Genomic DNA, 72,089 nt, shown 5'->3' on the forward strand with positions numbered 1-72,089 from the left:
TAAAAAAATTAAATATTGAATTTAAGAACCGAACTCATGTCCTTCAGAATGTCTATTTATGACGCTCGCATCTGAACTATAAAACCGCCTATGTTGATAGCTGCCTAATTCGGTTTATGACTAGCATATCACGGTTAACTTGATTAAAGTATCAGCCAGAGTATCCAGATAAATTCAATTTTCACCAACGATGTAGACAATTAAGCACCGTTTAAAGAATAACTTTTGAACCAGAAGTCACAGCCTATTACACTCTTCGGGGAAGTTGTACACGGTACTCGTATCTACCGAAATTAGCATAGCATATATTTTTAGAATACATAGGAACGTGTCTACGAAATATTAAATAATGTGGATCGTTTATCCATGTTAAATCACATACAAACTTTAAACCACTTGTGCTAAAATATAGTGCAACCTATCAAATCAACATTTTGCATGGTTGAATGAGGTCGTATAGCGAGTAGTTTTGAATCGGTTCTACCGAATTCTAAAATTTGTGCCACCCTAATGTATATATGTATGTGCGTATGTGACCAAAAATGTCACTCATTTTTCACAGAGATGGCGGAACCGATTTTGACAAACTTAGTCTCAAATGAAAGGTACAACGTTCCCATGCTATTGAATTTCTAATGTATAAAGGTGATTTTTTTTCCAAAATGTAACCACAACTACTTCGATTTGTCACTAACAGCCATTCAAAGTCTCTTTGACCACATTGGCCATCATCGGTTCCGGATTCAACCAAATTTAGTCTCAAATGAAAGGTGTTGCGCCCCCGTAAATGGTTATTAAATTTCATCCCGATCCGACTTCCGGTTCTGGAGTTACGGGCTGTGGCGTGCGATCACATAGCCCATTGCGATTCTTTCGGCCATCTTTCAAAATTAACAAACTCACATCAGTTTCCCGGAAATGGTTGGGCCGATTTTCACTAACTTAGTGATAGCTATAATATCCCCACAGATGTTTATAAAATTTCGTACGGATCGCTTATATGGTTCCGGAAATATAGACTAAACCGTCCGATCACATAAAAAATTCCCATATAAGCCGGAGCTCAATTTCTTTATCAGAGGGGGGACCCCATGAAATTTCAGAAATCGAATTCGTATTTTTGATGCCAAACATCTTTAAAATGCATGAAACGTCGAGATTTTATGTTATCTCGAAATTTTTTTTTTTATAAAAATCGACTTTTGGGACCGATTTCGCTCCTTTCTTCAATTCAATATTACCGTGGGTGTTTTTTTCTTTTGAAAAATTTTAGAACTCGAATAATGATTTCTTTTCTTGTATATAGTTGTTTTAATTAATAAAAGCAACTAAAAACTCTCGTGTTCATGATTGAGAAAGGCACAATTGCACCGCTAGGTGAATTAAAACAGATTTTTTTTCTTTTCTTATAGGGTGGTTAGGAATTTTCACCAAATGGGTACATGATAAGGATCAATATTTGGAAAGGGTTACATGGAACGAAAAAGGTTGAAAACCACTGCTATAGTGTAACTATTGAACGTGTGCTGGGTCGGCATAAAAGCTTTACCATCAAGTAAAAAAACACACACACAATTGAACCCCATTGACAACCATTGAATCATGTCCTTGCAGTTCTGACAGCTGGCTAGATTTTGTTAAAACGTAATTGAGCCGTCATGGGACTGCTGATACTGATTTTCTTGCCACAGAAACAGTTCCCTTGCCAAACCATTTGTTTCGAAAACATACTTTATTCTGTTAGAAATCGTAAACAGTAGCCTTGTAAAATTCGAGCCCTCATTAATTTGAAATTGGTTTTCGCATAAGTTCCATCGTTGATCACGACACATCCATCAAATTTCGTCAGCACCTGGCCGTACAGCTAACGAGCCCGGGTTCTGACCGGTTTATGTTGTTTGGGGCTACTGCTAGGTTGTTTATTTTCTTGGTGACATTTGTAGACTTCTCAAAAACGGATTCGCCACACAGTTCAATGTTCATTTTTTTCGCCTTAATGGCATAGATTTTTAACGAATAAACCAAACATCAAAGCAATATGGGTACATTACTGTAGACGCTGTTATTCAAGGACGAAGAATTTGTATATGGTGTTAAGACTGCGAAATTGCCCTACGGCATCAAACAGAATTTCAATATGTGTAATCAGTGAAAGTAAATTGAAAATTCGGTTGCGTAAAGTTGGACTTGACTAACTGGAAAACAAAAACATTTACCTTAGGAATTCCATGAAGATCCGTCCGAAAATATTTAAAATCGTGACCGATCATCTTAGATTCCTATGAAACTTTACACGTTTCACCGGCATGGAAAACTAAACATTTTCCACAATCAGTAAGATTATTTTGACTAAGGAGTAATTTTTTAAAAGGGCGTAAACATTTCTACGCGCCTTAATTTCAATTTTTTTTGTTCGATTACTATTTTATACAGCATAGCTTTCTGAGAACGAGTTTCGGGTAATAAATATTTATGTACGAAAAAAAATACACTGAAAAAAATGTTGTGTCATTTTTCACAAAAACAAAAATTTGTGTTAAAAATATAAATTACAAAAAAAATACATTTTTTCTATTTTTTTATAATTTTGACAACGAAAACCTAAAGAGAAAAAAAACATTTTGAATGTGATTGTAAGATGGAGAACTTATCGGTAAAAAAGTTTTTCTAACAATACATGCTTTTAAATTTCATACTAATTGACATACAAAACTGTAATTTTACTACAGAATATAATACTAAGTATCATTTTAAATCGAAATGCATTTAACAAAAATCTTCCAAAATGTGATAGTTTTGGAGATATTTGGAATTTTGTTTCAACAAAAACAGTTAATTCGTGCGATTATGCCTTTTTTAAAGTTATTCGCGTTACCCCATCATAAAATGTCAAAAATCAAATGTTTAACGTTTTAAAGACGTACAAGAAACTATTTCAGTGTATTTGGATCATGGAGAAGCTTTCAATAAAAAAGTTTTTCTAACAACAACTTTTGACATATTTTTATAATTCATACTATTTGTAGTTAAATATAAATTATCTTTTTGAATATGATTCTAAGCGCTATTTTAAATCAAAATGCACATAACAAAAATTTTCTGAAATATGGTGGTTCTCGAGATATTTTAAATTATGTTTTAACAACACAATTCTTTTGTTTTATTACGACCTTTTCAGAACTTATTCGCGTTTCTCCATCAACAACAATAAGTTTTTCAGAAGTCCCATAATATTTTCTGTATCTTTCTCTTTAACATCAAGGTGATATTGTAAACCATTTGAAAGCTATAAGAAAACAACCAAAATACTATTCAAACATATGATTAAACTAAACAGTTCGATAATATTTTGGTTATTTTCATGTAACTTTGTAATTTGTCTAACTATTCGCCAATCTGTAAATAAAAACCCTGTTTAGAAATAAGTTTCCAAAACTCGACACTATTTTGTCAGAAAGGTGTTGCCCCCTTTGCCAGCCGGCTGGAGCCGCCTATGATGATAAGGTGCGCGGACGAAAATAGCTGACCACCGCCCGTTTTAAAACACTGTGCATTGCTGAGATAATTATATCATATTAGTGCACATACATACATACATCAGACATTTTCCCAATTTGTCGATTGAGTCGAATGGTGTACGAAACTCGGCCCTCCGGACCTCGGAAAAAGTTTTGAGCGAATCCTATTAATTTCTATTGTAATTCTATTGACATGTAAAAACTATATCCTTACAATTGAATGGGTCATTCAGGTATTGCAGAAGAAAAATGGAATGATTGGATTTGCACTATCCTTTTTTCGTTGAGATGTTCAATATGTTAAATTGCAAATGTAACGAAACCGTGCTATGATCAATACCAGAGGATCATATTTATTCTACTCAGTGCTCAGATGAATCAAGTTTCACTGTTCAAAAAATAAGACTAACATCAACCACGTATAATGAATCATCACTAACGGTTCTAACACATATCATAAGAAAGATCACTGAAAAGGTGATCGTAAGACGTGACTCATTCGGTACGGTTCCGTTCGGTGGGTGGGAAAGCATCTTTCGTCGTGGTACATCGTGTGCATTGACCTCTTAGCTGCATACCATGTCAGCCGGTTCGATCGTTATCCGTTGGGCAAACAAAGTTCAACATCTTCGTTTTGTGCTGTAAGCCTCCGAAAGATAGAGCCATTTGATAAAATGCTTCACGCTTGAATAAGTTGAATTGAAAAGCGTTCACATTAATCCCATAAATGTATTCATAGCGATCTTTCATTACAGGGGGTATATTTGAGCTTTCGTGTGACCGATTATCATACCATTGGAGTGATTGATACACTTCCTTCTAATCTAGTTTAGAAGAATAGTGAACACCTCCTAAATTATGGGCATTTAAAAAATTAAACAACTTTTCTCAGGATGTTATTGACCCCTACTCGTTAGCTTGTATGTAGAATGGAGGTTATTCATATTCACAACAAATGCACGGATACACAACACGGATACTTGGTGTTTGAATCTGGCTCTTCTGACCAAATTGCATTATATAATTATTTGAAGTATATGATACAAATAAATAAATAAATTATTTAGTGAATAACCAAGACAAGCTGCTCATTATACTACATAAAATCAACAATCTGTAAACAATGCAATGACATTATAAGTCATTCAGACACATATGAAAACATATTGTCACAATAACGCCGTACACCGCGCCAGTGAATATATGGCGATTCGAAAACTTTGTGCAATGTGGAGGTTGATTTTTTTATATTTTCCATTATTTGCAGCGCTGCACCTGATCTACTTAATAAAACTTTTAAATAAACTTTCATTGGGATACCCTGGGGAGACATTTACATCACTAGATGGATAAATATTCACGACAAACAAAACGGATTCCCCGCCAGATTTGGCAGAAAAAGAAACAAATGCCAACAAATTTTACCCATACTTACAACTGATTGTTCCCAAAATCGTGAATAAAGTGCCATTAATTCTGGAATAACCGCGTATTTAGGTTACACAAACAAGACCATGAACATAAATCATGTGTTTCAAACATGAACATAAATCATGTGTTTCAAAATTATGTTCAATTTCCAGTCAGTAATGGTTTTAGTAATGGAAATATTTGTTTTTGGTTTGTGAACTTCAGTCACGGTACCCGTCATGTCATTCCTAAATCGATTTTCTGTACATGAACTAGTTCACAGCTTTACAAACATTATTCATAAAAACCAAAGAATAGATTTAGAAACATTAATTCACAAAATTAATATATTCTATATATTTTCTCGTGAACAATTTCACGAAACTCGGAACGGAATTTTATTCATGAACCCTTTCAATCCTCGTGAACTAATTCATGATTCCTAATATATTAGTCACGCTTCAATATCCGTGCTCGTGAAATAGTTCACAAAATCATGATGTATTCGTGAACTGATTTATGATTTCTAGTATAATATTCACGACTGACCATGCGTGTCTATGAAATAAATAACAAAATTATAAAATATTCATGTATTCGTGAACTGGTTCATGAATCCTAGTATAATAGTCACGACTTGTGCTTGTTAAATAGTCCACAAAATCATCAAATATTCAAATCATGTTTTCGTGAACTTATTCATGATTCTTAATATGATAGTCACGATCTCGTTTCAGTGTAACTATGCAGAAAAATATTTGGTTTGGGTGTCGGTGCACACTCCCGTGCTTAACACCGTTAATGATTTTAAAATAATTCCCAATCTTCCAATGATTCTGTAAATCGCATGTGGTATATAAAAAAGGCTTAATGTCTGGACAGAAAACGAAAATTGTGCTGAGCCCCACAAACCGTGTTCGTGATATAGTTCACAGAACAAAATGCCGCGAGTTACCGTTCAAGCTACACGGAGAATTGCTGACAGAGCCATACAGCGGAATCGTGTAGCAGAGTCTTCGACACATCATCGACCAACCTTCGGTAATCAGATTTCTTAGTGGACATTTAGGTAAACGGGAAACTAGACAGCTTAGTACCAAGTTGGATATAATTATTAGAACCGTTTGTTTTTTTAAAAAGACTTTCCGATCGCGGAAAAGTTAAATCGCGAATCAGTCATACTTTCATGATCCAGTTCATATTGTCACGTTCCTACGAGCAAAAAACCGATAGTAGCCAAAAAATAACAGATCGCGATAAGGCGAAGAGAAATTACGCATACCATATGAAATCATGCGGATATCATAAACATCCACATGTTAAATTCGAAAGTAAGCTCTAGATGAAAATATCAGAACAACGTGAACAGAAATTACAAAAATGGTCACTAAGATCCTGAAATCATGAACATAAAACAACTCGTGACAAAAGTATCAAAAACCATGACTGACGTCCAGAAATCATAAACATAAATAAACATACATCTCCACTTGCAACTAAAATATCACCACAACATGAATAGCAATTATGAAAATCATAGCAAAATTCCTTAAATCATGAACATAAATCACATTACTCATGATTCAAATTTCAAAAGTCGTTACTGAGATCCTGCAATCCTGAACATAAATCACTCTACTTAAATCGCTTAAATATCGCAATAGCGTAAATTGAAATTATGAAAATTGCGACTAATATCCTGAAATTATGAACATAAATCCCGCTAGTCTGAAAGAAACTGGGTTGCGAAACACATGAATAAAATAGCACGGTAACGTGATGAGAAATCGCGAAAAAACTCCTGAAATCATGAACGTCATTAAACTGTCGGAATCATAACAAAAACTAAACATATCCAGGGAACAACAACAGAAATCCAACCAAACATTTGACTGTAACGCAATATTGGGACGAACTAGTTTTTTGGAAACACAAATAATTTCATGAATACGAGGTTTATTATTTATAATTTCATGAACTTGGTTACTGTTTTCGTCAATCGTTCAGTTCGCGAAATCTTTGTTTCATGAATTTATGGACGGATTTTGTTCTTCGTGTAAGCATGCAAAACTTATGACTGCCAAGTTGAATCATAACTAGATCGTTGATCTTCAAGAGTTTAACAACTTCTTGGTGAAATAAAAACTATGAAATCTCGAAAAACATCGAATGGTGAGTTATGGTAATAGTAAGATTTGAAATTAATTGAATTGAGTCATGTTTGATGAACACACGCTTGCCATTCCAGAAACATTTGTATTACTTTCCACTTGATCGTTTCCTTTTATCTGTCGTTTTGTCGCTTCTTTCCGGATTGAATAGACCGACATTTCCGAAAACACATGGAGCGAGTTGCATCTATTTGCACACAATCTCTATTATCACCTAACCCTTTTGAAACAGTTGGTTGGTGGGATTTGGCTCAAATACACAAATATTACAATTACCTGGCCAAAGTGGCTATTGTACTATTTTTTAAGAAAGATTCAAAGATATCGATTGATATCGATACCAATGCAAACGGATTCTATCGATTGTAGATTATGTAACTAACAAAATAGTCTGATACCCTACCCTATAGGATCAAAGTAGGCTCATTACCCTCATTCAAATCCCAATAAAGGAGACACATTCGCAGAAGGATTAACCAGATTGTTGACATGCCTGACAGAAAAACAAATTGAGCCTAGCCTCCAGGTATTTTTCTATCAAAACTAATATATCTAATCCCGAAACCCCATTGAATGTTCTGACTCGATCAACGGATCTGTTCTCAACGTAAAATGCAAATTCTAAATACAAACACGTGTTGTTACAATTGATGAATTTTTCTGGCCTTACCAGATTCAATTCCAGTTAAAACCTATCAAAATGTAAATAAGTGCATCCTTTAATCCGGTTCAGCATAAATGTTACTCATTGTTTGAAATCTTTTTCTAACTGCCTACGGTGGTCTCTTCTGAATTAGATCGCATTGTTCGACTGTGATGTGTTATTTCATGAAAAAGGAATGCGAGTTTGTTTCCCTCTTGTCGTATGTTTGCCCATCTATGGAGGATCATCGAAAGGACGCCTAAAAAGGCCGCCAAGGAAAGATGCATTAGAACCACTATGGCCACAGGAAGAGCTATACGGATAGGATACGGTCTATGGAAAGCAAACAAAGGAACCAGGAGTGATGAAAAGAATTTCGTCTGCTTTATTCGTGTAAGGCAAAGGTCCATAACGGTTCGATCGTTGAACTATCGATTGGTGCCGACGAGCGTCATACATGATAGAGCACAATATCAATATAAATCTTGAAAGTAAATTGATGAAATTGGAGATGGGTGTCCTCACGGGAGCGAAAGAAGACGATTTTCGAGCTGATATTGTTACACGACCTCCGGCTTCCTGTTCAATCTTTACAAATTCTCACCTGGCAGCTGAAATGCATCAGACAATCTTGTTACCTATGAACTGACCTAAGGCTGTAACAGAATACCTTTTTAGTTAAGGGGGTCCTCTACTATCAAGGCCTGGAATTGAGCTGTTTGTTGGGGAATAAATTGCAAAGTATCTACTGAATAGGTATTGATTTTTCATTTTTAGGTAGTACTGTACTGCCCAGTTAACCAGGTGTCGTATAAGGATGACCAACAAAAATCGTAGAAGCATACAGTTTTTATCGTAATCGTACAATGGTACACCATATGTATACGCATTATACAAAATTTATCTTAACTAGTGCGTTGTGAAGACTCCTTTGCGGCTTAATCGATTTTCATAAAAATTTATACGTAGTAGACATTTGTTATGGAGCGTGTTTGTGTGGTATTAGTTGGGGATTATCTGCCCGCCAGATGGCGCTGCGAAAAAAATGTGTTTTACTCCTATTTCACGCGAATATTAACTAGTAATGTATAAAAACGATCGTTATTAGTGCAGTAGTATACTACCCATGATCGCTTTTCCATGGGATTTTCTATCTTTATGGGACTGATAATTTAAGTAATATACGCCAAGAATCGTAAAACAAAGTGTGGTGGGGCTAATTTCGATTGAAATGCTGGCTTGGTACCTACCTGAATTCAATCCCCAAAATAAAGTATCAGTTCTGGTAGATTTTCAAAAAAGTTAGTGATTCGACACTTTGTAAAAAAGGGGGTCTCAGTTATATGTAGATATTGCCTTCAATTCGTTCCCATACCAGCATGGTTTTATCGAGCCTTAAGTAGGAACTTAGAACTATGGAAATATGAAAAAGACTTTTAAGTAGAATAGAATGGAGTCAAATAGGAATGGGGGTACAATAGGTATAGGGCATTATCTTTGCTATATTATTGCAGAAATCGCTTATTTAGTGTGAATGAGATACACGGCAGAGAACATCGTCGACGATTATCATTTCGGCTTTTACCGCCAGCCAGCCAGCCAAAATTAATAGAATAGAAAAAAAATTACTGGAGGTGACCAGTTTAATTTAAAAAAAATTATGTTTAATATTTAAATAATTATTTTTGATGTTCACTATTTGATCGTTACATTAAGAAATTAATTTTTTAAACACCATGAGGACTTTTGGTAAATTGTGAAAGTGAACCTTCAACACAAGTTGTTCTGATATTACTGTATATGACCAATCTCTTCTGCTGTTTATAAACAATAAAATAAACATTTTATCCAAGCCATGTGTCTTTGAAGCTGACAGTAATATTGAAGAAAACTAGATCCAAGAATAATTTTGTAAATATAGTATTATATCTCGATATGCTACACACATAGAGTTATCATATCTTCAATAAAGACGTTTTAAATGAAATTCCATACAACTTTGCTGAAAACATCAAGTCCCTTACTGCTTTTTTTTAAAAGAGTTGATTTTCCATTATAATTTCTAGGAGAATCTATCACTACAATGATTATATCAGAAGATGTTTTTTCATGTTGGGACACTTGTTGCTAAACTTTCACTTAAATACTTTACTTACCAATCAGTCTAAGGCCATGTTGTCATTTGCTGTACCAAAAAGTCGTCTCGAGTTCACTCTGTCTATAGCTGTTTGTCGCCTCTCAGGGAACGACGACTCCTCAGGTCTCCTTCATCTTGACAGATCTCTCCTCCTTGTAGCCGTCGGATTAGTTTCCAGAACAATTAGACCGAGATGTTCACCATTCACCGCCCAAATTTCGCTGAGCGAACAATGGGTGGTTCTTCAAGCTACTGTTGCAATTCGTTGTCCATACGCCGTCTCCACATTCCGTTTTTCATATGTTGGTCTCCCGCCAGCATGCTCCAGGTTTCTTGCCCGTAGAGGATAACTGATCTAATGGGCAATTTGCAGAAGGCTAACTTCATGTGGTGTCGATCGAAGGGGTTTTCAAAGCCTGAAGTAATAACGTTCACCTGCTAGAATACGTTTCCAAATTTCTTTTTGAAATTTCTCGTTTTAAGTCATTAGTGAACCCAAATACACGAACTCATCAACCAGTTCAATATCATCGCCATCAATCGATATACTCGGTTGGAGGCGTAACCTCTTACTCTCGTGTACTATGTCTGACGCATTTGTGACCAGTTCAATTCGATTTGCTTCAACCGTCAGTCGGATGTACGTCCGGCGAAGCTAAAAAACTGAACGGACTTCCGGAAAACCTTACCACTCGTATCAATCCTCGCTCTTATTATCACGCCTTGCCGTAACCCTTTCCGAATTTCTAAATGACTCGATAGTATCTCTAATACTCATCACACATCACTCGATCTATTGTCGTTTGTCCGGAAATTCGTATTTGGGCAACATATGCCAATTTTGTGAGAACACCTTCTGCAATGTGATTGCAATCCCGCTTAACACCATTTTTATAACTGAGACATACTACATCCTTCATTCAATCATCCGGTAAAATCTGTTTCTCACAGATCTTCAAAACCACCCAGTGGAGTGCTCTAACCATCGGCTCTCTTCCGTGTTTCGGCAGCTCACATGGCAGTTGATTATTGCCAGCGGCTTTATCAGTCCTCAACCATCCGATCTTCTCAAGAATCTTAGGTAGATCTGGCGCAGGGAATCTGTCGTCGGCTGTGCATATCCCCGGGCTGATTCTTGCGATACTCTCGTCGTCTACTGCTATTTCGATATTCGTCATAATACACTTATCGATCAGCTCACACTCGGGCGTGAGAAGGTCTCCATTAGTATCTCTTCATATGTCATCTCAAGGGTGTCGCGGATGAGGAGCTTCACATTCTGTCGCGGACTCCAAATGCGCGTAAAATACATCTTTCTCGTTCTTGGGTCTCGCTGCGTGAGGGCAGTGTACGTTGAGGATACTGTGGTTGAAGAAATGGCCTTTGATCCACACACATCCTTTCGCTGATCGTCTGCTACCTTATTACGCGTTGGCGCATCTTACCCAGCACTACAAAGCTGATTCCCACCTCGTCTGTTGTGCCGCCGCTCTAGTAGAATGTAACCGCTCGATGCCCGCTTTTCCACATATTGCTTTCGATTTCTTCGTAAGGTGGACTTTTCTGGCCGGCTTGTTGGTTTTGACCCAACCTCCTGTTTCGTCTAAGAACAGCCGTGCGGGGATCGTATTCAGTTATGTCTACGGTAGGGTTACAGCGCCCATGCTCATTCGCACTTTTTCATTTCGCTTCTGCTGCAGAAAGTGGTAGTACCCAGTCGATGTCGACCTACAGATTAAATATCATCAATAGACGCACAGGGAAGCATGAGAAATGAACTTGTGAACACTAGGAAGTATTTACCATTTGACGACCAACCTTCGAAGTTGATGGTTTCGAAATTATGTGACCGTAAAAAGGTTATCGAACATATATTTCAGAAAGTTATCTATGAAGATATGAAAGCTATTCTACATTATTTTCTCTCATTTGTAGAATGGTAACTGCTGAACAGTTTTTGATTTTGAACTTTCAATATTTTATCAAATTTACATTATATTGAAGCAATTTCGAAAATCAATCGATTTTCGTCAAAGCGCCCCACCCCCTCCCCCTCCACCCAAGCTAAATTTCTGGCTACGCCACTGAGCAGCTGTATTAGTTACAACGTCGTTTATTGTTTTCGTGTGTTGTTCTGCGAAAACGCATTGTCTTTCATCCTCAGTACAGTACATTTAATCAATGTAAAAAATATGCCATGTGATTTTTTTCTAACGTAAAAATTAATGCTGAACACGAGTTTTGTGTTATTATTAAAATATTTTTGTTTTTGAAAAAAATACGAACTTCAACATGAAACATACGCTTGGGGCACTATAGGTCCGCAGCAACATGTTTTTTCAACATTTCCTTTCGCGGTTTCATGATTTTTCACGTCATTTACCACTTCTCATTTTGCTACCTGAATGACGTCAATTTGAGTTTTAAATAATCTGCAGTATTAATACTCCTCAAATAAAAGTTTACCAGGTGATTTTCTAGGCGTGTACATTGTTTAATTTAACCTCGAATATAGTGACCTATCGTACCCTCAGGTTTTAAAAACATCGGAAAAAGTACCTTCATCTTATTTGATTTAGCTTGAAAAATGTTTGGCCATGTATAACTTTTACAAAGAGTACTTGTTTATCAAAATCAGTGCAAAACTACCATCGCACGGGCTCGCTAAAGAAAACTGACATATTTGACCCCACTGTACTCTACATATGCATATACATTTATATTTTTATCAGTTCAAGGAAGATGTTATAATATATGAGTTGTTTACTACACATTTTGTATACCATCAAAAGTATATTATGATAGGCGAGTTAATTATCTCACGTTCGCATAGACAAAGTCGTATATAACGGTAGTATAATAAAAAGCGTTTCCCAAGAATCAATGAGTTTGTCCCGAACTACCCCAACCAATCAAATGGTGTATGGGGTATGTTGCAGGCACGTAAGCTGATGCTTCAGGGTTCGAGACCGAGTGAACCCCAAAAATGCTAGAAACGTTTCAGGATGCAAAAATTTTAAAGTAATTCTCACTCTTAAAAAACAGGCGGTCGAAAGATGGTCACCCTTAACGTTTATTTTACAGGAGAAGATGGGGTAAAACGCACCCCCTAAGGAAAAATGATCATAACTCAGTTATAGAACACCAATTTTGAGAATTTAATTAATGAAATTGTTTAGTCAACTTTTGCCTCTGTAATCAAAATCATAACGATTTGCAAAACATTCAAAAAATGAAAAATATTCGATTTTTCAAAATTATTCAAAATTACCTTTTGAAAAATAAGCGGGGCAAAACGCACCTGTGCGAGGGCAAAATGCAGCACAACAACGGGGCATAATGAACTACAACAACGGGGCAGGATGCGCCGCAACAACGGGGCGGAATGCTCGGTGAATAAGCAAGTAGTTTTGTTTTCTGACGGGATTTTACAAAAGTGTGCCATTAAATAGCCTGAGGTTATGCAATTAGTAGGTTTTCAGAACGATTTTTCTGTTTTAGATTAAAAAGTCAGCAAAATCCATGAAGAGGGCATTTTGCCCCCGATAGAACAGAGATATAAATTTAGCAAAAAGTGAACTATTTAGTAGATTTGTCGTATATAGTGCGACAGTATAATGAACAACGGTATAAATTGAACTGGAATGCACTGACATAATAGTAAAACAGTATTTATAAGAGATGAAAATCCTTGTTGCACGAGCCACAATAATGGCATGAAAAGAGTACGTTATTGTTTATTGTTTATTTCTCGAGCTATTGATGGACGATTAGCAAACCTTGACGGTGTATGTTTACTGTGGTGGACTTCCGACTGATGTTATCATTTTCTAATTTTTTTTGCAGTTTTGGATATAATCAAGGGGTATATTTTGACCCGGGGGTGCGTTTTATCCCATCTTCCCCTATTCATATTTTCCGAAAGGCCAATATAATCGTATACAGGGTGTTTGGTTCATGTTTAAGATCTTCTCGCGGGTCATTGCCTATCATATTTCGAGCAAAAAAATGTTATACACCTTAGGGTGGGGCAAAATGATCGTTTTTTCAGCACAGCACTTTTTTGGTTCCATTTGGGGTCCCAAACAACTGTGCAAAATTTTGGGTCGATTGGATTTGACCCGGCGTAGCGCATTGCGTTTGAAATTTGTATGGAAATTAGTATGGGAAAACCTACGTTTTTGCATTTTCAATTTTACAGACTACAATTCTTCCTGCAATATACCAACAATTAGATAGAAGTGTAGTCCAGGATATGCTGAATAACTTTGCCAAATGATGCATGGTGCTAGAATGTCTCTACAACAAGTTATAGCGGTTCAAAGTTCGATAGATCTTTAGATTTACCACATTGGTATGTTTGGATGAATTATTCAAGAGCCTTAGCTAAATTTCATGGGCATAGGTAGTTTAGCAATAGAGCGTAGTGGGGAGACTTTTAAATATGGAAATTTGAACCGAAATCTTATCGAGTTGGAATGTTCAGATGAATTATTTTACAACATTTGCACAACCCACAAGAGCCCCAGTTCAACAGCAATTTTTACTTCAGGTGATCGAACAACATCGAAAAGAGCATCCTATCAAATCATAGTGCGTATTAAACTGAAATATAGTCAATGCATTCCTCTGACATATCAACTCGACATCAGTCGATTCAGTATGCAACTTTACTTCCATTGATATAAAGTCAATGCAGGGGGATACTGTATGTTTCGTTTCATCGTTACTATTATGCATAGGACATTGTGCAAATGTTTTAAAATAATTCATCTGAACATTTCAATTCGACAAGATTTCAGTCATTTCAGTTAAAATTTCTATATGTTGAAGCTTCCCCCTCCCTCTACCCTCACTACGCTCTATTGCGAAACTACCTACGCCCATGAAATTGAGCTAAGGCTTTTGAATAATTCATCTAAACGTACCAATGCGGTAAATCTAAAGTATATCATGTTATTTTGGTATGCTATACGAAATATCATTGGCAGATTGGCAGTGTTGGCAAAAAAAAAGATTTTTGGCAATTAATTCGATCTATCGAACTTTGAACAGCTATAACTTGTTGTAGAAATATTCTAGCACCATGCATCCTTCGGCAAAGTTGTTCAGCATATCCTTGACTACACTTCTAACTAATTGTTGGTATACTGCAGGAAGAATTGTAGTCAGTAAACTTGAAAATTCAAAAAAGTAGGTTTTCCCATACTAATTTCCATACAAATTTCAAACGCAATGCGCTACGCCGGGTCAAATCCAATTGTCCCCAAATTTTGCACAGTTGTTTGGAACCCCAAATGGAACCAAAAAAGTGCTGTGCTCGGTTGATTAGGTTATGATTACATTTTTCCATATAACAATGCCCCACCCTAATACACATGGTATCAAATCTCAACCATTACGGAGTTATTGAGCTTTTTATGTGAAAAACTGTCTTGTATTAAAATAATTCTTACTCAAAAAGTATATTTTGTATTTAAAATCTTTTATGTCCATTAGAAAGGTGAGAAAATTTACTATTGAGTAGTGTTCTCATGTCTTTCAGTTAATTAGTTTTAGTTACTGTTGAGTCGTAAAGTAGATATAAGGTAATTGTTGAGACTCGTTTCAACAAATGAATATTGTTTGGGGTATCCAGCAAACGTCACTATTATCAATATATAAGCAAAAGGTAAACATAGAATGGCGAACTGTGTGTCAGTGGAAGCGTTCCTTTATACCGTAATCGGTGAAATGTTTCACAAGCTGAAATTTATTAGCACCAAATAGCTTTTCCTTTTATAGTTTGTAAGTTTAATGTAGATTTTGTGTCTCTTGCATTTCGACCTCTGAGTAGGCAGGATGCCTCTCGAGAGGTAGTTCATAATTCGCCAAATAAATGTAGTTTGTTTTATATCGTGAAATTGAGCATTCACACCGAAAGACGGAGAGTACACAACGTAGGACCTGACATTGGCGCGATCATATTGGTGCCGTGACCAGGATGCTGAACTCAGGACTAATAATTTCATCGGCAGAATAAGTATCTGTTCAAAATGGATTCTACGCCATTCCACCAAGATAGATCCACCGCCATCGCTTTAACTCGAGATGTAAGTTCCAACTATTTTGAAATGTACCTAGTTTTCGGACTTCGGAGCGTCCCTAGTTATAAATAAGTACAGTGCTCCCGTCGTGGGCTCGGAAAGATCCTACCTTTCCGCGAGGCTCGGAAATGCTATCAGTTTCCAGTCAGTGCATCCAGCTAACTGGAAATACCACCAGTTTCCGACCAGGTTATCCCGTCTTGGGCTCGGAAAGATCCTACCTTTCTGCGAGACTAGAAAATGCCCCCAGTTTACAGCAAGTGAATCTTATCATCGACTCGGAGAGATTGCTACTTTCCGCGAGGCTCGGAAATGCTATCAATTTCCGACCAGTGTTTTCTATCTTGGACTCGGAAAGATCCTATCTTTCCGCGAGGCTCGGAAATGTCACATGTTTCCAGCCAGTGTATCCCAACAAATGAATATTGTTTGGGGTATCCAGCAAACGTCACTATTATCAATATATAAGCAAAAGGTAAACATAGAATGGCGAACTGTGTGTCAGTGGAAGCGTTCCTTTATACCGTAATCGGTGAAATGTTTCACGAGCTGAAATTTATTAGCACCAAATAGCTTTTCCTTTTATAGTTTGTAAGTTTAATGTAGATTTTGTGTCTCTTGCATTTCGACCTCTGAGTAGGCAGGATGCCTCTCGGGAGGTAGTTCATAATTCGCCAAATAAATGTAGTTTGTTTTATATCGTGAAATTGAGCATTCACACCGAAAGACGGAGAGTACACAACGTAGGACCTGACATTGGCGCGATCAGTAATGTTTTTGGTGAGGTTTTTGTTAATTTTCTCAAAATAATGAATTATAATCATAACGATATCTATTATCCAAAAGTTGGGTTTTAATACGATCCATAATTTGTTCTTCAACACCATATTCCTTTCAATTCTCGTTTTTTTTTTTAAATTTCATTAATAAACTTTTCCTTTAGTCGACTTGCAAGTGCTTAAAAGACTCTAGTCTAAAAATATGCTTTATATAGTTATTTCCAAAGTTTCATTGGAAAACTGAGAAAATTTTCAGCCTATTTATGTACAAATATCTTTCAGTTAAGAGTACTAAATGACTTTTTACTAGTAAAATAGCTCAAAATTAGTGTTTTTCGATGAGTGTTGTAATTATTCTAATTATTTATCAACAAAATTTATTGTTGCTTTTGTTCACTTGATGCCCTTTAACATTCTCTATAAGTTGTTATTTGACAATTTATCACTATCTCTTTTCATTTCGCTGCAATCACAGCATGAAATTTGCGCCGAAACGAAAAGCGATAATCGAATGGAGTAAACGAGAGAATTACATAACTTGCTGAGATGCATTATTTCGATGATAATAATGGTGATGTTTATTATTTACTATTTTAAGATAGATTAACGAAAATGATAATAATAACCCTAACTTTAAACTAATTTGCTTCCAAAAGAATACTAAATTCACTTAACTGAAAGGTATTAATACGTTTACCTCGGTAAAATTTTCTCTTTCCAATGAAAACAGAAAAAATGCAATAAGTCCCATACTTTTTAATTAGAGCTAGTATTAGATAAAATAAGATAACAGTATCCAAGTTCAATAACTCAAATGCATGGAAACAAGAAAAGGTAAGTGTATCATGCCAAAGAACAAATTATACTCCTTTTTTAGCCGAACAAACTGAATTTTTAAAATGATGAAGCTAACTATCAACATTTTTTGAGAAATGATCGAAAAATCGATAAAAAATGCAAAGTTTTAACTAATTTCAACTACTAGTAAAATTTAATTAACCTAATAAGCTAGAACATGTGAGGAAATCATTCCTAAGGAAACCAATGAAACTAAAATATATGAAATACAAAGTGTACTTTTTGAATTAGAGGTATTTAAAGACAAACCAGTTATTCACAGAAAAAGTTCAATAACGCTGTAACGGTTGAGATTTGATAGTACGTGTAGAAAGATTTTTTGCGCAAGTATGATCTTCTATCACCCATCAAGAGATTGTTAACCATTAACCAAATACCCTGTATAGTACTGTTTTGAGTAGTACGAGTGTATAAAAGGTGTCTGTTTCTAGCCACATAGAATCAGACTAAGTACCAACCATAGTCGCATTTATGTACAGTTTATATCAAATATTGAAACCCAATTCCATCTCAGTATAGATATATTGCCTCCACTTTGGTCTGTGTATTGCATATTTGCACATTGTATACAACTTAGTTGTACTGTATATTTACTGGGTTGAAATTTCGATATAACTACAAAATTGTTTGCTATGTAGAAGGAAAAGGTTACCTTTAGTACACAGAAAAAAATATTTTGTAATTTAAAGTTTATTTTCATGCACATATTTGGAGCATGAATATAAATGTAAAATTAGGTTCCACCACAAACACACACGACTTGTCGTGCTTTCTTCAACGAATTTTATTATAATTTTACTGGTGGATTGAAAATTACAGTTTCTTTAAACGGAAAACCAATGCGCTTCTTATGTATTTTTACTCGAATACTGCTGTAAAATGAATGACATGTAATATTACACGAATGAAAGTATAAAATTGTATGCTGTTTGATGCTCCAATTGATTTTAACGTAATTTTCAATCAAATTTTTGATTCAATCGTTGTATGTTTACATTTGTATTGATTTACATGTCGTTAAATTTCATTATTTTTTGGTGTGTATGTTACAATTTATAGATATTTCAGTAGTACTATACTACGTTCACACTACGAGTTAAAATGCATTTTAACGCTATCTTGATGACGTTTTTCTTGTTGCCAATTATTAAAACATGTTTTAACTCTGTAGCGTCAAAATAGTATTAGTCACGTTACAGAACTGTCAAACTTTTCCCACGCCTTTTATAATAATCCACTCTCCTTGACATATATAAATCTAATTATACTATACATTAAACTATGTTTCTGTTCAATTTGGCGCCGACACGTGACCTGCTTCGAAGGGAATAGTATTAAAATATTCCCCCTTAGCTAAAACTGTACAGTTCAACGAAACGTTTGCTTAACTATGAAAAGATCGTTGGTGTAGGAAATCGATGGCGTTGAAAATTCTTGATTATTTTACAGGCTAGTTTATTGAAGCATATCGCCCTGACGCATGCAGAATACCAAAGAAGCGTGACCAAATTATATTACGAACAACATAAGCCTAGCGAGGATAAGTAGTTATTTGTTGCAATAAAATACATCTAGTTACGAAGTTCCTTAATTTCAGAAACTTGCTGGTCAGTTCCGTATGTGCTCGGAATGCGAATAAATATCCGTTTTAAAAGAAGCGATCAACTCATCACCATGCTTCGGTTATATACTGTATCATTTCAAAAGTTTATAAAATTGTAGTTTGTATTGATGAGAATCATCCTCTACATCCACCAGATGCCGTTTGTTTTTGAAGTGCGGTGCCGTTTGATTAGAGACGCTTTAATTATAACGAACTCAAAGAAAGTAATAAACGCACTCAGTTCGGGAAGGAGATGCTGCCCTGCACTTCGTTCCACATAAATAAGTAGGTAGGTATCGAGATCGGTACCTACTCGAAGCACAACAGCAGGAGCAAGTCGGTATCCCTAGCTCCGGCACGGTTTTACGGTAGACCAACTCTCCAACTATATCCAACTGTGAAACGGGCAGTAAAGTGACTCGTAAAAGTAATTTTGACCTATTATATTGAAGCGCCACCTTTCTCGGAAAAATTATCAAATCGTTAACAAAACTTCGAAATGTCCGGAAGAAGGTTGTTAGAAGATAGCATCGAAATTAACAACCTTTATTCAAACTTCATCAATATTCAATGACTCGGATTTGAATTTAGGGTCTTACCACGTCTCGAGATAATTAGACGCAGATCCCATCGTGCATTTGTCAGTCAATTTGTTGACGTTGAGTAAAACTCCCACAATGCTTCGAGTGGTACCATAAAATTCAAATTGACCAAAAGTTTTTCCTCAAATAAGAAAGATTTGCAATTCATTCAAAACCGGCGGTAAGCCGGGTCGATGCACCATAAGCGTCAAAATGCATTAATTATTCCTTTCCGTTTCTCGCCTTCTGGTTTTCATGAGGCTGTCACTGGATGTTAGAATTTTTCGGGTAGTAGGGCGTACCCATATGGCTCAAATTTAATCCAGCTGACAGTCGGTGGGGTGAAGTATGCAGTAGAGCACACCAGCAAAAGATGCCGCGCGATCCAAAGGCTATTGAAGGATGCATGGAATGAATGAGCGTTGAAAATTGTGCCCTTCATTCTCTGGAACTTCGACGGGTCAGGACTGAGCTGTAATGCAGCTGTTTTTTCTCATTCTGAATAGTGTTTTATTTTATTCAGCGTAAATTTCATGCTGTGTAGGTGATATCTTCTCAAAGAAATTGAAATCGAGATGGTTGAGCTCAGTTCATTTCCAAGCAAATGATCAAACAAGTTTCTATTATAATAAAAGATTGATAATATGCCAATAAACATTCATATTATCGATATTTGCATAAAGGCGACTGATGTCTTTGCCGACGAACATTTAATTACATGCATGGTGTCATGAGTATGAATAAAAATTTCCCGACCACACACTAGCTCCATTAAAATGCTTTTTTAAAATTTAGGAACATGTAGGAATTTTCTAATAAATATTCACTGCAGGCACGCAGCCAGCACATATGCATGTCGACAGCCCCTGTTGTCGAGTGCATTTCATTCATTATACCCTCTGCACATGTTAACGATTGAAGCTGAACAAAAAAAGTTAAGTCATTGAAAAACATAGGGGTGATTTCCAATATAGCACACACACACACCCGCCAGCCAGTAACTGTTGAACCGGGAAGTTTCGGCTTCAACATCACCAGAGAAAAGGGGTTGCCCGGTAATGGATGCAAATTAAGGAGTAACTACTTCCTGTCTGAATTCAAAGGTCCTCGTGCCTAACTGTTGATTCTGCGGCTTTGTTCTACCGAGTACAGCCATACCCGAACTTATTTAGGGACGCCTAATTTGATTCCATACCCGAACAGCTGACGGACGCAGATAACCCGCAGCCGGCAATACGCACAGTCAATTAAGAATCTGAAGAACGGGACATTAAAATATTGTCATAAACTTCTTTATAAAAATTCTCCGCTTCAGGACAGAGGCGTTGCCAAACGATAAACTAGCGAGATTATCGATCTTTACAGCAAAAAGCTGCGTCGTTGTCTTTGTCACCGTAGGCCACGTTCTAAAGTGCCCAACTGCTTTATTGTTCCGCAAACCATTTTAAAACTTGGTTTGGACCTATTTATTTTATAACTTTGCTTCAAACGGCACAGTAGGGTCCCGATAGGCTCGCACGCTGCACATTTTCCTTTTTGTCACCATCAAATCACCACTTGTGTGCCTAGTACACTGATGCGAAGCTGTGGCCAATTGTAAAAGGACGAAAAATTTATCTAGCTATTTGGTGTTAATGTGTAGTGCACATTGCACAGCGTAAATAAATATGTTTTTGTTCAGGGAATAAAGTATCCTTGCTGTGACAAATTTATGGTATGGTCTTTGATTCCGTTGTTAAATTGATTCTGGGGTCTGCCAGTTTGAAAGATATTTTCGACGAGAATCAATTAGCTGATGCAGCTGCCAGATCGTTATTATCAAAGATTGGCACAGATGATAATAAAAAATAAAAATGATCAGTCCACAAATTCTACTTTCTCTTTCATCCGTTTGATCCAGAATGTGGCGAGGTTCGCTTAAAATTACATTTTCGGGTGCACTAAAAATACATCATTGAGGAAGTCTTTCTCATTAACTGAATTTCGGTATTTTATGCAGAAATGATGTTTTGTAGTGACTACCGGCATGGGTTTTAATACAAGTGGCCCTTTTCAACATTTCGGAAGGAAAGTCTTGTAACATTTGAAACGCTTGTGTCTTTTGCTGTTCGTCATAGATTTAATAAATTTCTTCGTCATTTTGTCGAAAATATGTTCAGCAATGTTGAATTAAATTTTGGAGTATTTGTGACATACAATAATAACGAAAAACTGTTTTGAAAAACTAACAGAACACTTAATTGATAAAAAGATTTAAACGTATGCGAACAGCTCCATAATTCATCTCAGCACCTCTACTCATTTCACCAATTTAAATACTATTAGTTAGAGTAGTGTCTGATATCTGGGTTTAACGCATTAGCTGTAATGGTAGGATGAATAAGGATCCGTTGTACTTGATTTTTCACTTCACTCAATCGCGAGTAGTTAACATTTTCCAGGCCCGATTTTTCATTTTATTACTTCTTGGAAACAAATGGCTGGTGGATGAAATTGTTTGTATCGTTACCTACTGCTAGCAGAGGCAATTATTTTCATTTCTGATGATTAGAGATTGGCATGCCCGATCAGAACATCATAAAAGAAAACTATCAAAACTATAGCTCACGTTGATACTTGTAATAATTTTCTGTTATTTTAACTACTAACGAGACCTAATTTATAACACAACTTATTACGAAAATTGCCTTCTCTTATACTAATAACCGAATTATAAAACACCCAACCGAAACTAGTCCGTGATTGGTTACCGCTAATTTCATGCACCGAGCAGCAAATCTTGAACAAAAAGAATTGTGATTTTAGTCGGTTTCTATTAGTCAACCTTGTTGGAATGCATGTCAACATCGGGAGGGAAGGTGTTTCAGCCGGCGCCGTCAACTGACTGATAATTAGTTTGTATAGATCCGTGCTAGTAATCGGGAGGAATTGCACCAAAAACCTTTACTCAGAGAACATTCATACCATCAACCAAGTATTGCATTTGAAAATACTTTCCTTCACCAACTATTATTTTTATATCCGACGGGTCGAAGTTAGCATTTTTTGTGGCGTGTGTCCTGTCGCCTCCTGTGCTTACAGCTTAATTTAAAAAATCCTGAAATTTGAACAAATGTTGTGAATAGCTTTAACTTTATGTTCATCGCAGAGACTTGGTGTAGTCAAAGGAATTTTCCAGAATAATCTTCTACATGTATTCCGCAAAAAAAACCGATTAAATTCACTTAACAGTGAGATTGAATCATTCTGGTATAATTTATTACCAATTTTCTTTTTTTGCATTTGCTCATTCAATTGGCTAGAGATACAAGACACGTAAAGAAGCTGTCATTTGTTCGAATTTAGATTGGAATTGATTTTATGTATTAGCAGAAGCATTTGAAGTTTGCAGCCTGTTAATTGATCTAGATTCTTTCTTAAAATTTTGCTGTAAAGCTATTTTGTCGGATAACTTTTTAACTTCCCAGAATGATTTAAACGAACTCTGGGTCACCATGAGGGTAATTTCTGATCTGAACTCGAACAAATAACGGCTTATTTATGAGATTATGGCAATTGATCAATCACATGGAAGAAACATACGTGATGAATAGTATCAGAATGGTTAGATCCCACTATCAGGTGAAGTATATGCGTTTTTTAACTACTTTTATGTAATTCAGAAAACCATTCTCAGAAGTTCTTTCGATGATATCAAAGCTCTGCCATGAGCATGCTCTTTACTGTGATATTTAGAGTTGAAATGTAGCAGTTATCCAGTAAAGTTTAGCCGGATAAAGAGCCGGTTGATTCTCGTTAGTAGTGTGGCTCTAGCGACACAACCGATTCAAATTAGAATCGCTTGTGTCACTGGAGCCGGAATACTAACTAAAACCAGCCAGTACTTACTGGATACTCGTAGATTTGCAGCGTTGACAGAAACACTAAATTTCTGCAACAAAATTAACCCTTTTAACTTAAAGTCATTATACCAATTTCAAAAAAAAATCCTATGTTCGGCAAAGTTATTCTGGTTTATATTCCTTCCTACGTGACCCAGGAAAACAAAACATTTTGCGGTACCATTAAACAGACAACTCTTTGCACACTTCAAGGACAATTTATTACGTAAGTACCAATTTTGTAATCAGACAGAAAACCATGTTCAGCCACCGCTAAGAAGGCCCCAATGATCACAGCAAGGTGTTTAGAGTTCTAAGGTGATTCGTCTTTGGCAGTAACTAGGCGAGGAGTGAGGTAAGCGTGCAGCAGACTGCGGGGAAGAAAAATGACAGCCAACAACTTTGTTTACCCACTGAAATCCAAGCAAGCAAATGGAGAGATCTAGTAAACAATGTTGTTAGCTGTCGTTTTTAAAACCAACATGGCTGATCGGCGTTTTTGAGGATCGTATCACCTGAGAATAAAAACTCCTTGGATCACAGAAGCCGCATCCAGTACCTCAAAATTAACAGCACGCACTATAAACGAGGGATCATTTGTGAAACTCGACGAGTTCACATTCGTATTCACAAGGGTAGCAATAACGATGACGATATGGACGTATATGACAACTATGCTAAAAAGTCTTCAATTGCAACGGGAAGTCGCGCAGTTTGCTGGAGAGCCACTAATAAAAGGTCAGTCGTGAGTTATTGCGACCTTTTATATTGATTGATAAATTGGTTATAGTTATCGAAATGAAACCAAAGTTTTACAGTAGTTCAGTATATATTTATTTCCGCTTATATATGTCGATTGAACTTTAGAATGAGTGGAATGCTCGACATTTGGGATGGACGCTCTGCATCAGTGCTTGTGTAGTCGTTTCCGGTACGTTTTTCTCAGTTTTTTTCCACTTCCGCATCATTTTCTTTTCATATTCCGCCATTTCGCGCTTAATCGTGGTCATCATGTTTCGATCGGATGGAGTTCAGGACCGTTTTGCGAGTTCATGGTACAAAATCCACAAAATTATCCGTGTATCACACCAGTACAATTTTGGAATAGTGGCATGACGCCAACTTAGGCCGAAACAACTGTTTTTGATCGTGCAGTCTTTACAACGGCAACAGACGTCTTTGGAGACACACAGGTTTATAAATCTCATATTTCATTGAGCTTTTGGTCACGAATGGTTGTACGTTTTCCACAAGTACATGTGGCCTACCAAATCAGGTACTTCAAAAGGTATTTCGACAGCTTCTTTTATTTGAAACGGTCATCCACACCAGTCTCTACCCGTGAAATACCGGCAATTGTTTGAAATCCTGTTTGATGTTGGTCTCATCATCAATGACGCAGGACTGGTATTTCGTTAGTAGCGTCGTGTAGAATTTTTGGTCACGCGTTTTGGCAACACTTTGCTGGTGTTCGTCCTGATTTGGAAAGTGCTGCATCTTATGCGTTTTCAATCAGGATCTTTTCTTGGCCTCCTAGACGAAACTTTGTGAAACATCTAACTTTCTGGTCACGTTTAAATATTCGGATTCCGCTTGAAATGAGCAAGCAATGCTCTGTCAGTTTTTTACGGGTTCCTGGTTTTCGTCCAGCTCATGACTTGTGATTCACTCCCATCCTTTCCAGGAACCTTAGGAGGAGCTTTACGACGGTTAAATGATCGCAATAATTATCTACACACCCTTTATTCGTTTATTTCAATTAATTTTTTCCATCTTTTAAATTTATAAAACACCCTAGGTTCCGTTAAGCTAACGAATTGAACCGTATCAATCAAACAATTAGTATAAAAATGGCTTGATTTGAAAGCTTGAAACCGTACAATTGCCCCAATCGATATTCAAATAAGAAGTTATCTATAAGAGGGGCGGTCTTTTGAACCCGTGGCCCGGTGTGGCTCACGACGCCTCTGATGACTAGTATCAAGATCAAAATGGTTACTGTTCCAAAGCCTAACGCATGCAAGTCTGCATGCACATGATAGTGCTCGTTGTTTAAGGTGTAATGGTTTGATATATAGAAGGGTCTCAAGGGCAGCTGCCGGAGTTGCACATTTCTTTTCAGATAGTTGAGCTTCGACTGGACCGCCACCACCTCTCCCCTCTGTAACTACACAAAGTATCCTTATAACAGTATTGGACGTATAGTTTACATGACAACTATCCAATTGATGAATTTGGGTTGGAGACCGCAGATCTTTCCAAAAGTTCGTCTGCACTTCCCGAAGGCCACGCACGCTTTCTTGACTCTGAACTCAGATCAGATCAGTTTGGAATCCAATATAACTTCAACGCATTTGATTTGATCCGCACACAGTAGCTCAGAGCTAAATAACTGCAAGGGGCGAATTCCGGTTGTTATTAGCTTCTTCGTGAAAAGAACCTTTGAACCAAATCATTTAATATGTGGACGCCGTAGGTGGGAAATCTAACCTCATTGAATTTCCTCAACAAGCCGCGGAAACTAAGTTCCATAGCAAAGGTGACAGAACGCCACTCTGAGGACAGCAAAAACTACTCAACTATTTTAGGGAAATTACTTAACGCAAAAATTGCTCAAAATTGACTCCCCCCTCCCCCATGTAATAAATTGTCAAAAATTTCTGTATCCCTCCCTCCCCTATTATGTAACAAATTCCTGAAAAAAAAATTCATGTTACGTAACGTTCTAGCTTACTCCCCCTCCCCCATATGTCACAACATGTCACTATTTGTCGTACCCCCTCCCCTAAAAGCGTTACGTAATTTACGTGGATGAGCTGGATGCTTTCTTCATTTGAGTTTCGGAATAAAAAGGAATACTGACGATTCTCTCACGTTCCTTTTCACAGATTTCTAAACCATCCGCATTGCTACTTGTACTTAGAGAAAGCCAAAAACAAAAACTTTGTTTATCATGATGATTATTTCAGGATGTTTCGTAATATTTTGTACAGTTGGAATAATTATCACACCACAACCAACCCCGAAATAAATAAAATTTAATCTTCAAATAATGATTATTGATATTTTTCATTTCGCTGTATTTTTCAGTAAATTATTGTCTATAACAGAGCAACGTCTGTCGGATTAGCTAGTAAATAATAATTTTAAACTGTAACCCCTTAGTTTTAATAAATTTGTAATATAAACCTAAAAATTCGGCACCCTCAAGCTAACGCACTGAATTGAATAATAAATACAATATTAATCTTACGATCATGCGTTTAGACATCAACGAAAATATTGCAAATTCCAAATTCTTACCATTATAATTGTTTTCACCAGTTATCAAATTCCATTAAGTTGTATCCACGTGCCATGCTAACAATTATTCAAGTCTACTGTCGGTAGCTTAGCTACAGACCTCCAGCACGTAGTATGATTGAATGTTATGCATGAAATGATTTTCTTTCGTCATTCGCGACTCAACCAACCCGAACCTGAAGGTTCAGATCAGCTTCCAGAGTTCATTATAATGCCGCTGTGCGGATGGGGTAGGTATGTTATGTTCCAGCTGGCTGATTCTTGGCGTACATAAACATATTCCTCATTATACGTATGCGCGAGAAACAAGAGGGAAGTACGAGTTATTAAACCGTTTGAGTTGTTTATGGTATATGCGACGGTAGTACTTCTTTTCTAAGCACCCGAAGAATTGTTTCTCGGAAACAATTTCGTCCAGCATGTACCAGTCGTTTCTAATATTTTGTCACTTTGTGTAGGTTGCTATTCAGAAATTCACTTCCAAAGAAAATGTTTGTTTATTGTCGACTAATTAAATGTTTCTCTCGGTGTTCTTTTACCTTTAACAACTTCAAAGCCGCTTGTTCTATGTAAGGTGATCATGTTCCATAACGCACGCGTTTCCGCTTCGCTTGTTTCCTTGGAGATTAGTCAGGTGCTAGGTTGCAAAAAATGCACTTTGGTTTGTCGATGGATAAGGTACTCCGTTTCCAGGTTAAATGTAAGTACACAGTGAGTTCATTGCATTCTTACCGCTACACGGTCTGCTACTCCCGGAAAATTAGCATTACTATCGACTGAATCTCCCCTCGTTGCAATTTCACCTTTTATCGAAACTTAATTTATCCAACGCAAACTGATAAATGAACCATAAGTTCCAACTCAACCTCGACAGTATCCGGCTTTATAATTCAATAATCGCCAACATTTCCCTTCGTCGCCTCTTCAGACGAAACTATCCCTATACCTCACTTCGGCACTATCGAAATCGAAATTTATTTATTTGCAAGTCAAACTGATGAGGGTTGAACAGATGGTTATTTTGCGGTCCAGATGCACACGTGCACATCTCGTTTATTTGTACATACATAGGCTTTGCTAGTGGGGAACAAAACCGGGCCATGTATCATAAAAGTTAGGAAAATTGAAATAAGGGGTATGCCTACTTTGGAAGAGGTCGAAGCAATCGCCAATTTATGATTTTTGTAAGAAAATTTCGTTCGAATAATTGCTTTATAAGATTTATTTAGACACCATCCTGTAATGGCCAATACTATTACGCCACAGCTTTGAGTTTAAGTACAGTGGAATGGCTTTGCTCATACTTAATGCCCGTAACGATAAATAATAAAAAAAATTATTTACTGGCTATGAAACAAACTTGAAATGATTGAGTTGTAATAATATTAGCCAATTTTCATGAACCTTTGTTAAATTGAATTTGTATGAAGTTTCTTGACATATTCGGATATCAAGGCAGCGTAGAATATAAGCCGACCGAACATATCAAGCATTGTTTGCTCTTTTTGATAGAAAATATAATATGGAAGATTTAATATCCCCAAACGAAAAACCTTCAATCCTTTCAGCACGTGACCAAACAATACTATTGACACAAAACAGCGCACCTTTCCGTGTTTCTGTTTGTAAACAGTCCAGCTCAGGGCCGTCGAGAGCCGCGTCGGGCCCCAAGGCTTGTATTACTACCGGGCCCTTTTAAACCTAAGTCCTCTAGTGCAGTATGAGTTAGTATCTCTTCAGCCATGGGAAACTCGTGAGTCCGTGGTCTCTATTAGACTCCGGTTGACTCATATTGCCACGTCTACAGAGAGCATGCCAGACAGGCGAATTTCGACAGCTTCTTATTCCACGGTATATCGTGGCGCTGCAGGAACTTTGCTGGACGGGACAGAAGGTGTGGAAAAGCGGGCATCGAGCGGCTACCTTCTACCAGAGCTGTGGTACAACCAACGAGCTGGGAACCGGCTTCATAGTGCTGGGTAAGATGCGCCAACGTGTGATCGGGTGGCAGCCGATCAACGCAAGGATGTGCAAGTTGAGGATCAAAGGCCGTTTCTTCAACTACAGCATCATCAACGTGCACTGCCTACACGAAGGGAGACCCGATGATGAGAAAGAAGCGTTCTACATGCAGCTGTAGCAGACATACGACGGTTACCCTCTGCGAGACGTGAAAATTGTCATCGGCGACATGAACGCACAGGTAGGAAGGGAGGCAATGTACAGTCCGGTAATCGGGCCTAACAGCCTGCATTCCGTATCAAATGACAACGGCCAACGATGTGTGAACTTCGCAGCCTCCCGTGGAATGGTAATCCGAAGCACCTTCTTCCCTCGCAAAGATATCCACAGTCACCTGGAGATCACCGGACCAAGTAACAAAAAATCAAATCGACCACGTTCTAATCGACGGTAGATTCTTCTCGGACATCACAAACGTCCGCACTTATCGCAGTGCGAATATAGATTCGGACCACCACCTGGTTGCAGTATGCTTGCGCTCAAAACTTTCGACAGTGCATAGCTCTCGTCGAAGCCGAACGCCGCGGCTAAACATCGAGCGGCTACAAGATGGCAGAGTGGCTCAAGAATACGCGCAGCAGTTGGAAGTGGCACTACCAACGGAAGAGCAGCTAGGCGCAGTTGCCCTTGAAGCTGGCTGGAGAGATATCCGATTCGCCATAGGTAGCACCGCAGCCACTGCACTTGGTACGGTGGGCCCGGACCGAAGAAGCGACTGGTACGACGGCGAATGCGAGCAGTTAGTCGAAGAGAAGAATGCAGCATGGGCGAGAATGCTTCAGCACAGCACGAGGGCGAACGAGGCGCGATATAAACAGGCACGGAACAGGCAGAACTCGGTTTTCCGGACCAAAAAGCGCCAGCAGGAAGACCGAGATCGCGAAGCGATGGAGCAGCTGTACCGCGCTAAAGACACACGGAAATTCTACGAAAAGTTGAACCGCTCGCGCAGGGGCCACGTACCACAGGCCGACATGTGCAGAGATACAAACGGGAATCTTCTCACGGACCAGTGTGAGGTGATCCAGAGGTGGCGGCAGCACTACGAAGAACACCTGAACGGCGATGCAGCAGATGACGAGGATGGCACGGTAACGCACCTGGGAGCATGCGCGGAAGACATTACACTACCGGCTCCGGATCTCCAAGAAATCCAGGAGGAGATTAGCCGGCTCAAAAATAATAAAGCCGCTGGGGTTGACCAAATACCAAGCGAGCTACTAAAATACGGTGGCGAGCCACTGGCTAAAGCGCTGCACTGGGTGATTACCAAGATTTGGAAGGAGGAGATTTTACCGGAGGAGTGGATGGAAGGTGTCGTGTGTCCTATCTACAAAGACAAGCTGGATTGCTGTAATTACCGAGCAATCACCCTGCTGAACGTCTCCTACAAGGTACTCTCCCAAATACTATGCCGTCGACTATCACCAATTGCAAGAGAGTTCGTGGGGCAGTACCAGGCGGGTTTCATGAGCGAACGATCTACCACGGACCAGACGTTCGCTCTTCGTCAAGTACTGCAGAAATGCCGAGAGTACAATGTGCCCACACATCATTTGTTCATCGACTTCAAAGCCGCATACGACACTATCGATCGAGATCAGCTATGGCAGATTATGCACGAGTACGGATTCCCAGACAAACTGACGCGATTAGTGAAGGCGACGATGGATCGGGTGATGTGCGTAGTACGTGTCTCAGGGACGCTCTCGAGTCCCTTCGAATGACGCAGAGGGTTACGGCAAGGTGATGGTCTCTCGTGTCTGTTATTCAACATCGCGCTGGAAGGTGTAATAAGAAGAGCAGGGATCGACACGAGTGGTGTGATTTTCACAAAGTCCGTTCAGCTACTTGGCTTCGCCGATGACGTTGATATTATTGCACGAAACTTTGAGAAGATGGAGGAAGCCTACATCAGACTGAAAAGAGAAGCCAAGCGCGTCGGACTTGCCATCAACACGTCGAAGACAAAGTACATGATAGGAAGAGGTTCACGAGAAGAGAATGAGAACCGCCCGCTTCGAGTTTGCATCGGTGGCGACGAAATCGAGATGGTTGAAGAGTTCGTGTACTTGGGCTCACTGGTGACCGCCGACAATGATACCAGCAGAGAGATTCGTAGACGTAACGTGGCAGGAAATCGTGCTTACTTTGGCCTCCGCAAGACACTTCGGTCGAACAGAGCTCGCCGTCGTACGAAGTTGACCATCTACAAGACGCTGATTAGACCGGTAGTTCTCTACGGGCACGAGACCTGGACCATGCTCGTGGAGAACCAACGCGCACTTGGTGTCTTCGAACGGAAAGTGCTGCATACCATCTACGGTGGAGTGCAGATGGAAGACGGCACATGGAGACGGCGAATGAACCATGAGTTGCATCAGCTGTTGGGGGAGCCGCCCATCTGTCATACCGCTAAAATCGGACGACTACGGTGGGCCGGGCACTTAGCCAGAATGTCGGACAATAGCCCGGTGAAAACGGTTCTCAATTGCAATCCGACCGGTACAAGAAGACGTGGCGCGCAGCGAGCACGATGGATCGACTAGGTGGAAGACGATCTGCGGACCCTTCGCAGACTGCGTGGCTGGCGACGCGCGGCCATGGACCGAGTGGAATGGAGGAATCTTTTGTATACGGCACAGGCCACTTCGGCCTTAACCTGTTAATAAATAAATAAATTATTCCACGGTATCCAAATAGGGTAAAATTGCCATAGTTACAAGTTTTTAAATTTGTAGGTATTCAGGAATCAGTAGCGTCTGGCTCAAATGGCACATTCCCCATGTAGATCGGAGACCTGTGCCTTGCCATGAATCGTTTTTTCATCATTTCCCAGATGGGAAGGATTTGGGAAGTGGTAAGGTTAGGGGTAAGGAAAATAGGATCTGCAGGTGCTACAGTAACAGGAATAATACTTCTAACCTACGGAGGGATTTAGAATTTGTATTTTAACAGTGAGCGGATATATTTCGTTTTGCGAAACAAACGCTTCTGTTCCATTGATGGTCTGGAACATAATCAGCATGCTATGTCTAACATGGTGAAAATGTATGATGTAAACAATGGCCATCTTTAGCTCCATTTGTACTTTTAACAATAGATCTTAAGGAAAGTCTCGAAAAGTAAATAGGAATAAATTTTGACCGCAATAGGCCACTTGCTGCTTGTAATCGTCACTCATTTTTTTCGACACAGTAGCTTGGAACATAATATTTTGCTTCTACTGTACAGAAAAAGCGACACATGGATTGATTTATTTGCTAGTAGCGGTGGAGCAGTTTTTGGCTTTTGTTGTAAGCAAAATGAGAAGGTATCGGATGCAGCTCAAATTTCTCGTTTAAAATTATCAAATCAAAAAGATTTTCTAGTTACATAAGTAAGCTGTGGGAATATGAGGGACGCGATAACAACATAGACACAGAACACAGTAATCATACGCAAATAAAACAACTGTGAGTACAGTAGGCAATTGAGCACTACTGCTATTGCATGAGCTGAACTGATTTGATTTCTTTATTTCGCACATTATAATTGGGTTCACACGCATCTTTGGTGAAACCCAAAATCACCGTTCTATCTCAACACAATGCATTTTTAGAGGGAAAATACTAGTACGTGCATAACAAAACAAAAATATAAAAATAACCATTTTATTCAACGGTTAGTTAAGCTCAGTCTATCTTCTCATCTCGCCCAGAGTAGAAACTAAAAATCGTTCCGCTATAGATACACGATGAAAACGACTGCAGACGAATTGTGTTATTATTGATTTTTGGAAATGTTCTGTAAGATCAGCTACTCGAGAAGTGAAACAAGTACGTGCAGAGATACGCTTACATGAATTATCGCCACACACCCCTGACTGACTGATTAGCAAATTTATGTCAAGATACGGAGAAGTGCTTTTCATAATAGCTGAAACTTGGCATTTTCCAGGATGTCCCTAATGTTGTTCTTATGGTGAAAATGCTTCTGTATATACGTAACCATTTTATGCGGATCAACCGAAAATGGGACGTTTCATCAGACAACACTTATTAATGATTATGCACCCATGGAAGATTCCTATGCACGAATTTTTCAAAAAGACACTACACCACGGAAAACTTTGTGCAAAAGAACAAAAAATTAAAGGGTTGTGTACAAGTCACGACCACGGTGACATTTAAAATGTAGCTTTTTTCAAGAGCGTGCAAATGAATTTTATCTATCACACATATCGACTCACGTTCTTGTTCACTCACCTGTTTTCATATGTTACAATTTGCTATATACCCTCCCCATCAAAACATAATTTATTGAAGGTCTTTTAACGGTAATCTATTAATTAATCAAGTATCTCACTAGGTGATTGGCATTATTTGGCAGATCCATCTAGTAAAAATAGGCTGGTCTGTCCAGAAAATATATTCAAAAGAAAAGTTCCATATTGAGAGCTTCGATGAGGAAGCCCACGGCCGCCAACGGAAATATACAGATTCTCCATGAAATATGAAATTTCATTTTCCATTTAAATTTTCAATAATGTGCTAATGAACTTAAGTAAACAATCTTAAGTTTAAGTATTTCTTGATCGATTAGTGGTGGAAAAAATGAAATTATTTGATAAATTACATTGTTATGCAACGTTCGCACTACCATTTAAAACGGGTTTTTATGCTATCTTGGTGACATTTTTCTTGTTGCTAATTATTAAAACGTGTTATAACTCTGTAGTGTAAACATTATATTATTAAACCAATTCTGCAGCGTTTTATGTTATATAGGTGTTTTATGTGGTAATAGGACTGACATAATTATATCCTCAGTACAGCGGTTTGTTTCATAATTTAAAAGATTTATTTTAAAATTTAAATTAGTATACCCAACCGTTCTATTTGTTGTATACTTTAAAACGCAATTAGAACTGTGTTTTAAATACATAGGGTAGGACAGATATTCTGACTGAATAAACTGGGAAACAATTTTAAGTCCAGTAACGCTTAAGACATGGCTTGAATTTGAATCGAAAAAGAACACCCGCTTCAACTGCTGCTGGGACGGTAAGTTCTGTTTTAAAATTTTCCGTTGTGTGCAGTACGAAACAAAAGTGTTTGAAATTAGAAAACAAAAAGTTCTGCTGGGAATGTGATTGTTTCCGATGCAATTACACTCAGATTTTTCACGCAGGGGAAATAGGCCGTGTAAATGAAAACCGCGTAAATTTAAAAAAAACGCGTTAATAAAAAACCGCGTAAATTTCAAAATCCGCGTAGAAAACCTGAGAGTACTCTCCTATATAAAATACTACGCTGCTGAACAGTGCAATAACTACAGAAGCACGTTGTCAGATGCCTTACTGATAAAAAACATATAACCGAAATATGAAACATGAAAACCAATAGGCTCTTTACCCTACGCAGCTACAAAGCGCCATAAACATGGATTAACAAGTTACAACGCACACGCATGCATAAAAATAAATATATTTTTTTTCAAACGCAACACTCTTAAGCAGCACACACCGTATTGAATTAAATCCAAACCACCCCGCCCACCCACTTTGCAAATCATTCTGTGACACCGTGCTGGTACCCGAAAAATCCGCACACGGCCACCGCTGCCGAAAATGCATAGCGTCTACCGCTTATTGTAGTGCCCAGACGCTGCAGCCATGATCTTATACCGTTCGACATAAGAACAAAAACTGATTCAAACGGGTACGCGTCACCTCTATTTATAAACTAACCGTATATGGTTTAGTCACTTAGGTGCGAGTGTGTGCTAATGCCAACGTTACCGAAAATCGATAGCGCTTATTGCATCGCCCGGAGACGATGTTGCTCGTATGGGATAAGAGCAACAACTGATTTAAACGGACATGCGTTGCTTCTATTTATGACTTTTCGTGTTTCATTGAGCAACTAAGCTGCCCTCTCTTGACGGCTGTGTCTGAGAAATCTGCCTCACGAATGGTAATTTTCCCGTTTTTCGTGAACTTTTTAATTCTACCAATTTCCAAAAGTCTAATTTTATTGGGGAGATATTAAATTATTACCAATATTTAAGTTAGGTGTTTTTGAATCGGTTGGTGTATGAATGATTAAAATCCATCTAGTAATATCGGAGTTATAAGCGTGCAAACCTTACATAATTTCGTTACATGGGAGATAGTTTAGATTTTAGAATGACACCTAGCCCCAGATAGTGGAGTAAGACATTTTTAATGTCAAAAACCCACCTGCTATAACCGTAAACAGCACACCGTTGTCTTATGTCAAACCACAGACGACTACACAGCAATATCTACGACTCTGACAGGAACAAATATTCGCTCAATAACAATCACGCCCAGTATCTCCACGCCAACAATCAGCAAAGAAGAGAACGTAGAAGAGGACGGATGCGTTTGTCCGTGCGCTCGTATTCCTGTTTGACGCTCTATTGCTTTCTTCGAACATACTTTGAATTGGATTCTCAATATTTCGTAGTGTATTCCTCGATTCAAGTAATAAAACTCGCTTTTTTAAATTGTACACAAAGTAGACAATTTCATTAAGAACGTTTGTTTTAACAAATGCCAACTATCAAATAAAGTTTTCATTTTTACGCTTCCATCATACAATAATTTAATAAGACGAATGATTACAAAGAAATTACTATTGATATTTTTATTGCTCTTTTATGAATACCGGACGTGTTCGCCCATTTACCGGGTAAAAACGCGGGCCCCCAAAGACGACCCGGGCCCCAGGGCAATTGCCCTGGCTGACCCCCCCTCTCATCGGGCCTGTCCAGCTACAGCATACTGCCCTCACAGCTATCATTTTTATATCAATTAAAACCCTTAATCCTAACCTAATGCAACTGCCACCGCAGTCACGTGGATCGAATTTCATCTCAATCTGTTTGCAAGTTAATGCCACCTTCGGGCACGTACTTTTTACTTCGGACCTCCGAACAAACCTAAGTAGAAGGCAAACATTCAGGCGACATCGGTAGACCAATTCAAATGCCGCCCTACACGAGGATGATTTATACTTCGAAACAAATCCGACAGCACGCCCATCGATCCCACATCCATACGGGAAAATTAATATCTATCGTCCTAGAAGGAAAAATCAGTTACCCAGAATAAACAGAACGATCCTATTTCCAAACGCCGCCGTTTCGTACCGAAAAGTGTAACACCGGGCCTTTCACATTTTTTTTGGCTGTCGCTCAGTGAATGTAGAGGGTGGAAAGCATAACCCGACAGCCGAAAAGGAAGTCGTCATCAATTATAACATTATCTAGTTGTTCGGCACTCTGGCGGGTTCGAAATAGTTAGTCGTTAATTTGAGAGAAACAAATAAAAAACGGGCATAGTTCTAGGAGTTTATTTTCGTAACTCAAGTGCAATGCAGGAGAGCATTATGGCTGTTGGTGGCAGTGTTCCGAGATGTTCGGTACATTCTGCCACTTTTGCTTTGCGTTTAAAATTCAACCGAATGTGGGAAATAATTATCAGTGGAACCAAGTAGGATAGGCGCTCCTTTAGGGACCATTCATAAATTACGTAACGCAAAAATTGCCCAAAATTGGCTCCCCCCATGTAACAAATTGTCACAAATTTTTCTATCCCCCTCCCATATTACGTATCAAATTCTTCGAAAAAACTTTTTTTTGTTCAGTAACATGTTACGTAACGATCTAGCTTACACCCCCTTTCCGCCTAAACGCGTTACGTAATTTATGAATGGTCCCTTATTCATCTCATTAGTACCATGAAAATGCAGAAAATGAATTTCGCCGAAATTTCGACTCAAATGAAATAAACGATTCCGAGTCGGAATCGGTTGTATCATTTGGGCCGGATTTCGAGTAGAAACCAGCCAATCATATTCCGAATAACTCCAATAAGTGAATTAGTTATGGAATTTGCGTTTCGACTTCGTCTCATCAGAATCCAACACTAGGGTAACCAGGTCTAATACGCCCCCCCCTTAAGCAAAAATATATATATTTCACCATTCGACACTATGATCTCCGCACCAACTACTCTAATTTATTGTTATATTAGTTAGAAATTATCACCCGTTTCATTTTTTATTAAAACCATCCTGATACAAGTATTATTATACATTTTACAAAGATTCCTAAATTCTTGTTTTTTCTTTCACCCAGGGTAAAATGCCCCCGGTTAAAGTGTAATATGCCCCACAACAAGAGGATGGTATGTCCACAGCAATCGGTGAGTTTCCCCCACAACAATGGGGGGCGTTCTGGCCGGTGATGAGCTGTTGTGAATGCATGAATAATTTTACTCGTACACATAATTTTAAGCAAAGCTAAAAACTAAGATAGTAACTATAATATTCTAGTAAACTACTCCAAATAGTTTTATCAAATCCGACTGTTTCTAATTGGTCGTAACTAAGATAGTAACTATAATATTCTAGTAAACTACTCCAAATAGTTTTATCAAATCCGACTGTTTCTAATTGGTCGTAATGTTATTGGAAAAAGTGGGAGCTCACATCAAAGTAGCTCTTTTGAAACTTTGGTGTATATTGTTATTTTGCAACATATTAAAAATATCGAGCTAACTTAGTACGTTGATTTCATGAAACGATACTGTTATCAGTCATTTTTACTTTTTACATAATTCAGGAATCCTGGGAATTGAAGAGGGGCATTTTGCCCCGGTGGGGTGTATTATACCTTTTTACCCTAACTTAGTTAACGGACTAAACTAGCACCGGATTTACGCTAGCTCCAAAAAACGGAGACACAATTTGTCTTTCTGAGCAAACCCCTAGTCTAGCGTGATGTCTTGCAAGAAAAGAAGCTAACTTTAAGCTGATGTGAACTAATGAAATCGAAACATTTGGTTTGGCTTAACAGGCCAATGCAAGATGCCATCTGCTATATTTCTCCTTAGTGGAGAACAATTTCGTAAAAACTATTTTTTCTCCATTAAGGAGGAAAAGCGCGTAAAGAGCACAAAACCTATAACTAAATTAATTATCGAATTTGCGTTTCGCCCTCATCTCATCAGAATCCGACACTAACTTACTTAACGGACTAAGCCAGTGCCGGATTACTGGATTATCCGAAGTTTTTACCAAAATTGTTGTCCACTAAGTAGAAATATGGCATAGTTCAATAAGTGTATTAAACTACTAACACACATGTAAAAATCACCAGAATGGTTTTCGATAGAGCCAGATCCAACGTCATTAATAAACCAGTTGCTGATCCGTCGTTTTGACATTATCGAATAATCGTTCACTTTCCATATCCCGATCAGAAACACATAACAGAAATCTTTCAAAACTATATCTCGCATTGTTACTTGTTACTTTCTGTTATTTTAACTACTAACGAGACCTAATTTATAACACGATATGTTACAAAAATTGTGTTCTGTTATAATCTTGTTATTTCATTCTGATCGGGATGGGTCGTTTTTTTGCCACACTTAAGATCAATAGAACTAAAATTTAAAATCAAAATCTTCTTTCCTTTAGGCTTGCTACTTAAGTAAATAATATAATCTCATTAAAATGGTCATTAAGCAAAATGTCAAGCTACTTGGAGAATATATTCTCAAAAAACATTACAGATCACATCAGTTGTAGTAAAACCAGTAGAAATAATTTCTCGTTTGGTTTATCACTTTTTAGTCTTTGAATAAAGCAAGACCGTTTTTTTCATTGAATAAGATAATAAGAAAATTCAAGACATAGTCTTCGAGTGACTTGTTGCATATATGTTGTATATTACAACTACCATAAATAAATCGTGACTGTGAATTCAGAATTGTATTGACATATAAATAAAATCGTATTGGTCGTAGAATCAGAATAAATGGCTTGATTGACATGTTCTCTAAATTATTCGAAGGATTGCATTGTAAAGTCTAAATACCCTACTTATTAAAAATTGAAAATGATTGCACAATATAATCACAATACCAAACAGTGAAGCAGACTGGCATGGTCAGAATACTACATTCCCGAAGAACTAATTAGATACGAATGAAAAACTAATGCACTGATACTCAATTAAATTACTACAGGGTAGTCAGATAAAAGACTGCCACGTACAGAGTCGATACAAAGAAAGTTCGTAATATAAACGAATTTAACGATGATTTCATGAATCATTCGTAGTTATTCAAGTAAAGTTTTTAAGTTTGTTACAAGCTTTTCCAACAAATAATATGTCGGTCTCATAGTCTGCATTAATTATGTTGTCGATCGAAGTTCCAGTTCCGAAGTTACGTATTGTACCTTCTTATTATGCTCAATAATTGCATTCTTTGCTTGTCACCTACACATTCACTTGTTCTATGGAACCTGGTTTCCAAAGGCTTAGCTAAAAAAGTCAATGAGCTTGAATTTCAAACCTACGGGTTTGCTGATGATTTCCAAATACTAATTACGAGACTCTGCATCGGAACAATCTTTGATTTAAGGGGAGCGTCTGGTGCAGAGGGCCAAAATAATCGACTTCTTTTTTATCCGCTTAATTGTTAGCTTGAACCTTTAGAAAGATCTCCCGAAATCTCGGAGGCCACGCTGAAATTCTTTTGTTGTAAAAAGCAATGCATCCATGCGTTTATTTGCCGTAACACACGCAGATTTCAATCTATCGGCAACAGTTTTCGAAAAACTAACAGCGATAAAAAATGCAGTATAAACAATACACTCTAAACCACTTCTACCCCAATTTTCAAAAGAAAATACCCAATAGGTCATTTTCTACAGCGTTTTTTTTGTGATGCAATTTGCTGTGGAACCCCGATCAGAATGAAATAACAAGATTATAACAGAATACATTTTTCGTAGCCTTTTATGTCATAAATAAGGTCTCGTTAGTAGTTAAAATAACAGAAATTTATAACAAGTAACAATGCGAGATATAGTTTTGAAATCTTTTTGTTATGTGTTTCTGATCGGGACATCCTTTAATAGCGTTTTTATCGAAACGGCGTTTTTCAAATTAGCGAACGCGATAACTCAAAAACTAATCAACTAATTGACTTGATTTTTTATAAGGATGTCCAATATGTGTAGCCTGTCGATGAACTACAAAAAAGTGAAAAAAAATTCTTTCTCTAATTTTGAAGAAAATGAAAGAATTTTACAGCAAAATGTGAGATTTTTCGGTTTTCATAAAGCCATTTTCCGAAACACGAGCTTTTTTTATTTTTTGTGGTTCATCGACTAACTACAAGTGCAAGCTTTACAAAACTTATTGAATTTCCCGTATCAGACAACTTTATCGAGAGTTATCGTGTTCGCCGCGGCGCTCCTCAATTTGGAAATGGTTGGACGTCTACTATTGGAACGCTCTTATATATGGCTCTGTGTGACTAAAAATATTTTTTTTTCGTATACAATGAATATATATATATATATATATATATATATATATATATATATATATATATATATATATATATATATATATATATATATATATATATATATATATATATATATATATATATATATATATATATATATATATATATATATATATATATATATATATATATATATATATATATATATATATATATATATATATATATATATATATATATATATATATATATATATATATATATATATATATATATATATATATATATATATATATATATATATATATATATATATATATATATATATATATATATATATATATATATATATATATATATATATATATATATATATATATATATATATATATATATATATATATATATATATAAAGCGATCCCAACATTACACAAAAGATCTATTGTTGCCTTGCTTTCAAAATCGTAAAACAAAATAACTTTCGTTTTGAGCACTTTACATCAGACGCTCCCCTTAAGGGGTTATATACAAAGTTGTGGCGAAAAAGTGCGCTAGGTTCGTGATTTTTTTAAAGTGTTTTATGCTAATTTTATTTGAAAAAACCAAAGACAGTTCGTTGGTAGTACAATCGCAGATAGAAAAAACAAAATTAGAATTAAAAAAATATTCAAGGAAGCGTGTTTTTTTGGTAGAGGTTTGCGGTGAATGCTCTCCAAGCCGAACCGCTCGTCTGAAATTCAAAAACTAAAAAGATTATTGGAGAGAAATGTATTGCGGTGTACTTGAATGGATCGGTTTCCCAATAAAAATTTCTTTGTTTGCATAAAAACATGTTTACTAAAAATTTCTGAATTCAAAATGGTGTTCAAAATTTTAAACAAAAATTCATTGCAAGGAATCGAATTTTTTTTTATGAAAAAGGAACCTTTCAAGTACACGAGAAAATGAATACAAACAATAAATAAAAAGTTTTTGAAGATCAGATGACTAGTTTTTGAGATATCACGTTCACCGCAACGGTACTTTTCAAAAAACTCTATTCCGAGATAATTGCGTTTAAAGTTTAGAGTTAACTTCATTCGTGGAAGAACCAGCGCGCTGGAAACGGCTGTAATTAAAAATCTAGCACTCTGATATGGATGAAATTTCGCACAGATATTTTCAAAAGTACGTGTTTTGTACTTTCAGAATATGCAATAAAAATTCCATCTTTTGATTTTCAACTTTGTATATAACCCCTTAATGTAACAAGCATGAAGAGCTGTCGAACAGTCGACAAGTTAAATTATCAGTTAATCTAAACAAAACTACAATAGATCTTTTCACGAAGAATCAAATAACAACCGAGTCCCTTGCAGTTCTTTGATTCTGGGCTACTGTGCAGTACGTTAGAGCTACATTGGATTCCAAACTGAACAGTTCTGCTTGCTTCAAGCACAGCAGACGAACTTTTGGAAAAAAAACTGGGGTCTCGAACCCAAATACATCTATTGGATTTACACGACAAGTGTACGTCCAATACTGTCATAAAGATGGATCATCACCATATCTCCCCTCTGCCACTACTCGGGTAGAGGTGGTGACGATCCAGTCGAAGCTAAACCATCTGCAAAGAATGGCACTCATGGTGTTGGTGCATTCACCACGACGCCGATTGCTGCCCTTGAGGCCCTTCTAAATATCAAACCATTACACATACATCTTAAACAAGACGGACTATCACACACATACAAACTTACTGGTCTTGAAATGGTAACCATGTTGATCTTGCTACCAGTCATACCCGACTGTGGTCACAAATGGTTACATGGGTGAAGAAAATCTTGATCTCCAGCGATATTACACTAACGTATATTTTTCCTTATAGGACATTCCATGTCAAGATACCCTTTGGAGAAGAGTAATTATCTTTCAACAACAAACGCAAGTGGCCTGTTACACTGACGCTTCTCTGATGGAGGTACGTGCTGGTGCTGGTATCTACTGTCGTGAAAAGAGATTGGAACAATCTCACTCGCTGCGTAGATATTGTACTGTATTCCAAGTAGAAATTTTTGCGATTATGTGCGAGGTACAATCAGCTCTTCAACAGTGTTTGTCCGGCAAGTTATTTATTTATTTATTTATTTATGCTCTAACTCTAGCAAATTACGGTCCAAGCTAGTTATTCCATGCCGAACCTAAATCGAAGAACTAAGCATTGTCAATACTATCTAATGGGCTAAAGAATTGGCCAGGGCAGATGTAGCGATTAACTTCGTTGGTCCTGAGCCCACCGTGCCAATTCCCGCAAACTAGATAAGTGAAAAACTACGGTCCTGGGCTTCGCCCGATCAACGTGTCGCCAAGCAAAGGCGTTTCTAGAACAACTGTGCCCAGTGATTTCAAAAAAATCCTACATTTTTCGAAATTCCACTGCGGTATGTTAAGCAGGGCTTTAATCGGCCACTGCAAACTCAATTATCAGATGGCAACTGTTCAGCGCGCTGAGTCATTTTCATGTGATCTTTGTGAATACTACGGAACCTAATAACCATCTGATATGTAGCTGCCTAGTAGTAGCACACTTGCGATGTCGAAGTTTCGGCCGTGTTTGGACGACTGAAACTCAGAGACATACTAAAGTTCCTTGTCAAATGTGGCGAAGAGCTTTAGGCTTACTCGCAGGCGATTTGAACTACTTGTGAGTTCAATTTACCTGCTGTTTGTTTTGTACTGTTATTTCTACTTCCATTCCAATTCTACTTCCTCCCTCTTTTCTTTCGCTCAAGAAATGATGAGAAGGCACGGCAAGGCACAAATTCCAATATCAATGTCGTCGAAGAGATGTGCTAAGACAAACATACCAAAAGTAATGTTCCAACATGAATTGCCGAAACGACCTCGGTATCCTGCCAGTTTACTTGCAAAAGAAGGGATAACCAGGATAACAGCTGACATCGTGCTGTAAGGAAGAATGGGTCGAAATAGAAGCAGGGCCCCAGCGAATAGAGTTGCCATCCCCAAAACACCATAGTGAGACACCGACGAAATGCCGTCTGTGTGCAGAATAGTGGTTCCATCTATATGCATAAGCAAACGAGCGCTATCTGCTAGAGACTAAAAGTGATGATTTCAGGTGTCTGATTGTTGACCTTCTACCTCTACAAAAATACACACAGGCACAGACACACATTTTCCGATCTCGACGAATGGAGTCAAATAACACATAACACTCGGCCCTCTGGATCTCAGTCCGGAAGACGATTTTTGGAGTGATTGCATAGTCGGTCTTTATATGAGAAAGGCAAAATATTGTAAACAAGATATTCCAAAAAGAATGTTTAATGTTCTTTTTAAAATAACACTATGCCTCAAAAATTATTAAAGATAGGAAATAACAACCTTCAACTCAGTTTCTTGTTTAAGAAAAACTACAGCTTTGCGAAAAGGCAACTACTTGGCAGTTCTGCATCTCCCTTATAGGATAAATACTAAAAAGCTATTATAATAAGAAGGATCATTTCATTATCATAAATTCATCCAATGATATCACTATAACTAACAATGTTGGAGCTATTCAAAAGGTTTGTTTCGCGTTTTAATTGATCGTGCACAGGTGATACCGATTGCACAATAGGCTGTGATTTAACTGAAGATGATGAGCCGTCTATCTCTGTTGCGACTTAGTTCGGTCTGACTTAACACCGACCATATGTTACCGCATAGAGAACGCCAACACTAACTTTTCGACGAAGAGAGATAGAAATTAGGTGTGTTCTACAAAGTTGCAGAACGTTTCTAAAATCTGATTTCGAACAGCGCACAGTGGGACGGAATCAAAAAAGCCCGACCATTGATATTTGCGACGAAACTATTGGTTATGGCACTTTGATGTCTTCGGAAAGGTTTCTTTATTTTTTAAGTAATTTAATATAGTGCTGAGAAATTTTGATTTAAGGGGGTAAATTTTGATTTAAGGGGGTATATATGCAGATAAAAAAATAATTTTTGGATGTTCTAGAATGTTGCAGATACTTTCAAAACACACCTTTAGACCAACTCGCTATCTCGTCGTTTTTAGGATGCATGCCTGTTTTTTTTATTTTTTGGCTAACTGTAAGGGGCTATGGCTTGTAGAGTAGCAGGTAGTATTTATGTCTTTGTTGTTCAACAAGAAATACCCTATTGATACATATATAAATCATAAGGGGCTCTAATGGGATCCTTGCAATAATGTGGGGTAAAATAAACTAGCGTTTCAATAAATTATTTGTTTTATGAAGCATGAAAAATAAACTATTTTGCGAAATTAATAAACATTTGAAATATTATGGTTCATTCCAAATATTCCGACATTCAAAGTTAATTTCTTTGTTATTAACATGCTCATAAGTCATCAGTGTCCTTCGTCCTTCATTGGATCTCCAAATCTCCTTCGTCATTGGATGAACAAGGTATTAATATAAACGAGTATTCTAAGCAACGAAATACCTTGTTAATCCAATGACGAAGAAGATGATTGGCCGGACACTGATGACTTATGAGCATGTTAATAACAAAAAAAATTAACTTTGAATATCGGAAAATATGGAATGAACTTAAACTTAAAAATTGATTGCAGCTATAAATTAGTATTTCAACTGTACACTATTGAAAAATCCGTATTATTGTGAAAACCTTAGGAAAATGTAAGAAAATAGACAAAGTTTTCGCTTACATTTTGTTAATTGTTGATGGATTTTCATAATTCGAACACCAATCGATTCTAAAAATTTCCAGTAAAAATTGTTATCAAATTTATCTGTGTATTTTATTAGCACATTATTGAAAAATCCGTAAATATGGAATAAATAGGGATAAACGTGTACAATTTTCACAAATTTGCGCAAGACTTTCCCCAACACGGACCTCATCTCGACATTCATAAGCATTCTATACATTCCATCGCTTGCGTGACGAATGAAAAAAAAACTTTTAAAATCACATAAATAAAAATAAAGTAAAAATTCCATCGCTTGATATAAAAAGGAATATTTTTGACCGAATTCCTTCATTGCTATGGCTGCTCTGCTGGCAGAATCAATTAGATTATCGCTACTGTTGCTTGTAGGATAGCTGTTAGATCTTTTATTTGACACGAGATACAGAAGGGGAGCATTTATCTAACCTCTGGAAGGATTTTGTTCGCAGTTCCAAATGACGATGTCGGAACATAAGCGAGATGACGAATTGCTGGTTCATACCGTTAATATTAGTCGTGCAGGCAAGGCTCAAATCGTTACATAGAATTTTCGTCCGTAAACCAAAACATGGTTATTAGCAAACCATCCTTATTAGGACGAATATATAATGAAAAACCTATTTTAATCCACCTAGCGGTGCAATTGTGCCTTTCTCAATCATGAATCATGAATGTGTGCGTTGTTTATATTCATTAAAAACTTTTAAATGCATATATTACATTTTATTATTATACATCACATGACAACCATATACAGGAAAATAAATCATTATTCGAGTTCTAAAATTTTGTAAAAGAAAAAACAGCCACGGTAATATTGAACTGAAAAAAGGCGCGAAATCGGCAAAGTCCCAAAAAGTCGATTTTCATAAATAATTTTTTTTCGAGATAACATAAACTCTCGACGTTTCATGCATTTTAAAGATGTTTGGCATCAAAAATACGAATTCGATTTCTGAAATTTTTTGAAAAAAATTAGAGTTCCGACTTATATGGGAATTTCATATGTGACCGAACGATTTAGTCTATATTTCCGGACCCATATAAGCGATCCGTGCGAAATTTTATATACATCTATGGGGATGTTATAGCTATCATTTGGGAAACTGATGTGAGTTCGTAAATTTTGAAAGATGGCCGCTTTTCCCGGGCACTTCCGGAACCGTCTATGGTGGTCAATGTAGTCAACGAAAGTTTGTTTGGCCGTCGGTGACCTAGAACTGCAAAGTTAAGTTATTTGAGAGACATTTTAGCGAAATTTTTACCTTTTTTGCTTCCATCGGAGTATCGGTTTGAATCACAATTTGCTATGTGATCGCACGCCACAACCCGTAACTCCGGAACCGGAAGTCGGTTGGAGATAAAATTTAATAGCCATTTACGGGGACGCAACATCTTTCATTTGAAACTAAGTTTGGTTGATTCGGTCTAGCCATCTCCGAGAAACCGATGTGACTGTTAGTCTGAATTTGGATACTTCCGCCGGAGCTTCCGGAACCGATGATGGTGGCCAATGTGACCAAAGAGACTTTGAATGGCTGTTAATGACCTAGTACTACAAATCGAAGCAGTTGTGGTCACATTTTGGAAAAATTTTCACCATTATACATTCATTGCAGAATTTCTTAAAATCGACATTTTCTGCGTGATCGTACTCATCACCCTGTAATTCCGGAACCGGAAGTCGGATCCATTAGAAATTCAATAGCAGCCTATGGGAACGTTGCACCTTTCATTTGGGACTAAGTTTGTAAAAATCGGTTCATCCATCTCTGAGAAAAGTGAGTGAGATTGTGTTCGCGTACACACACACAGACGCACATACACACACACACATACATACACACACACATACATACACACACACAGACATTTGCCGAACTCGACGAACTGAATCGAATAGTATATGTCACTCGGCCCTCCGGGCCTCCGTTAAAAAGTCGGTTTTCAGAGCAATTGCAATACCTTTCTATTGAGAAAGGCAAAAAGGTGCAAAATCGGCAAAGTCCCAAAAAGTCGATTTCTAAAAAAAAAAAATTTCGTGATAACATAAAATCTCGACGTTTCATGCATTTTAAAGATGTTTGGCATCAAAAATACGAATTCGATTTCTGAAATTTCATGTGGTCCCCCCTTTGAAAAAAATTTTGAGTTCCGGCTTATATGGGAATTTCATGTGTGACCGGACCGTTCAGTCTATATTTCCGGAACCATACAAGCGATCCGTGCGAAATTTTACAGACATCTGTGGGGATAATATAGCTATCATTTGGGACTAAGTTTGTGAAAATCGGCCCAACCATTTCCGAGAAACTGATATTAGTTTGCTACTTATGAAAGATGGCCGCTTTTCCCGGGCACTTCCGGAACCGTCTATGGTGGTCAATGTAGTCAACGAAAGTTTGTTTGGCCGTCGGTGACCTAGAACTGCAAAGTTAAGTTATTTGAGAGACATTTTAGCGAAATTTTTACCTTTTTTGCTTCCATTGGGGTATCGGTTTGAATCACAATTTGCTATGTGATCGCACACCACAACCCGTAACTCCGGAACCGGAAGTCGGTTGGGGATAAAATTTAATAGCCATTTACGGGGACGCAACATCTTTCATTTGAGATTAAGTTTGGTTGACTCGGTCTAGCCACCTCCGAGAAACCGATGTGACTGTTAGTCTGAATTTGGATACTTCCGCCGGGGCTTCCGGAACCGATGATGGTGGCCAATGTGACCAAAGAGACTTTGAATGGCTGTTAATGACCTAGTACTACAAATCGAAGCAGTTGTGGTCACATTTTGGAAAAATTTTCACCATTATACATTCATTGCAAAATTTCTTAAAATCGACATTTTCTGCGTGATCGTACTCATCACCCTGTAATTCCGGAACCGGAAGTCGGATCCATTAGAAATTCAATAGCAGCCTATGGGAACGTTGCACCTTTCATTTGGGACTAAGTTTGTAAAAATCGGTTCATCCATCTCTGAGAAAAGTGAGTGAGATTGTGTTCGCGTACACACACACAGACGCACATACACACACACATACATACACACACATACATACACACACACACAGACATTTGCCGAACTCGACGAACTGAATCGAATGGTATATGTCACTCGGCCCTCCGGGCCTCCGTTAAAAAGTCGGTTTTCAGAGCAATTGCAATACCTTTCTATTGAGAAAGGCAAAAAGAATTCAATTAGAAAATTCCTTTAAGTAACTTGTATTAAGTTTGTGCTTGTTAATTCTGTTCCTTTACCATTGAATCATAATATAAGCAAATATTCAAAATGATAATCACCGACGATTTCTGCAAAATCTTTAAGAATATTAGTGAATGTGACCACCCTGCCACTAAGCGAAAGCCACACCAAAAATGCTGCATTTTCAATGTGACTGCGGTCGTGTCTTGTACACAACCCTTTAATTTTTTAACAGTATGAATGCTGCAGATCATTTTAAAATTAATAACACAAATAAAAAATGCAATCCATTGACGTCATTCAGGTAAGAAAATAAGTAGTGGCAAATAAGGTGAAAAATCATGAAATCGCGGAAGGAAATGTTGAAAAAAAAATGTTTTTTTTCAGCAGTTGCGTCTGATTTTGTACTTGCAAATAACTTCTTCGGTGTCCTCGTCGTCGCCAGAGTGAGGAATTGAAGTTGGGCATTCTGTCTAACGTAGTAGCTTAGCTGTGCGACGATCGTGTTTGAGCCTCGAAGCATTTTTTTGCATTCCTTTTCCTTCTCTGTTTCAATCATGCTTTTTCGATTATCTTCTTCAACAATACCTCAAATCTTAATATTATTAACTCACGCAAAATATCTGATGACAAGCACTTTCCTTTTACACTAGCACGTAATGTTTCGAAGGGCACCTTAAATTGTTTAGAGGCTGATCGAATAATGGCACCATCTTGTACAGAGGCAATTGCGTTCTTTATGTCCTATTCATTTCGTTTTGGCGTTTTTTGCACGAAATTACGCACAATTTTTCTGTCAAAATCATTAAAATTTACATTATAGTGGTGCCCTATAGTGCCCCCAAATGGCGCCCAAGCGTATGTTTCATGTTAATGTCCGTATTGTATTCCCATACCTATTTGACCCCATTCTACTCTACAATATTGAACATGTGTAAAAAATCGCCACAACTGCAGATTTAGAAATGCACAATGCAGTTGTGCTCTTGCTACGAAGCCTTAGGAAAAACACATGGTTATCACATTGGCGACCTGAGGCATTTTTTTGTTCAAATTGAAGGCGTTGTGTCCAACCAGTGCAAGTGATCGGGTCTACGCGGAACTGCTCTAAACCAAGAAAAAAAAAATAAAACCCTCAGCATTCTTACGACAATCGTAAGAAAATCAACACAGAATTTATGGCAACACTTGAATGTAAAAATACCATGCATTCTGCTCGAAATATCTTCTTACACCCCTTACATCGTAGCATGCTTACACTTGCAGTGAGTATTTATATCAATTTTTCAAACCAGCATTCTACTCTCCACTACAACCTGGGAAAAAGCCATTAAAACTTATTTGTATTTACAAGCAATTACGGCCGTTTGGCTGTCGCTACCATGCATCTCTAACCAGTCAGTGCTTCCTGCTTCCACAGATGCACCAATAGCTTAATCTGTCCCTTCGGAGGGTCGAAAGAGCCGTATATAGCGCAAACGATTGTTCCACGCCGTCTGTACACGCATCAGGTTCAAAGGCTGCACTAAAACCGATTACATTATTCTAAGGTTGGTGCGCGGTGCTATAATAAAATCATTTGTTTTTACTACATCTGGATTCCAGTGAAAGGCTTTGTGACGCCGTCAACTTCCGTTATATAATTTAACGGTTTTTCGAAACTAACGGAAGCTGTATTAGCCTACCTACATCCTGCGCATTTTTTTTTTGCAATATTTCAATAACAGCATGTAACATGCAAAAACTTCGAAAGCTAATTCCGGTCATAAGATACAGCACATCCTTTCTGTCAGCGGTTGCATTCCACAGGGTTTCCCAACCGCAACCGCCCCTTTGGACTCCGAAATTCCTGTTCAACTACCGCAGCAATTTAGCCAGTGCCAGCGGTAGACGGGTTTGTGGAAACATAGAGTGAGAAAAAGACATGTGAAACGTAAAGACTTTATTAATGCACATTAAAATATTCTTCCCGAATAAAACAAAGCCCCCACCTTGTTGCTGCTGAAGAAACAAGAAGGCGACCACAAAGTCGCTCGTTTTGCGACTTCTTGGGTTAATTTAGTTTTTTGTCTTTGTTTCCCGCTGCTGTTTTTGTAGATGTTATTTCATCCACTCGCGGACAATAGGAATTCCTCTCTAATTATTTCCCACGACCGACGTTGGGTCAGTTTTGCGTAGGATTTACTTTGTTACTGAATCTGTCAGTCTAAACCAGACCAGTAAGCAGCTGTCTGCCGCCTCACCGTGCGTCGTGGTTTGTTTTCATTATTTTTGCTTAATTTAAATGATCATTTCGAAATACGAACGGCTACCTACACACATTCCACATTCCGTTCCTAAGCGGTTATGAGGGGAAAATGAGGACTGATTGCTACTTCCAAGAACTGGAATGTCGGCTTCCAATCAGATAATTAGTAGATGGAAAATTGAAACTATTGTTCGTCGATGTCGATTGCCATTTGGCAATATGTGTACTACAGTTCTTGTAACCACATCGACACTGCTCCCTCAAAAATTAGCATGTTTTTGGTGATATCTGTAATAATTTCGCCGAGGCTCTGTCCATTCTTATTTTTTATCATATATGCCAAAACTCACCTTCTCGTAGTCTTTTTTAGAGTTTACCAAATTTGGCGCCGATTGAGTGATGTTCGTGCTGTTCCTACTAATCGTTCGCGCCATTCGGTGAAGCATCGGTCGTAATGTCAGCCCACGTAGAGCGAAATGCCGCCGCACCATGCAAAACCGTCATCGTTGGATCCATGCCGGAACGGCATGTGTTCCCATCAGGTTCACGGTCAGTTCCAATGGTTTCCGCATGTCGGTCAAAGATGAGATTGGCGAAGGCGTAGGACGGGTTCCGAGAAATAAAATAACAAAGAAGGGAGAAACGAAAATGTACTTCAGAACAACCGACAGCAATTAACGAAAAGTTTGTAGCAATTGTTTGACTTGACTAAATAACACGCGGCATCCAGATGTTCTGAATGGAAAAGTGACTCAATCTTTCTTTGCTGTTTTTTGAGATTTGTTTTGTATGCATCAAGATACAACTTGAATCCTCTTTTGTTTTATTGTAGCACTATGCGAGAACGTAGGGGTTAGTTTCAGAATATTGCGTAGAAAAAAAAGTGTCAATTAAAGTCTACCGGCTTCAAAAATGGTACACACTAGGGACAGAAATTGCTCGCACAGGAATGGCTTAAAGGAAGGATAAGGGTTTCAGCGTAAAAAACACTTTTTCGCGATTTTTTAGAAATTTAGGTGAAGAAAATTGATTGAAACTTTTGTACATTATAATGCATCATTTCAATAACATTCTGTAATTATTCCATTCGAAAACATCGACAAGCGACTCGGTGACGAAGCTTTTTGTGGAACGTCTCTGGAAAAAACACGATTTACGGTGGTAACTGCCATTCAAAAACTACTTAACCGATTTATTTCAAACTTTGCATACACCTTCTAAAAAGATACCCAATCCCAACTTTTAGTTTTCAGGATAATTTTTCAATTAAAGTTTGAAATAATGCAGTATAATGTACAAAAGTTTAGATCAATTCGCTTCACCCAAATTTCTAAAAAAATCACAAAAGCAGTGTTTTTTACGCTGAAACCCTTATCCCCCTTAACCTTCTGTAGGTAACGAACTAGATGTTAACGGGTCGTATTGACAAGGATTTCGAACTCAGTTTTAAGACACATTTTCAGCCAAATCTATATGAACTTTTACCCAAAATGTTTGTTAGAGTTTTAATTTTCAGTTTCTGGTAAATATTACCGTTTTTGACCTGATTGGCCAGTGGGAATCGGTGTCGAATGGGGTCATGTTTGGCATACATTGATGTATGCAGACCCAGAGCCGCCATTATTAATACAGTAAGATTCCGTTTTTGGCACGTTTCGTTTTTGGCAACATTGTTGTTATACATAGTAAATCTTTTAAAAAAATGCTCAATAACATTTTGTTGTAATAATTGTTGTAATAATTGTTGTAATAATTGATATCACTTTTGACTTTATTTCCAAACAAGAGAGCCATATTTACTATATTTTATGAGGGCGGGCATAACGAATAAAATTTAATTTCCTGATTTTTTTCTATTATTTCATTCCATTTCACATATTCTAATATAATTAATGTTCTTGTATCGTTTATGACGTCACAAATTGAAAAGAAACACTTTTAAAGTAAGGTTCCATTTTTGGCACGGTTCCAGTTTAGGCAACAGAAAAGAAATGACTGTTGCCGAAAACGGAATCCTACTGTAACAGGTTTATATTATACACAAACAAAACCAAAATGAGAATGTATAGGGTAAAGTGCCTATTTTCACCATACTAAGGAGAGTTCATTAATTTCTCGGCCTACAATCAATAAAATGCATAAAAATTGACATCTACAGCTTTGCTTCGTTAAGAGCCACGACAATAACACGAATAAGAGCCACGACAATAACACGAATGCGCCGAAAACAGTGAAATTCTCGTGTTTGAGCACAACGAAAACTCGAATCGAGTGCCACCTTAGATGCGCTACCATTTGAGCCAATGTGTTGAACAAAGATGACAGATGCTACTCTAACCAAAGGCTTCAAATGGGTAGGGTGATAATGGAAATATGGGGAAAATAGACTGTTCCGATGCCGATTCCGGCGGAGGCGGTATAATAGTATTTCTCATAATATTGAACAAGCAATAATGTGGTTAATCAATGAAACTTATCCCAAAAATGTGAAATATGCTTGAATATGCATAAATTTTTAGTTATGACTGAAAAATGATTCCGGAAGATCTGAAAAATACGTGCAGCTGGTCAATTCATGAACTATGACATAGAGCTCTGAGATATTATAAGGGTAATGCATTCGCATAAATTAGTGCTGTTGCCTGGGACAGGGACCCATAGACCATCCGGATAATCCGGCGTCGGCGTCGAAATGGCCAATTCTCAAATAGTGTGTTTGTTCCTGTCACAAATACGATTACTTCGCAATAATGATTCTGAAAAAAAAACTTTCGAGAAAACCGCAGACTTCCAAAGCCAATTCCTGATCTTCCGGAAGTGTACCACGTTACCAATAGAGTCTCTATCGCAGTCACAAGTACGAATTTATGATATTCCCAAAAATATTTTCAAAAAAATCACATGTCATTTTTCATTGAAAAACACTGGGGCGGTGGATTGCACTGGGTTTGCACTTTCTAGCAGAAGTGGGAATGAAACACGTCTAGTGGCCTGCTCTTCTGCTAGAAAATGCAACACCAGTGCAATCCACCGCCCCGGGGTTTTTCAATGAAAAACCCCAACAGAGTGCCAGAAAAAGGTTCATGAATCGACCAGTTTCACGGATGTGTCAGATCTTCCACCTATTGGTGCAATTGTCCCTTTCTCATTTGTCCAAACTACAATTCCTTGGATAACCAATATAATGGTGTAAATGTCTATTACGTATTCAGCACGATTTGCACATACATACAATGGATCGACAGTCACGAACTTGAGATGCTATGTGTCGACGCTGAAACACTTGAAACCCGCGGCGGATCCAAGAGGAGGGTTCGGGACAGTGGCGTAGTAAGAAAATTTTTCGGTGGGGGAGGAGGAGGAAAAAATGCACAAAACCAACAACTCACGGAACGGGTTTGGGTAGTCACCCGACCCGCTAATACAACTAATCTTGCACGGAACCTGATTCCTTCCCGGCACACAGTGTCGCCTAGCCGGACAAAACCTAAAAAAATTATTTTGGATTTTTCACGATTTAACATTTTTCTCTGTTTCTTAACAGGTTGAGTCTTCTCAAAATATTAAGTCCTGAGGACGAAAGTTCGATTTTTTACAGACCTTCAAAAGTGAAATAGATGATGAATTCTGAGAAAAACTGTTTTCAAACCTAAGTTATTCAAATAAATATATCTTTTTAGTTAAGACTCCGATTAGAGTCGAACTGTTTCCATTTGAAAGGTTATTCGTTGGACTTATAGTTGCCGTTCGGTTTAGTCGATATAAGCCTTTCTTCTCGCTCAGACATGAAGATCAAATAATAAATCGTGCAATAAATGAAATTTATAATGTTCAAAGTGGCTGTACTTTTTTTTAAACAGTTCAGAAAGATCGCTTGTTGTTCATGATACTTGAAAATTAGTGTACTTTCCGAAAATGAATATCTTGTTTTGCCCCTTTCTGCCCCGAGGTATGAAAAAAGGTGATTTTTCATGATATGTCTGAAGGAGACGCCTGGTAGCCTTTGATTACCCAGGGTTCGTAATATAATGTATAGATGTGTCTTATCATTATTAACAATTGAAAGAATGTGTATTCTGCTAAAAAAATCACCACACCTAATCTTTTTAAAATGAATTTTCGGATGTAGTGCACTTTATATTCGTTAATAATGAATTTTAGAACCACCCTAGGTGCTAAAATTCTGAGGCAAAAAAAAAACAAAAAATAAACATCAAATATGAATTCAGCGTCACAAAATTACCTTAAAGTGAAGTTTTCATCAAATTCGGGCCACTTTTGAGGTTTTGTCCGACTTTTGTATGAAAGGTGATCTCTGTGCGGCATTACCTTACGGTATTACTTCGGGAAGTATTTTTTTATTTGCTCAGCACACATTCCTATCCAACTAGTTCTTTCAGTAGGGTTACAGCACCCATCCTCGAAACACTACCAGTTTTCGACCATCCACACAACGTGGCAATTTCTGTATGGTAGTAGGAAAACTAGCTGTGGGTCTAGAATTAGTGCTCTTCCCCTACGAGGACAATCTGGGCAGGAAACTTTAGACTGTCTAATTTACTGAGCCCTTCAGTTCCCTTGTGCCATTTAGTACCACTTCCTCGTCGTGCTTCCGACTTGTTTGCGAACTACTCGATCGAGTCCCCGACGATGGATCTAGCCTACTCCGACTAAGAGTTCCCCGGCGAAAGAAGTTCGCAAGCGAGCCACCCAGCCAAGTGCCGAGGTCAGTTCGGCGATTCCGGTAGAGTAGGGCGTCCGGTTCACTGAAGCCCCGGCGCGACTGGTGGTGTCTCGTCGCGGTCTACGTAATCTAGTTCCCGGCGGTGAATCTGACTGTACGCTGACGGAGAGTTTCCCGGCGAAAGAAGTTCTCCCGATACCGATTTTTCTTTGAATTTTGCTATTTTTCTATCGGAACAACCGGTGGGGTGCCGCGGTCGGTCTGGCGATTCCGGATGGAGCATGACGTCCGATTCGCTGGCGTTTCGATGACTTATACTCGGTGCTCTGATGCAGTCTACTCGACTAGTCCCGACGGTGGATCTAGCTTATTCCTGCGGAGAGTTCCCTGGCGGTGATTACTCTCCCGAAACCATTGCTCGATGTACATCTCGCTGTTTTCGCTGTAAGACGGTCATAATCTATATCATAACTCTGTTGACTGCGTTCCACGTCTTTACGTCACTTGTCATTCTATAGGCTACATTATCCGGGTTGATATCCATTCCTCCCGTTTCAAGTAGCTCCCTGCACGTTACTTCAAACCTCGAACATGCAAAGACCCCATGCTCCGGTGTCTCCTCAACGTTCTCACATTCCGGGCACAATGGTGACGTTGCGTACCTGAACCGATGAAGATACTTCCTGAAGCAGCCGTGGGTCGGTAGAAGCTGTTTCAGGTGGAAGGTAATCTCTCCGTGCTTTCTATTTACCCACGTTGACAGGTTGAGATGAGCCGGTAGGTCCACTTTCCTTTCTCCGTATTGTCCCATACCTGCTGCCACGTCAGCATCGAATCGATTCTCATCATCTCCCTCACGTTTTTTGACGTTTCATTGATTGTAGCACTTGATATCCTCCGCCAGGGTGATGCAGATGGGGATCATCTCGGCGATAACGCATACTGGTATGCAATCGCAACTCATACGACCACAAGCCGGAACGTTCTGTTCAGCTTTTCGCGGTTCCACTTGGTCTTTAGCGCCGCACCCCAGGAAGGAGCCGCATATCGCAGTATCGATGACGAAACACTAAATAATAGACCGACATTTCGCAGCTGTTATAAAGGTGGTTGTTAAACCTCAACCAGTCGTCGATTACCACTCCCAATTGCATCAGTGCACGCTTCGATGCAATCACATGCCCTTCGATGGTGATCTGTATCCGCTGAGCCGCTGAGCCGCTGAGCAATTGCAAATCAACAATACATCCGTCTTGTGGTGAGCTATTTGCAGCTTGACCCCGTTCATCCAGCTCTCGATCGCATCGTCACCGACACCTCCATTCCTTCAAGTGTCTCACTCATCACTTTTCACTTTCCCGGGCAGTCGTAGTGTTAATACCCCATCGTACATCCCATTCCAAAGAGTTGGACACAGAATGGAGCCCTGAGAAACGCCCGCTGCAACATTGCCTACTGCCCTTTGTTCTTCTGACACAGCAGTACTCTACTCTGGAAGTAACTCTTAAAGATCTGGCTCATTCTTCTGTGCACCGCTGCGGCATTGGTCTATACGAGGCTGGACTTCCTTGATTTTGGCTGCAACATCAACTTCTGTACCTTCCACCTGCACGCCGTCTACTGCATGGTTCCAGTTTTCATGTCCTTGTAACGTCACAGGCTTCATAATCCTTCTTGTTAGATCAGCCGCATCAACGTACTTCGTCGCTATTGTGCTATCTTATGACAAACGCCATTTTGGGGTGAACTGAGCAAGGTGCGGAAAACTCGCTCACCGCCATGAGCGTACATGAATTTGTTTCCTTATACATCGTCGGGGGTTTACGCTCTCGTTAAAAAGATACAGACCCACACAACTCGTTTCGCATCACACCGTATGATTACGAAGAGAGAGAATCGGAAATCGCAAAAATTTTTAACGCGTTCCGCATTGCCGATGCAGTGAGGTAATGAGTGCCATCGAACATATTCGGCAGCGAACATGTTCGTTCGGAAAAATGATCCAAATCTTCGTGCGCAATCCTGAAACTAAACGATTGAAATATCTGGCTGGCCTGAAAATATCGGTAGGAGTCAGTGTCCGCCTGGACACCGCACGGAGTGGCAGTTTCTGCTGTGTAGGTTCAACTCGCAATCATTTCCTTGCTGCGTGTTAATTCTATCATGCGCATGTTATCGCTCGAGTTGAACTCTACCATTGTATGTACAAATGCCGTACTTACGATGTAGACAAGATGTGTGGTAATGTACATTGGTTTAGATTTGTTTGGATTTAGTTTAATTTTCAATGTTCAGGCGCGTTCGGCTCCTTCCATGCGCTGCATTCGAGAGGAAACTTAGATTTGTCTTCTTTTCTATGCCAATAAATAATCTCGAAAGTTGTGCGTTTTATAGCGTATCATTGCGCGAATATAGCTCACTACTTCCGGTGATATGCATTTGCATAAAATTGACAAAATATCGATTGTCGCTGATCAATTTTCTTGTTTTTAACTGTAATGATAATATCTTTTGCTTCAATCATATGATTATCCACGTTTAGGTGGTTTTGGCTTGAGACGAAGCTGACTCAGTTTCGAGATCAAACAAAAACACATTCGTGCTAGGGCATACGAGTCCGGTGCATAGAGTTCATACCTTTTTGTGTGCATGAAATTAGGTGTGAATAAACAGATAGAAAGGGAATCATATGTATCAACTAATAACAATATAATAAAATATGATAGATAAATCGAAATTTTAAAAACAGTTTACCAAGCGAAATTTTCACTGAAATGCTGTTAAGTTTATTAAGTTTCTTGGAACTAATAATTGGAATGTGGAATCTGGCGGAGTAACTATTGGTGTTTGTTTCAGGCAAGATAAAAATAGATAAGGCTAGTAACTAGGACTATAACCATTCATGTATGCGCTTACAGTTGTATTATCTATAGCATTGCAGTTATTGATATTAGTCTGAAAGGATTCCGCTGGAGCAGTGCTGCCAGGGACATTTTCAGTTAGCAGTGAAAATGATATTTGTATAAATATTTTCGTTATATTGCATTATTATTGAAAACTGATAAAAACATCTAAATGTAAACAATCTTTGTCTATCTTTCCTATGCTATGGGCTATTGAACAATTGGGCAGGTCATTGCACTCTGATAGAAGCATCACTCTTGATAATCAGAGGTTTTTGATGTTTCTTGATACAAACAAACCAAAAAAAAGTTTAGCATAAAAGGTTTCGAGTGATCGGTGTGAATGAATTTGTTTATAGACATCATTCAAAAACCGGGGATGGAAAACGTGTGCAACTTTCGTAGCCATATATTTTTCCAATCATGATAACTGGCCAACAACATTTCGATCCGCCTCAAATTGTTTAAAATCACAGTATTTTCAAATCGATTGGAATTTCTGAATCGGACAAGATCAGTTGAGTTTGAATCTAATATTAATAGTAGACCCCATGTTATATAATACTTTCTACTAATACTACTACTTACTTGGTTAAATCTCACGGTATAAAGATACTTTCCTAAGATTCAAATTTGAAAAATGTTACATGGGTAATTTTACGAAGATGCGAATTTTAATCCTGGTCGCAATTCTATGATTGTGAGTATTGTGTGATTTATATTAGAATTTAAACTAAACTGTTCTCAAAAAAAATGTGAAAAGCCTTCAGACAGCACAGAAAAGCTATTAGGAAAACTTGGAGTCTCAAACCGAATTACATCTTTGAGTTTATATAAAAAATTGTATGTTTAATAATGTTCTTGTGTGGTGTCAGATGGAAGAAGTGATGACAATCCTGTAAAAGCTCAGCTATCTGCTGAGAATGGTGTTCATTGCGATAACTGGGGCACTTACGATACAGAACTGCGTAGAACTGAAGAACTTATAAATACTATCAATTTGGACAGTCTTCGGCTATATTTTCCAAGCAACTGGATTTTTGCAAAGATTCTAGGGGAATTCTATTGTGCTTCGGCAAGTAAACATTGAGTAGTAGCTTATTATTGAAAGAGAAGCACATACCACAGAGAACAGGCGTCCATCTTTAGCGTTGAACTTGTGTAAAAATCACTAACGTTGTCGAAGCTAATTGGGATATCTCCACCCGGTGCATTACTGTCGTCATGTTTTTGGTGACCGAGTTCGCTAGATTGAAAATCGAATTGTAATGCCTGAAGATATTTAGGTTTGAAGAAAACCATTTTTGTTGTAAAAATCACTTTCAACTGTTCAAACAAAAGGTTCTTTTGAAAATTTTCTCCAGAAATAGTCTTATTATCCAGTGTAGCGCATTCCTCTGTATTTGACTCCTAAAGTGCACAGACTCTGGGTCTTACTATAAAAATTGATTCCGTCAGACACTAGTTACACTGTTACCAGTTATATTATACATAAATAATACATTTCTATGCATTGTAATCAATAAATATAACACGTGTAGCATAAAATATAGTTAACCCTTAAATGCATAACGCTGTTTTAAAACAATATTACGCAAAACATCTCAAAATTATCACAGTAATGTATTGAAACTAGGAAACAATTTTCACAAAATTTAAAAAAAAATATTTGCACCTTAGAGGGTAACATGACTGCCATGTTTGGAAATAAAGTAAAATGTGATATCAATTGACACAAAAAATATCTATTGCACATTTTTAAAAGACCTATTATGTACAACGATAATGTTGCCAAAAACGGAGCCCATTTGTTGCCAAAATCTTAGTGTACCGAAAAGGGAGCATGCAAAAATCGGAACGTGCCAACAACGCAATCTTACTGTACTATCATTGAACAGCCTCCAAGAAACATAAAAAACACATATCGTCAATACTTCCTCCATTCCATTACACGTTGAAAAACCTTGTCAGTATTGACAAAACAACTGAACGTGTAAGGACCGCTAATACGGAACACAAACAAGATCAAACATTCTTTACTAGTATATATGATGATTGACAGCAGAAATAACAAAAAGCGCCACAAAAAGCATAAGCAATCAAAACATCGGGAAAACAATATTTAGAACAGATCCATTCTTGACCGCTCATCATGCCGAATTAGATCCACATGACATCACTGTGAACAGCCTAGTGAAAGAAACCGATTTCGCGCACCCCGGCTTGGCCACAAAGTCAACTTACTGTACTATCATACTACAAATTATGCAAAACATCAAACTGTCTTGAAAACAAAAACCGATTTAATCCACCTAGCAGTGAGATGAGACATTTCTTACACATTTCACTATTGGATTAGTTTGCAGAACTCACGAGAAGTAGGCACCCAACTAGAGGTGGGATGAAAACAGTTTTAGTCTTGCACGAATAAAATCTCGAATAAACTGAATAAATTATAGAAATCAACAAAACGACCGAAATAAAAAAGTAAAGCAAAAAATGAAACAATAGGTTTTTAAATTCATAAAATGAGTAGAAAAATTAATGCAAATCAAAATTATAATATACACGAATCAAATTAGATTAGGTTATTACATAAACATTAAGATTATATTTAGAAACAGTTATAAGATTAATAGAATAAATTGACTCATACTAACAAATTGAATAAAATAAAACGAATGGCTGAACAATAAATGCATAAAATTAAAAATATGAATCAAATGAATCAAATGATTCAAATGAATCAAATTAATCAACTGAATCAAATGAATCAAATGAATCAAATGAATCAAATGAATCAAATGAATCAAATGAATCAAATGAATCAAATGAATCAAATGAATCAAATGAATCAAATGAATCAAATGAATCAAATGAATCAATTGAATCAAATGAATCAAATTGAATCAAATGAATCAAATGAATCAAATGAATCAAATGAATCAAATGAATCAAATGAATCAAATGAATCAAATGAATCAAATGAATCAAATGAATCAAATGAATCAAATGAATCAAATGAATCAAATGAATCAAATGAATCAAATGAATCAAATGAATCAAATGAATCAAATGAATCAAATGAATCAAATGAATCAAATGAATCAAATGATTCAAATGAATTAGATGAATCAAATGAATTACACGAATCAAATGAATCAAAATGAATTAAATGAATCAAAAGAATCAAATGAATCAAATGAATCAAATGAATCAAATGAATCAAATGAATCATATGAATGATATGAATCAAATGAATCAAATGAATCAAATGAATCAAATGATTCAAATGAATTAGATGAATCAAATGAATCACACGAATCAAATGAATCAAAATGAATTAAATGAATCAAACGAATCAAATGAATCAAATGAATCAAATGAATCAAATGAATCAAATGAATCAAATGAATCAAATGAATCAAATGAATCAAATGAATCAAATGAATCAAATGAATCAAATGAATCAAATAAATCAAATAAATCAAATGAATCAAATGAATCATATGAATCAAATTAATTAAATGAATCAAATTGATTTAATTCATCCAGTGAATACAATGTATCAAATTAATGAAATGGATCAAATGAATAAAAAGAATGGATGAACAAAATGAATAAAGTAAAAAATAAATTAAATGCATAAATAAAACAAATGAATCAAATAAACAAAATGAGCTGAAGTGATAAAATGAATAAAAAGAAGAAAATGAGCAGAATTAAATGCATTGATTAAAATGAAAAATTGAACAACAGTAAAAGGTTATAAATTAATATAAAGAAATAAATTGAATCAAATAAATTATTTGGATGAAATGATTAAAACTGAAAAAGTAGTCAGATTATTAAAATGAAGAAACTGAACAAAATTAATAAACTGGAAAAAATTAATAAAATACATACAATGAAAACAATGAATGATATGAGTAAAATGCACAAAAAACTAAACTGATCAGAGTGAATCCAAAGAATGAAACGAATAAAATAAGTAAAATGAACGCAGATGAACAAAACGAATAAAAAGATGCGGAATGAAATTATTAATTAAAATGAAATCGTCATATATTTGAAGCCAAACACATTTTTGAATAAAAAAAATGAATAAACAGGATTGTACGAATTTGAAAACCATTGCATCAGAAAGTTTTGAAATGTTTTTGAAAATCCCATCTTCTGAGAAAAGATTAATAAATATGCAATGGACTTTCTAGGGCTTCCATCTTTTTTAGTTTTATTCTTTTTGTTTTCATGCTTCTTTACTTGACGAAATCGAAGTTTACTTTTTGGTCACATATTCCCGAAAAAAGATTTATGTGCAGAACAGAATTTACTGGTCCAGTATTTTAACGCGCAATTGAATATAGTAAAGTGAGACAATGTCACATGTGCTTTCAAGCCCCTTGAACAGAGAACGACAGAGGGAGAATGCGATTCGTGAATGAGACAGGTAGATATTTCAATGTTTTTATTTGCATTGAAGTAAATAGTGTGAAATGTCTAGGCTATGTCGATTGCATAAAAGCCGTGTTTGTATTGTTTCGTTCGGAATTCTCGTGCAGGAAATATGGATAAATAAGTCCTATACAGACCAATAATGTGAAAAAGAAATGGTTCAAACTACTCAGTATATCCAAATATGGACGACGATAAGTTAGAAGACACATTGTAGTTGCATCCCCCATCGAGAGTGGGTACTTTGGGAGACTTCTTTTCCTGGATCTAATTTGTGGATATTTTTGGTCTTTGATCCGTTATTTTTAATGAAAGTTCGTACCAATACAACGAATGTGCAGCTGATACAACTCATGGTTCATTCGCCTGCGCCACGTTCTGTCTTCCATCTGCACGCCACCATAGATGGTACGCAACACCTTTCGTTCGAAAACTCCAAGGGCGCGTTGGTTCTCCACGAGCATAGTCCAGGTCTCGTGGCCGTAGAGGACCACCGATCTAATCAGCGTCTTGAAGATAATCAACTTCGTGCGGCAACGAATTTTGTTCGACCGGAGCGTCCTCTGGAGTCCAAAGTAGGCGCGATTTCCCACTAAGATCCGTCTCTGAATTTCTCTGCTGTTATCATTGTCGTCGGTTACCAGTGAGCCCAAATACATGAATTCGTCGACCATCTCGACTTCGTCACCGGCAATCCGAACTCGGGTGGGAGGTTCACATTGTCGTCTCTAGAACCTCTTCCTCTCATGTATTTTGTCTTCGAAACGTTGATGGCAAGTCCAATCCTGCTGGCTTCAGCTTTCAGTCTTTGAACATATATTTCATTCAAAATTCAATAGAGATACGAATAGTTTAAATATCGCACTTGGAATGTCTCTTTTGAAAATTTTCATCGTCAAACATTCATATTACCCCGTTAAGCCAAATATTTTTCTGATATAGCCATGAATTTCCTCAATTATAATGTAGATACAGGCTTTGAATACAATTGAATTAAAGTTGAGTTGATGTAGCAGCAGACAAAAAATAGTTTTGTTTTCTCAAACCTTCGCAATTACAATTAATAAATATTTCAGATTGGCAGAAGATCTTAGAAATGCATAGCTAGATAGATGCGATAGAAGAGAGACAGAGAGAAAAAGAGAAAGAGAGAGAGATAGGGGGGGGGGGCGTGTGAGGAATGGCAAATGATGGTTAATGCAGTGACATTATTTTTATAGGTATATTATTATGATACATTGATTCTTACATTCTTATCATAAATAATGTAAGTTGTAATTTTTGCGCCATAACCAGTATAACCTAAATCTTGCAAAAGAGCTAAATTTTCGCTAGATTTTGAGCGTGGTGAATTACTTGTTGATCTGTGTATTGATATACCATCCAACATTTAACTTATGATTGAACGCAATGCCTACTCCAAGGAATAAATACTAGAACTCACTGTTTCTCTATCAACACATTATTTTGTTTTTGAAGTGAACTTATATATTGATTTTTGAGAAATAGTTCATTTATTATAAAGGTAATTCACAAAATGTTCTCAACATCGAATTCCTTGAATCACATAGATGTGTTTTCATACCCCGATATTCAAAATCGGTTTAGTTTTGCCCCTAAAACACCAGTGAAGCAATACTCTGTATGAAACAATCTCATTTTTAATTAGTGGAAATTGGTAAGCGAGGACTAAAAATACAAAATGTTTAACATCTCCGCCGCTCGTGCACGGATTTGGACAATCTATAGCTTGTTAGAAAGGTATTTTTACAAGCTTTCTATTTATGTGCAGTTTGTGGGACAATATTGTATTATTAGAAGGTTATTTGAAAAAAACCTGCTGCGTTTTGACAAAATCGCCCATATCTCAGAAAGTAAACAACATATCGAAAATCAAAAATAATAGTGTCAAATAGCAACGTTAGGCCTTTCATTTGAAACTAATTTCATTAAGATCGGTTCAGCCATTGCTGAGATAATTACATGACATTTTGTACATACATACATACACACATACACACACACATACAGACATTGTCTCAATTTGTCGAGCTGAGTCGATTGGTATATAAGACTCGGCCCTCCGGGCCTCGGAAAAAGTTGTCAAACTTTGAGCGAATCCTATACATTTCTTTTGTAAGAAATGTAAAACTCTAAAGTCTGGCTCTTAAGCGTTCAATAATCCATTGTGGTATAACAAAGTTGGATTGTTGATATGCATCAAAAATATTGAACGCGTAAAGTCCGCTATTCATTTATACCTATGTGGAATATGAATGATATACAAAGGGACAATCTGCTCGCTTAGCAAATTACAAACACGCACATGCACTCGACTGACACTACACCATTCCATCGATACAAAACACCGCGGCAGCGTCAATGCAAACAATCGCAAGCACCGCTCCCGCTCGCATGCGGTGGGAATTGAATCGATTTTCGATTTAGGCGAACATAGATCGCGATCCAAATTTTTGAGGAAGAATCGCATTGCCGAACGGATCCGATCATCATTGTTCGGATACAATTCCGAACATGTATCGGAAAGAACCTAAATCGCAGCGATCCAAGGTGAGCGTAAGAGAGAAAAAATACGAACATGTGAGATACCATATTCACTTGGCTCTGGCCGATCGGGCGCTCAACAGATGCACACTCATAAACAAGAAAAACAGAATAAAGCATCGGAGCTAGGTGAGTGCGCATGAGCCTTGAGTGAGCGTAAAACGATGCGATTCTTCCTATCCTTGGAACTGAGTTAGATATGCCATGTTAATAAATTTTAAAATCTCTATAAAGTCGCGTTTTCAGAATTTTGATATTCTGCAGGGTTACTGAGATATAGCGAAACACGATTATGACAAGCGCCAATTCCTCGAGTGATCGAGTTGTGCTATCTTATGACAAAGGAAAAACAGACAACATTCCCAGTTTGTTGGCTTGCTATAAGCCAAAAAGTTTATAGCAAGCCAACAGATGTCTCTGATGACATAGGAAATTTCTATGCATATCAACCATAACCATTAACTAGGTTCTTGTCTCGGGAGCAAAACTTTTCCTACCATAGTTTTTTTTTCTGGGAATGGCTGTCTTATATTTTCAACATTATTGAACAAATTTACTTTTGAGATTTCTACTAGCTTTGGAAAGTATACCGAAATGTAATGATGGATTATGCAACGAGAACAATTTGTTTCGTCTAGTCGCCAGTCAACAATAACATTGTTTGATATATATTGTCTCTAAATTGTTAATGGAACCAACTTTTGTTTATTGTTTTTCCCGAATAAAGGAGGAAAATTGGGAAAACTTTGTGTTCCAATAACATTATTTTGTAACTTGATATTACTGCTATCGCCTGGAACAGTATAATATTGGACATAGCGATCTATAACGCATAATTTTACGAATTAGTTATGATTCATTTTAGCATGAAATCTGCTGTGCACATTTGTGACACGCCATACATATTTTATCATCAAAACACACTTATGACCTGTATGCGAGCGACTTTGGTTTACATGTTAAGCAAAAACTAATCAACCGATCTTCGCACAAATCGAGAGATTACTTCAGAAAAGATAGAAGTATCGAATGTCTTCTCCGAAAAGCTTCTAGCATTTATAAATTTTAAGATATTGAATCTCAAACTTTAAAAATCGTTTTTCTCGAAAAGTGCTAAATGGCGCTTGTCATAAGATAGCACAACAGCGACGACTTGATTCCGCTGTTCGCCGAGGTGACTCAACAAAAAGGTTTTTGGTAAAGACATTAGTTTGCCGGTCGTGCTTCTCCGTGCTGCAGCAGGGTTACATTGGCCGATGCGGTAACGAATCGCCTGGTGGTCGCTATGGGAATACAGGTATAGCTCGATAGTACCTACCCTCGTTAGTACGTACCCTCAATAGTACGTACCCTCGATAGTACGTACCCTCGATAGTACGTACACCTACTAACAATTTTTTTTTTCATTTGATTTTGTAAACTTCAACAAAATGCGACACATTCTATAGAAGTTTCACGGATTCCATGTTACTTCTGCGTTCTTTAGAGAGGTTATGTCAAGGGTTCTGTGTTACTTGGAGTAGTTCTGCAAACTCCAGCAAAGTATTCCATAGTTTAAGTAAACCATAAATGCATCATGAAATTCTACCTAGTATGAAAAGAATCCTACGAGCTTTAGGGACGTCCTACAAGTATCTTGAAAGTCTTATAAATTTTTGGGAGCTTGCTAACTTACAAGGAAATCCTTAGAACTTCAGACAATTTATGCGATATTCCTATCATTCATTGTTTTTTTTTGTCAAACATCAGAGAATCTCAATGAGCTTTAAGGATGACAATTCGCCGGTTGTATAAAATTTAGGAAACTTCAGAGAATTTTCATGCACTCAAACATTTTACATAAACAGCAGAGTGTTCACGATATTCACTTATCTTTTACCAAACTCGGGGTAATTCTAAAAAATGCTACGATCTTGATCGAGATCTTTAGAATTTCTGGAAAGTTTACGAAACTTCAAGAGTATTTAAAGGATTTTTGGAAAAAAATTCAAACATCAAGGGGTGTCTTCAAGCTTTACAATATTACTTCAAACAAATAAATTACAACGAACCTCAAGTAAATTTTTAAAACTCACAGTTAACTTCACAAAATTAGAAAAGATTGACCAAAAATTTTACATGCTTTATGTACGGTGTCTCTCAAGTATCAGAGAAGTATTACTAACTTCGAAGTAATCGGTAAAATTCAAAGAAATTTTTCTGAAGACCAAAAATGATTTTAGTAACGTTTAAGGTGTACTATCTAGAGCAATGATAACACGATTTTTGCTAATTGATTTTCAAATATTATGCACATAAAATGTAAGTGCTGAATTCATTACACTTTGTGAGATACTAAGTTTTGAATGGAATGGGTAAGATTCGGATCAAGTACGCCTAGCGAATTTGATGGAGACTAATATGACTTACAGATTTGGACAAACACAGCTAAACGAGCCTTTTTTCTTCTATACTTCTATTGTGAAACTTGTGCGAGCAATTAAAGGAAGTATTCAACATATTGGCGTGGTTCAAGGATTAAGGTATGACAGGGAACTATGCTTTATATATCTTTAAGCTCATATGTTGTCATAAAATATATTTAAAATTTAATCGCCATTGCAAATATATTTAAATATCCGTTTTGCGACCAAAACAATAAAGGAATAGAAAAACAATATTTTCCATGCCATTTTCAACCATTCTGGTTGTAGCAAACCGTTCTTCTAAAATTAAGTACACAGTGATTGAACAGTTTATCACTAATATGGGGATTAATTCAGTGATAAATCTTATTTTTGTAAGTTTTCATGCAATATGAAACATAAAAAGTAAAGTTTTGAAATTTATTTTTGTGATTCGATAGTACGTACGTTTCGATAGTACGTACACTAAACGAAGCGAAGGTGTACCTACTATCGAGGTATACCTGTACTTCTTGCACACTCTGCAGTCCATGTTCGCCGTCAGTGAAGGACTACAGAATGTGGCGAAATTTCTCTCTGTTCCGATATCCGTTTCGAAAACCAAACCAAGCTCCCAGTTTTGTCACGATAGCAGGATCAATTTAGCTCCTCGCTTCGACGCGATCTACTCATTGTAGGCGGTTGAGCTAGCCTCCACAATGAGCCGACAGGTAAGTTTCGAGATCTGCCGCCAATTTTCACTACAAGGAAATATTCTCACAAGATAACTTTTGCAAATGAAACTTTGAGAATTACATTTAAAATATTAGGCATATTTTTGTTGAACATAATCAACGCCGCTGGTTTGGGAGATCCAAACCGCGCCAAAAAATTTCAACTAGTTAAGAAATTTTAAACTAGTTTCAATTTTCAAACAGTTTCGAACTCAAAATAATTTCAAACCAAATTTTTCACTGGTTCACTCATATAGAAAGGTTATGCAATCATTCTGAAAATCGTCAACCTGATCCGGGCCATTTATTTTGACTAATATAGGTTTTCTGTATTTCAACAGGGGCATGTGATATGCGATGATTACCCCACATTACTTGTAGAAGCTGGATGCACTAAAGATGACAACCAGATAGCCGAATTGAGTTTAGCTTAGCTTAGGTAGACTGCCCGTAGTTGCACTTTGTGATTGACCGAATGAGTGAAAATGCGCAATGAAACAACATAATTAAATTTGGGATTAATAATACATTCTCACCGCGCATGTAACAACCACATAGCCGAATTGAAGTAAAAAACTGCTCTACTGGAATACAACCATCGCTGCTACCCAACACATCAAAAGATCAAATATGTTGGGTGGCATTGGTGGTTGTGTATGATCTCGCTTTAGAAGCAGTGGAACGACCACTGTCGCCAAAGCGACAATCGTCTGTTCTTCCTGGGATGTCATCATACCCCAGGGATAACATAAAGATTTGTGCATTGGGCCTGAGTCCCAAGGGTTGCAGGTTCGAACCCTGCATCTGGAGCGATATTTTCACATAATTGCTTTCGTCTTACTCACCATTTCGGTAAAGTACCGGTGCTCGATTTTTTTAAATTCGAAAAAAGCTTCAAAGTGTAATTGAATGCTCAAACTAATGACCTTATTCTCAGATGATTGATTTGTGCTGATCAAAAAAACATGTTTATTATTTTTAATTGATTCGGAATGGCATGACTCATCTCAGCAGAAAATATTTTTCGTATGCAGCACCTTCTTTTATTTCGAAATCTAGGCCACTTTGAAATCAATAACTGCTAAGCGGTGCGACTTTCGTCGACTTCAATAGATGGTAAATGTAAGAAACATTATGAACAACAGTAAATTAAAGCGAGAATGGCAGTAAATCCGAGCAGGTTGCACGCATTTTCTCTGTTGATGTTCTGTAAATTGGTTTTGACCTGCATACCAAGGTTCTTTGCTTTCCTATAAACTGGAGTTTTTCTGAATTTTCCGATCACCAATAATTACAAATCGCCCCATTTGGAGTAGTTCATCAAGTCTAAAATTGTTAGCTATAAAATCGCTGTTCGCTCTTTTATAAATAAAGATTTAAGAGCCAACCAAAGGCATGGCTTAGACCATAGTCATATTACGCGCCACCCGGTGAATAATGGAAACCAATAAGAATGTCGCTAATAAAAAAAAATCATCGCAAATTTACGTCTCTTACGCTAGATGTGAATATTTTGAAATTTAGTACAAGATCGTTAAAAATTAATTCCCTCGGCATGTATTACAGTGATTATATCACAGAAACTTGGGATACGGTTAATTTCTTTTTAGTTAAGCTACATTGTGATCAATTTTAGTACTTAACTTGGCGACTTTTATTATTCACTGCCATGGTCAAATAATATACAATGTGGGTTTAGGGCCCAATTCTCTCTGCAGGCACCCTTCTTTTGTTGCTATATTTTCAATTAGATCCATGCTAACACTCACTAACACAAATTGCTTATTCTCTCATATACACTAACAATCTCTCATTCCAAACGTACAAACGTGGCCTACGCGATAACACAAACCTGGTCACAAATACGAACGCCCGCGATCTCGCCAATATTCAAACACCCCGATTGATTAGGTGAACGTTGGAACATAAGAACCTAAGCTCGCGCAATCATGAACCGGTCACGTCCGGAAGTCCCCGCTCTTGATCCTAGCAGCCCAAATTCATGCCTTTAGTTGGACCAATAGAAATAAAAGCTAGACAAGGCGTCCACGCGCGATCATTGAAGAATACGCGAACATGCGAAGTTACATACATACTAGCACACGCGACAAAAACATCCACATGCAAACGCTCGAGTCTTTCGTGATCATCCACGCACGACCACGATCTCATAAAAAGTATAACACCCCGGTGACTAAGTGAATGGTTTAGCACTTATAAATTAACAATCCCGGTGTCGAGAGTGAACCTCCAAATGCCCGTGTTCGCGCGATCATGAATCAGTTTCGTCCGGAATCCCCTATTCTCGGCCTTAGTAGCATAAGTCCAATGCCTTCAGGTGGACCAATCAAAAATATGATGCTCATATCCACTAAACTACATAAAAATCGAATGTATACACGCAAAGTCGCATACACGCGACAAACAGGTATAAAAATGCTTGGGCCCTTCGCGACCATCCACGCAACCTATACTCGCGCTCTTCCAGACATTATAACATCCCGGTGATGATATGAACGTCTCAGCACTTGTAATCACTCAAACGCAGTCTCAAGCGTGAACCTACAGTCCCCCGCACTCGCGCATTCATGAATCGTTCACGTCCGGAAGTCTCTATCCTCGATTCCAGAAGTCTAGGTCCACGCCTTAATTGAATTAATTAACTCTACAGCTCCAGTAGGACAACTCTCGAAAAAAAATCGGAATATTATTAATACTCAATAACAATACTAACTCTTCTCTTTATTTTATTTTTATTTATTTTCGGTCTCATGCGTTGTATTCTTGTGATGACCTTTTCGAGCTCATACATCCAAGAAGAGCAACATTGCTGCCAACAATGATTCTTCTCTGCCATCAGACGTCGCCAGGTTTTAGAACAATGGAGATGTATTCTCATACTCGATGGAATCAGATAAGTAGGAACGATCAACAAACTGCAAGTAGTATATAACACATTTCTTATTTTAACGTATAAATTATTATTCGTATTAAAATATTATTTACAGGCTCCACACATATCTCAACATACACAAACACAAATGCTTGACAGGTGACTAGGCCAAGTGCATTCACTCGTAAGATCTTTCATTTCGATGATCGCCTCGATTAGGGATGTCCGATTAGTTCTCGATTAATCGAACTAATCGATTATTATGGAAACTAATCGATTAATTATTAATCGATTAACGCATTTAAAGATTATCGGATAATCGATTAGTTAGCGTCGATTATTGGTCGATTACTTTTTTTAATGCGTGTAAAATATCAATATTGTGCTGCCAATTATAACTTTTAATTTCACTTCTAGGGGGTTTTGAAAAAAAACTTACCAAACGAAACTTACGGATTTATAATGACGTTTTACATTCACGATCATATCTTTGAATAATTTAAACAAATCCTTTGGAAAGATTAGATCAATCGCGGGATTACGAATTGAACGTTGGCATTCGCGCCGGATTCGCTCTATAATTACTCTTAGGTTGTCTTGAGTTCAAGCAAGAAAAGGCTTAAAACAGTATCGCCAGCAAACGGTCTGAGGAGAAGGAGAGGTTTAGATACACTATATGCGTTTTCCAGCAGACGCTATATCTATGAGCAGTTCTATGAATTCTGGTAAAGGGCTCTTTATATTAAACTTGGTAGAAGCAGTACCGTCTTTACGCGTGGGCACACTGGGTCAAGGCCAGGGACCCCGGGATTTGGGGGGCCCACACCTAGCATGAATATAAAATCATTCTAAAGACTTTATTTAAAAAAACGTCTCACTAAAATCAGTTTCAATTTATTTTTAATAAAAATGCAACGTTTGGGACACCACGTATACAAAGATTGAAAGTAACCGGACCTTAGCC

The sequence above is a fragment of the Topomyia yanbarensis genome, chromosome 2, assembly GCF_030247195.1.
Source record: "Topomyia yanbarensis strain Yona2022 chromosome 2, ASM3024719v1, whole genome shotgun sequence".
Classification (NCBI taxonomy): Eukaryota; Metazoa; Arthropoda; class Insecta; order Diptera; family Culicidae; genus Topomyia; species Topomyia yanbarensis.